This window comes from Adiantum capillus-veneris, chromosome 28 (genome assembly GCF_014529385.1).
Source record: "Adiantum capillus-veneris isolate H3 chromosome 28, ASM1452938v2, whole genome shotgun sequence".
NCBI lineage: Eukaryota > Viridiplantae > Streptophyta > Polypodiopsida > Polypodiales > Pteridaceae > Adiantum > Adiantum capillus-veneris.
In genome coordinates, this window is record NC_140958.1 from 138,874,691 (window position 1) to 138,946,779 (window position 72,089).

At 42.5% G+C, this 72,089-nt stretch overlaps 2 protein-coding genes and 3 pseudogenes across 4 annotated transcripts; all 5 read right to left on the reverse strand.

Moving 5' to 3' along the window:
* Positions 1-22,096: 22,096 nt before the first annotated feature.
* Positions 22,097-23,487, reverse strand: LOC147421377 (uncharacterized; annotated as a pseudogene).
* Positions 23,488-25,140: 1,653 nt separating this feature from the next.
* LOC147421378 (uncharacterized) lies at positions 25,141-25,750 on the reverse strand. Its single transcript, XM_086504864.1, has one exon. The coding sequence runs from the start codon at positions 25,735-25,737 to the stop codon at positions 25,411-25,413; it is 327 nt and encodes a 108-aa protein (XP_086360990.1). The 5' UTR covers positions 25,738-25,750; the 3' UTR covers positions 25,141-25,410.
* A 5,469-nt stretch (positions 25,751-31,219) lies between these two features.
* On the reverse strand, positions 31,220-32,583 carry LOC147421379 (uncharacterized; annotated as a pseudogene).
* Positions 32,584-36,001: 3,418 nt separating this feature from the next.
* LOC147421380 (uncharacterized) lies at positions 36,002-44,582 on the reverse strand. 3 transcript variants are annotated; one of them, XR_015186974.1, is made up of 3 exons: positions 44,378-44,579; positions 44,061-44,220; positions 36,002-36,166 (listed from the first exon to the last, which is right to left on the reverse strand). XR_015186974.1 is itself a non-coding variant. In XM_086504465.1 (2 exons), the coding sequence occupies exon 1, from the start codon at positions 42,443-42,445 to the stop codon at positions 41,282-41,284; it is 1,164 nt and encodes a 387-aa protein (XP_086360591.1). In that variant the 3' UTR covers positions 39,689-40,036; positions 40,120-41,281. The 3 variants fall into 3 exon arrangements, 1 of the variants encoding a protein (XP_086360591.1); XR_015186975.1 differs by lacking the exon at positions 36,002-36,166 and adding an exon at positions 39,689-40,036 and having other exon boundaries at positions 44,378-44,582; XM_086504465.1 differs by lacking the exons at positions 36,002-36,166; positions 44,061-44,220; positions 44,378-44,579 and adding exons at positions 39,689-40,036; positions 40,120-42,445.
* Positions 40,043-41,075, reverse strand: LOC147421381 (uncharacterized; annotated as a pseudogene).
* Positions 44,583-72,089: the final 27,507 nt, after the last annotated feature.

The window sequence follows — 72,089 nt, forward strand, 5'->3', positions numbered from 1 at the left end:
TGATTCATAACGGTTTGTGATTTATGATCAAAACAGTGTTCCTACTGTCTCTACGACGTGAAACGAAAAAACGTTTTTTATACATGCACATGATCATAAACGCATCATGTACATAAATCAGCGTGTTAAACATGATGAAATAATCATGGGAAAACTTCGTATGTACTTGGTTAATCCATACATGCACTCGTACGCAAAAAAACTATAACCGAGAGGGTGACTATGCAGAAAAACGACATAGAGAGGGAAAGACATTGGCTATGGAATTTTGAGCTTCTCACCGTGCTTTAGAATCGATTTGGGGTTGTCAAAAGGCTTCTTGCTTTGAAGCAAGAGAGTGGTGATGAGAGTTACGTAGAGGTATCCGTCACGAAAGCTTCCGGAGAGCGCGTACATCGTGAAACGAGAGAGAAGGTAATAAGCAAGTAGAGAGAGCATATCCTTCTTCTTCTTCTGTAGAGAGAAGAGCTTATGGAGATGGTGATGAAGAGTTTGCACCACTCCGTATAATAGATAGGTAATTCTAACATCAAGGCAAGAGAGCTTCCGCGTCTGAGAGTGTATCTATCTCTCCTTCCTTAAGTGAAGGAAGAGAGGTCTTTATATAGGCTCTCAAGGCCAAAAGCACAAGTCAAAAATAGAGTGAGCAAAGAGAGATAAGTTCGCACACATTTACAGCTTGGGGAAAAAAAAAAGATTTTTTTAATAAAAATTAATAATTTTGGACTCGGCTTTCGATGCGCGATTTAGAGACTCTAATAAGAAACTTGGCTTCCAAGAAAGGAGTTCTAAACTAAGCTCTTCCTCTTTTTTTTTAAAAGACTCTTTCTTTCCTAAAAACAAGCCTTTGCTTTTTGGTGGTCAACTCTCCCACTTACCATTCAATTTTTACATTAAATTTAACCATCCAAGCAGTATCTAACCAACTAATGGAGACTGTTGCTAAACTGCGCCACACCGTAATATCTGCACATAATTATGACTTTCCAATACTGTCAATCAAGCATCAAAATTCGACGAAATAGATATTGAAAGTTATTTTTCTTATTTTTTTAAAAGAGACCCAAAAATTGGGGATCTTACAATTGAGAGGACACTATCCAAAGCTTTTCTAGTCTACCAAAGGTACCCCTCCTGCATGGGATAATCAATGGAAAAAAATCTCACATGTCCTTAATTAGCCAAATTCTTAAGTGAGTTGTAGTATCAATCATTGTGTACATGACCAAATAAAGGACAATATATCGAGGCAATTACACTCACCATACCTTGGAAAGTTGTACATTCTCCACATCAAGATACAATGTAAGGTATTTGATATTTTCCTATTGTGCCTTCACATGTCAAGAATAGGAATGCCATCCCAAAAAACTTGTAGCTCCTCCAATAGTGGAGCCAAGTATATGTAATCAAGTATAAGATGACATTTTTATGATTAGCCAAGGTGGAATACTGTAGTTGACTTACACCATTGGACATGTGGTTCAAGCAGTGTACCCTAAACCAAATGGGTTCAATGTGTCCATTCCAAGACGAAGGTGATAAGGTTTAAGAAGCTAAGTCTCAACATCATATATTACATGGAGTCCTTGAGACTATATTTTTTTTTGTCAATGGGTGCTTATAATGATGGATAATGAAAAACGGGACGGACCTTTTTGGAAAGTGGCATTCAAAGTCAGTGTGACTAGTCAAATTTTGCAAGAGTGATTAATCGTGCTCATCGGTCAAAATTGAAAATGGAAGATTTCTTTTCTTTCTGAATTAGGCAAAGACTTTTTTTGTAACTAAGTAATTTTGAGAGTTTTGGTATGTAACTTAGTAAGTAGCTTGTAACCAATAAATCTAATACAAAAGTGTCTTTATTGAAAATTTCATGGTATGCAAGAGATCTAGAAGAATTTTATATGGTATTTAAAGTGGTGAGTTTGTGTAATAGATTTTGAAGTCTTTAGTTTTTCATTTTTGTCAATGGCAATCTAGGATAGATGAGGCAAGTAAAAACAAGGAGTTGTGGTGGCCATGGGAGTCATGAATGTGCTGATAGAAAAAGAAATGAGCTATTTCTCAAAGATCTTGCACATGAATACAGAGCATTCGTAGGGGCCACCATAGATTGCATGTGGAAGATTTCAAAATGAACAAAGACATCAGTAATCTATTGAACTCTATCCCTCACAAGGCTCATGGAGGCGAGAGCAGGTGTCGAACGGGGCCAAGCAAGAAGCGAAGATGTCTCCACATGCCAATGCACCCATTTTGGTACTGCCCTCGCTGGTTTTTGCGTCGGTCAAAATCCGTGATGCCACATCAGCGGGGGCAGTTTTCTACGCTCCCTAGCAACGACAGCATTGTCGTTTCTTAGGGAGGGAAGGTATTTATAGGGGGGTTTATGGCATTGCATAAAAAAGGGAAGAAAAGTATAAATGGGGAGATTTCATGAAGAAAGGCATGAACGTGAAGGGCAAGGAGATAAGCAAGGAAGAAGGGGAACTCTTGCTTGGCCCTGGAAAAGCATGAAAGAAGAGGAGTAGAAGCAAGAAAGGAGGAAGGAGGGGGGAACGAGGCCGTGGTAGAGGAGAAGGGAGCTGAGCGCGAAGGATCTTCCTTGCTCTCTCTTTCCTCTCAACTTCTCTCTCTCTCTCTCTCTCTCTCTCTCTCTCTCTCTCTCTCTCTCTCTCTCTCTCTCTCTCTCTCTCTGTACACTCAAAGATGGCATGAACAAGGTGGAGCTTCTTTCGATCTCAACGCTAAGGAAGCAAGAGAAGTGAAGCCCACCGAGGACTTGGACATGAAGGAGGTGAGGCCCATGGAGAATAGCATGGCTTAGAGGAGGCAATAAGGGTGTGAAGCTCATGGCGAGAAGAGCGCACAAGGAGAGAGAGGAAGAATTTATTGGAAGCAGCCAAAGAGCTCAGCTTTTGATGAGCAAGGGATTTTGGAAAGTTCTTAAGGGCAATTAAAGCAAAAGAGGAGAGTGAAGCTTGTAAGTAGTTGGAAGAGCTTCTTGAAGGCAATCGAAGAGAGAAATTTTGTGGAGCTCATAACGGCAATTGAAGCAAGAAGAACGAAAAGGGGAGATATCCATCATCGTCATCAATTTAAGCTTTTTTAATCATATCAATGAGTTCTAGAGTTGTTAACGGCCCGTTAACCTTGTAAAGGGAGCTTAAACTCCTTGTTTTCAATTAATCCGAGTGACAATGTTGTTAACTTCCCACGTTGGCTATTGACTAGATTGTACTGAAAGCTTTACTCAGTTTATTGATGATTACAATGATTGTCAGAGCTATCAGTGTCTGGTAATTTCTCTCTCACACATCTCTAACAACCAAAGGTCTTGCAACTTCCCGGCTCACGTTTCGAACACATATTCCTTGACATTTTTGGTGAACCCGATGTGAAACAGACCGGGAGAAAAAATCAACAATATCAACAAGCCAAGATAATGGTATGCAGTAGCTAATGCAACAATTTGCTACACTTATGCATCAACAACATCTGCACCATCAGCAAATGATGACTCAAAGTTCAAAAAGGGAAATGGAAGCTTGAATTTGTGAAGCTAGACAGGCAGTGACAGATATATTAAGGCGCTATGAAGGTCATGAAATTTCTAAATTTTGCAAAGTATATGAACAGGTTATGGAAGACAAGGGAGCAGAAGAGCATGCTACACTCACTATGGGAGAATGCTGTTGTTACCGCACAGCATTACCGCATAAGAGGAGAGAGAGAGCTTCAAGAAAGAGAGAGATTGTATGTTGCAGTCCCGCCGGTGCGTTTTTAGATTTTTTTGCCAGTATTACCACGCGTATTACCGCATATATAGCCGCCCATATTACCGCAATAGAAAAAGAATCCACGCGGCCCATTCCTCTCCCACTTTTCCCTTTCTATAAATCCTATTCTATTTTGTTACTTTTCAGAAATTGGTACCCCCTTTTTGCATGGAGTGTAAGAAATCCCATTCTCATTGGGATTTTTAGTACCTCTCTTCTCTTTGCTTGCCTCATCTATTGGTATGATTCTCCTACTCTACTCATTTGTACTCCATGAGATTCTATATCAAAAAATATTTTGTTTCCACCTCAAAATCTTATGTCAACTATGCATTCATATGGAAATGGCAAGAGAATGATGATCAAAATTGTATTGTCCACCCCTTTTTGCATGGAGTGTAAGAAATCCCATTCTCATTGGGATTTTTAGTACCTCTCTTCTCTTTGCTTGCCTCATCTATAGGTATGATTCTCCTACTCTACTCATTTGTACTCCATGAGATTCTATAAACAAAAATATTTTGTTTCCACCTCAAAATCTTATGTCAACTATGCATTCATATGGAAATGGCAAGCGAACGATGATCAAAATTGTATTGTCTTGCGTTCATAAACAAATAGCCCTTTTGTACAGCATAAGTAGAGAAAGAAGACAAAATCCGAAAGATATTTACTAATTTTCATCCTCTAAGAGATCTCTACAAGTGCTTACATCCATGTCCCAACCCCATGGTAGCTAGATCAACAAATAAATCTATTGATTCATCCTCTACAGCCTCTCCTATTGAATCATCATCATCCTCTCCATCCTCGTCCTCCTCCTCACTATGGTTGTTTATTGGGAATGGTTGGTTCTCCTCGACCTCAACTTCATCATCGTCATTGGCATCTTCTTGAGATGGTATGGTGGGATCTGCCAAAGTCTCTATGTTCGTATCTACAAAGATAGATCAGCTGCTCCGTGGTGTGACACGAACAAGGCACATAAAACAACTGTAGGTCATAGAGCAGACAACAATATGAATGTAGTTTTATATGTATCATATAATGTTTTAGTGAGTTGCACATGGACTTTACTTGCTCAGAACATGGTGTGTGAAAAAAATTCACACACTAATGCAAGCATTAGTGTGTGCTTGTGTACAAATTAGTGTGTGAAAACACACCAATGCATGCACACATGTGTTTTCACACACTAATTTGTGCACAAGCACACACTAATGCAAGCATTAGTGTGTGCATGCGTTACAAGCACACACTAACGCTAGCATTAGTGTGTGCTTGGGCATTCATTAGTATACCAAAACATACCTCCATTAGCATTAGCATACCAAAACATACCTTCATGTGGGTGTGAAATGAAGTTGATTGAGACCCCAATGGTCACCGAGAAGCCCAACGGTAGATTAAGGTCCAACAGACACATGCTAGATTAATTTCTTTGCCACACACTAACGCACACACACAATAGATTAATTAGAAGCGCACACACACACACACACACTCTAAATGGATACAAAAAAAATAAGCACACAAACCATTTCTTAAATAGGAGATAAAAGGAATCCTATGCAATAAAGAATCTCACTTTGACTAGAATCCAATGTTAATTAGGGTCCCTTTTTTTTGTGAAATTATAGGATATGGCATCCTCTTCCACGCCTGGCTATTGATCCATAGAGGACTTTCTCACCGAGGCCTCTCTTACGAGGACGCTTGTGATGCTTACTATTCGCAGCCTTCCTCCCACCAGTCACAATCCACCTTCAGCTTTCGATGGTTCCGAGATGCAGTACACGACCTCGACCTCGAGAGGGCATACCGCGCCCAGGCAGAGTGGCTATCCTCGTAGCAGAGTCTTCGTGGGCGGTACACACCAGCACAGTTGGCTGCCTATGAGCTCTCACCGCTTGCGACACAGGGCGCCGGCACTCCGATCATGCAGAGTATGCCTCCCAGTGGGACTCCCTCCACCTTACCCTCGACTTTCCCATCACCCGCATCTCCCTCCACCTTGCATTCGCAACGATCCACGCCCGCACCGTCGAGTTATCCGTCGCCTACACCACCCAGCGGTTCGGGATCGGGCCAGCGCTCTTCGGGTGGCTAGCGCTCTTCCCGTAGTGGTTGCTCACGCTCTAGTCTAGGTAGTGGCTCGTGCTGCTTTGGTGGTGGAGGGGGCAGTGCTATATATTCACCTCCTCCTACACCCCGACCTCCTCGCTCACCCCTTGGAGCTCCACATGAGGATGAGGACCACGATGCGCCCGCCCCGGACGCTCGTCGCTACTACTATTATATATATCGAGGGGGGGAGGTGGATCTAGGTTTCTCTTTGGGGAGGACATTTCAAGGGCACCTTAGCCAGCTGATCCACTCAACATACCAAGATTGCTTTAAATCTTTCAAAGATCAGGACCCAGCCGACTTGACGTACATTCACATGACATTGCTCATGCGGTTTCCTAATCCGGAAGTGGAAGAGTTCTCCAGGCAATGGCTCGAGGAGTACGTTAAGAATTTCTTGAAAAATAAGAAGTCCAGTGTGCGGAGGGCAGCAAAGCGAACATTTGAATCTGAGGGTCACAACTATCGCCCTGGAAATGTTCACGACGAGGAGTGGGAGAAAGCCCAGGGAGAGCTGGAGGACGAGAGAGCAGCAGGTGCTAGGGCGCACACTCGGCAGGTGGAGGCGAGGGCGCAGCAAACGCCCACGCATTATGGCTCGGACGAAAAAGCAGCATGGAAAGATAAATTTGTGAGTGTACATATTTTCATTTGAATTGATTTAATTTGTGATAATAAGGTTGGGTTTGTGATATTTTTTAATTGATATACAGCAAAATATTACTATGACCCGCCCAAGCCGAGAGATCCATAGATACAGAGAGAGCCACTCCGAATATCAGACATGGTGCTGGCTGTATGAAAACAACAAAATCAATCGCGAAGAATTTGAAAATGCATGTCGTACACTACAGCCTGTAAGTGTGAACTTTTCTTTTAAAATGAGTGCATGCAAAATTATGTATCTATTTGTATTATAATTAATTAAAGATTTTGTTGTTTTTTTCTTTTCCAAAGTCAAGGAGTCCCTCAAGCGGTCCCAGGATCCGAGTAGCTCAATTCTCCAAGTGTTTTTGGGCCCGTCTTCTTTTGGCCACAGTTGTATAGCCCCCATGTATCGCTTATTTGGGCAATTTTGTAATATCCAATATAATTAAACACTTGATTTTGGCCCAAAGTCTTCTTTTGGCCACAGTTGTATAGCCGCCATGCATCGCCTATTTGCGCAATTTTGTAATGAACAGTTTCTCCGATATAATTAAACATTTGATTTTGGTCCAAAGTTTTTGTGCAATGAAATTGTTGTTTTTTTATTTATTAAATGTATAGGAAAAAAATGCAAATGAAAAAAAAAACAAGCGCGGAAATATATCTGGGCCTATTACCGCATGCATTGCTGAAGGACCATTACCGCGATCATTGACTCGAGCATTACCGCCCCCGAGATTTTTTGGCTTGAACTTTTCCTTTGTCTTTGTGCATCTATCTGAGCGGTAATGTGCTCCAAATGTCATAGTGACTGGAGAATTTTATACTTGTTGTCGTGCCTAAACTACGGGCACAGATTAAGGAACTTCGAACTGCACATGGTGCTACGCGAGCAGCGTTTAACACTAGAATGGTAACCTAACAGGACATAAAAGTGTTCTTTCAGGGTTTTGGAAAAAATGTCCAAAACCATAGTAGATCCACTCATTTTCAAAAATCCTTTCATGAGCTTATAGTTCAATAACTACTACATATGGAAAAAATGAGAAACTTGTAATTTTTCTCATCCCTTGGTCACTACAAGCCTCCAAAGTTGATGGACCAGTGCATTTTGCCCAAAACAACAATTTCTTACGGTTGATTGCATATAAATAAGAGTGGGGATTTTTGTAGGACATAAGATAAAATGCCCTGTTAACTTCAGTGGGTTGGTGACCAAAACATATGGTTGCTTTTACCTCACCTTTTTTTTTTGGGCAAAAAAAATAGGTACAAAAAGGTTGCATTTTTGCCATTCTGCGGACCTATCATCAAAGTTTCTATAGTCACGCTCAATACAGATACTATATACATGTTTTCTTAGTTCCCTTTGGGCCTTTGGATTCAAAAGGAGCAATGGAGCATGTCAAAAGGATAATGAATCTCTTACAATTGGAACTTTGGGGGCAATGATAAAGTGCTAAATACAGCAAACATGAAAAAACTGGGTTTAGCATTATGACCTTTAGAAACCCATAGAAACTACTCAATATCTAGCCAAGTTTATAGTCTATGATTAGATATGGTTACTACCTACAAAATACACACAATTGGCCTAAGAAACTAGCAATATTGAGAAATTTATACTTGCTACTCTAAAATGTATCGTATTCTTCAGCAATCAAAAAACTCAACCATCATCATATACTATGCTATATAGCATATTACGTCCCCCAAAACTCAAGGAAGATTAGCTTTATGTTATACATTACACTTACACAATCAAAATTGAATTTGGATATCAAGAAAGCCACCAAAAAAATCATAAAAGTGCTAATTTTGGCCAAAAAACAGGATTATGCAATTCTTGTAAGTTGGTCATAACTTTCAATTTTAACACTTAGATCTCCCTACAAGCATCAAAACATGTTAGAGAGCTATTAAGTCCTAACCTCTATCCATCTAAACCTCACAAACATGAAGTTTAGAGTGGTATAGTTGCCAAAAATTGAAAAAAAGCCAAAAACAGGACCCGTTTTTTCACACAGTTTAGGTTCAAAAGTGTTGTGCAAGAGTAAGGTTAATGGTGAGATTGATACTTTAAAAAAAATGCTAAGTTTTTTTCAACTCATAAGGCAACTTTGTGGATATATAGCACCTAGAAATTCATTTTCATACTCTTCAAATAATTCAAGCAAAATGGTCACTTAACAGGACACAAAAGTGTCCAAGGACATAAAAGTGTCATGTTACCATTCTAGTGTTAAGCAAGCTCTCAAACATGAATACTTTCTTGAAGATAAGGAGCACGTTACAAAGAAGAGTCTTTTGAAGTGAATGCAACAACATAATAAGGGGCTATATGCTCCTGAATTTTTAAGAGAATCTGAAGAGAGGTTTGATCAATTATCTGCAACTAAACGTGCTACTCTTAATTTGGAAAAAGTACAACTTTTTGTACAGGTCGTAGACTCAAAATTCCAAAAGAGCTTAGTGGATCTCCTCGAGGATCCCGTAGGGGAGTTAGGGCTGAAATCTGAATGGAAAGAAGTGATTGAAGCAGTCAATATGGTAGTGAAAAGACTGGATAAGTTAGTTGGGATGAACACAGATTTGGAAAAAAAGAAAGAAGAGGTTCATGTGCCAATAAAGGAGAAGAAAAGCTAGAGGAGTAGTTCATGGATGAGCTTGTAAAGGGAATCCAAGAATTAAACATCAATCTCAAAGCTGCGAATCTTGAAGAGAAAGTTCAACCTCCCGGTCGGAACAAGGCGGTGCACAAAGAGGAAGTGGGAATCAAAACTGTATGTGGTGTGATAGTCTTGATCATGCCAGGAATGAGTGTAAGGATTTTGCTGAAGCCAAGCATAAAGATGTGGGTTTTTGGAAAAATGGCTTGATACATTTGCGAGAAACAGGGTTGCCACTGACGACCAAATATGGAAGAGGTGGCACGAAGAAAAGCATGGAAGAGATGTTGCAGGAACACCATGAGAGTGTAGCTGAAGCACTGACTTATGGTGTGCAGATTGAGAGCAAAATGCAAGAAAAACCAATTGGAGGTCTAGCAGGAATGGAACCTTCTGGCCATATGCTATGAGAACAGAAAAAAAGAGAAAAGTTGCATATCACCAGTTGTGTCCAATGGAAAATTGTATTAGAAAGACTACTAGGAGGGAAGACCCTAGAAATTCCCTCTCAGTATATGCAGACATAGCTAAATTCCAAAACAATGAGGGTTTCGTAAAAGAAAAGCGAAAGAGAGAAGAGAATCTAGCATGAACTTCAAAGAGGTCAGAGATACCAAAGGGAAAAAAAACTAGTTCAGAAGTGCCTCCTACCCCCCCAATGTCTCAAAGGATGAAGTCGAGAAGGAGAAAAAGGCAAGAAAAGAATGAGGTCCTTCTCAAGATCTGATGCGAAGAAGGTACTTGAGGAGTGCATTCTGAATAGTAGGGTGGAGTTCACCCTAGGTGAGATCCTCGGTATTGCAAAACGGGAATTTCATGACGGTATCATTGATCTCATGAAGAGAAAGCGCCAAATATTGTACGAGCCTGAAATTGACCCAACCAAGACAGAGGGGGTGCAGAGCATTTATGAACAAATTGAAGCTATTTTGAGCAGTGTTAATGAAGAAGAACTAGGTGAAGATGAATGGAGAAGCATAGTGGACACCGAGGAGCTTCCAAGACGGGTAAAGCATGTCAGATTTCATGAGGATGAGTATACGGATGATATACCTCGCACTCATTTCACTTGGAATCATTGGGCAAGGGCTACCACTGAAACTTTGGTGAAGGTAGGTGATTCGGAGGAGCCGATTATTGCACTGGTATGTGATGGATCAGAAAACCTTATGTCAAAGAGCTTATATTTAAAAGGGAAGTGGCCTTTTGATGTGGAGCATGGGTTGCATATCTAAGCCGCCAATGCACAATCAAGGGACTTGTATGGTGCTTGCCCTAATGTTAAAATAACCATAGGGGATGTAAGCAAGGAATAATTTTTTCTTTATACAAGATCACTCTACCTATCCAATCATATTAGGACAACCTTACATTAGTGCAATGCGGATGGGAAACCAAGGTTTTGGATGATGGATCTGTGTATGCTAGGATTAGAAGTCGTGATGGTAAGAAAGCAATTCAGTTTCTAACAATTTGTGTGGATCATGACGGGAGCATGGATATCTTAAGAGATCATCGATTATCGAGGTTGACAAAAGGATTCAAAGAGAACAGGGGGTTCCATAATTCTTTCCAATGGGACTACAATGGTGCTTTGGAGGAAAATTTCTCGCTGATAGTCGATGTTTAAGAGAGACTTTTTCTTCATGATTTTTGGGATTGTCTTTAGAGGGTTGGTATCTTACAGAAAACTCAATGATTTGCACAAATGAGAGAGGCAACATGTTTACAGAGAGACTTTTTCTTCAAGATTTTTGGGATTGTCTTTAGAGGGTTGGTATCTTACAAAAAACTCGTTGATTTGCACAAATGGGAGAGGCAACATGTTTGCAATGTCCAATGTATACTTCGAGGATGTGAAATACTAGACCCAAATGAAGCAATTTCAGGTATTTTTGAAGAATGCACGTTTGTGGATACAATGGGGGAATTCGATATAGTCATACAATCTAATGATCAATCTACGATCGATATGGTTAAGGTAAACTCTCTTAACATGTACAATTTTATTTTGCAATTCAAAGAAGAGTTGGATGCAAAAGAGGTACAAGTGAATACAAAATACAAAACACTGTCAAAGAAGGTTAAACTTGGGTCCATTCCATTGCAAAAAGAGAGTGATGTAGATATGGAGAAAGCATCTCAATAGCCTATCCTCCAAGATCCAGGTAAAATTGGGCACTCATTTACTGAAGAAACTCTACAAGAATTAAAGATTGGTGATCCAGATTTCCTTAATCAAGAAGAGATAGAATGTTTTCAAAAAATGTTAAAGAAGCATGGGAAGGCTTTTGCTTTTCAACCAGGTGAGATTGGTTGTGTTGATCCTAGTGTTGTAGCTCCCATGATGATATTAAATGTTCCGCACTTGCCTTGGAATCTACGACCTATTCATGTGCCAAAGGCTCGTCTTCCTAAGTTGGTTGATATGTTAAATGAGAAGATTAAGATGGGCATTTTGGAGCCCTCTTGTGATCCTTACTCTAACAAGTGGCTTACGATTCCCAAGAAGAATGGTACATTGAGGTTTATACAGGATATGAAGCCAATAAACAAGGTAACCTATCAAAAATTTAGGAACAGGTCCAGTGGTTGATGATTTTTGCAGAGGCTTTTGCAGGTAGAGCCATCTATTCCGGCCATGGGAGACTTGTATTGAGGCTATGACCAATTTCAATTGGCTATGGAAAGCAGGGATCTTACAACCATGCACACTCCTTTAGGATTAGTAAGAATGTGCACTTTTCCACAGGGTGCAACTAATTTAGTTTCTCCCCGAGTTTCTCACATGGTGAATGGAATGAATAAACTGTTGTAGGATTTTATTTCTCAGATTACTACTATGCCTTCTATTGACGATGTGCCGATAAAAGGGTGAAAAAGATGAAGCCAAAGATAAGAGGAGGTGCAGAAACTTTTTGGCTAACCGTATTTTGATTGTGACAGGATATTATCAAGGCTCGAAGAGGTCAACCTTACACTCTCATGCCAAAAATCTATGTTTAGGGTCACTACAAGAGGTTGTGTGCTCTTGTGACGCTCTTAGCGACGGAAATACACTGGGTTTTTATAACCCCCGGCGTCGCTATAACCGTCGCTAAAAGCGTCGCTACGAGAGCGTCGCTATAGGCATCGCTATAGGCGTCGCTATATAGCGACGCTCATAGCGACGCCTATAGAGACGCAGATAGCGACGCTCTCACAGAAGAGTATAGCGACGCATATAGCGACGCTACAGAGCCATAAATAGCGACGCTTATAGCGACGCCTGAGAGAATATTTTTTTGGTGGCAGGGCATTGAATGCCCTGCCACCCATCAACCATATTGTACTTGATTCACTTTTAAAAAAAAGTGCAAAGGTAAATAATAGACCCAAAATAGTCACCCACAAGACGCATTGTTTGCAAAATTGACAATTGTACACATCATAGACAAACTGAATTGATTGGCAAATGTAATAATGACAATTGTACAACATCATAGGCATAAAGAATTGATTGGCAAAAGGAATTGCGGTGACAAATGTAATAATATACATGGTTCAAAAAGACATATAAAATCTGTCTCATGATACATAAGCTATGAGAAACCCTAAACTAATGCTATCTAGCTACGGCTAAACTGACGTCGTCTAATAAGACGTCTCATCGCGTCCAAGCGGCGTATCTGTCGGATTCTGCAAAAAAAGACAATAAGACAGTTTTCAGTAAATATAAACATATAACGACATTTATAAAACAATACAAAAAATAAAAAAGAGTAAACCCTAATACTAACCATGCCGTCGCGAGAACTGAGAATGTCCATCAGGGCGTTTAAGCCCTTCCTGCCTGCGTACTCGCGCTCGTACGGTGTGGGATCACGTCCTGTCATCGACCACTGTCAAAACATACAAAGATTTCATTATGTTAGAACTAAAAAACTCATAAACCCTAAACTATCGAACATGCATAAAGAGCAATGTGAAAAGACTTACAAAATCGGCCTCAAATGATGCCCATCCACCGCTCCCCAAGTGGTGCGAGCTCCCTGCCTCTACTCGCGCTCTGGCTGCATCCTTTTGTTGCTTCCACTTGTCGGGATTCTCGCGCGCTGCTTTCTTCGCATTCTTCCAATCTTCTTTGGCCAGCCAATCTGGCCTATTCCACCCATTCTTGATTGCTTTTTGCACTTCGGAACGCTTGTGTTTGCAGTATTCGCGCATTCGAATCTTCATCAGGTCTTCATTGAAGCGCTGATCCCGTGTTGGAACGGAAAACTCATCATGAAGTATGCTGATGACTCTGTTTTTTAAATCACTTGGTACTTCACTCCATTTGTTTAGTATATAGTGTCTAAACAGCTGAGAGCAAAGACCACGCATGCGCGAGATCACCTTCTTGCCGTCATCATCCATGATGATGTCGCCGCTGATGTCGACGGAGTAAGGCAAGCCCTCTGGCCGGTGACGCGTGAACCTGGGTGTCCCGGCAGGGGTCTCTAGCGGCGTGTCGATGGGGGTACGGACGTCAGGTGTCTCCATCGGCGTCTGGGCGCCGAAGCGAGGAGTGTCGAGTGGGGTGGCTCCTGGCGGAGTAGGTAGAGGTGTGTAGCTTCTAGGAACAGTCAGCCGTGCAAAACCTGGCGTAGACGGCGATGCTGTGGCTGGTGTGGGGGCGGGCAAAGAAAGGGGAGGTAAAGAGCCTCGTCGAACAGAGCGGTGTCATCGGTGGTGGAATCCCCACAACAACCCCACCGCCACCACTAGAGCGCCGGTGTCTAGACGAGTGTGACGCTCGTCTCGTCGACGCCGAAGCTTCGGAGCGCGCCGAATGCTCCGAAAGAGAGGGAGATGCGGATGGTGTAGGAACGCGCGATGATGCGCCAGAGCGATGACGCTCCACGTACCACTGTCTCTGCTGCGGTGACAAAGAAGAAAGAAACTCCTCATCATCCATACCTGCATTAAACACACGAATATTTAAACTTAATATTGAATGAATAGAGTAGACAATGACGCAAAGACCATTAAATACAATGACTAATGACGCAATGAATCGAGTGATAGAAGAGCAAGTCGAAAACTCAGAATTTTCAATCAAAAGATGTGAGCGCGAGTAGAAAAGAGCGTTACACACCATGGAAGCTACTTAGAGAGCTAGAGCTTTTACAGCACGGAGCAAAATTGTTCAAATACAATATTTGTGGCTTTAAGAGATCTCTCTCTCATCCTCGCATAACTCAGCATAACTTCCTATATCTATATAGAGCTCTCCGTTTAAACACATATCCTCTGTTTCATTTTGTAGCTCCTCTGCATGCACCCCATATAGAGTAGTAGCATCTTGATGCTCGTCTGGCACCACCGCAGCGGCTTCTGATTGAGCATCTTCTCTGATCTCCTCCATTGATGTCGTTGTGATTGGCACATGGTAGCCTTCATACGTCCTTGCACTACGAGGGGCTACCTCTATGACGTACCACCAGTTTGATGTAGACTTTGTAGGATGAAATACTACCTGCCAGAGCCACATAACTTACATGAGAGCTTTCAAGCACATAACTTGTAAAAGGGGGATGTTAACTATTTATATACTTACTTGTTCACAATGCTCGGGTAGTACGAAAGTGTCTCTTAGGTCAGTCCATTTCTTAGTAGAATCCACCTCAAGAAAACCAGACTCTCCTCTACGCACAGTAGCGTTCGACCCTCCATGATTATCTTGAACCATTGCACGTCGAACAAGTCGACAAAAAATCCTCTGTAATCGATCCTCAAAATCTCTTGCAGCGTGCCGAAGTAAGTGAGTTCCGCCACCACGGGATCTGCATCAGAGGAACGTCGTCGACTAGACGTTCAAATTTTGATGCTGAGCAAGTCAAGCATGACCAATCTTGAAATAAACGCTTTTTGTCTACCTCGTTCCACCATGATTCCACAATCTTGAGTAAAACGCTTTTGTCGATTCGTTCCACCCTAAAGTCGACCTTACACCATGCTGCTGTGTATGACTTATACTACAACGAACAAAGATTATGAGTGGCCGTTCAAACGTTTATAAATAAAGTCACTTGCTAGTCGTACATTGCAAACTTACCTTGGTCGCGCAACCCCGAGAGTACTCCCACTCTTCTCAGTCACTTCGTCACCGCATTGTTGTGCGCTTTTCAATTGGTTGTGCAACCATCTTAAGCTCATGAAGGTTGGTAGGCTCTCCAAAACCGCTGGATAGTGCATCGGTGGTCGTCTTCCCCGTCTCCACTCGATTCGTGCCCTTTGTCGCTCTTGCTTTGCATCCTCATATTGTGAAATCCACTTTTGCATCACTGGATTGTGAAGCATGCAAAATCGGTTGATTTTAGCCTCTAGATCTTCCGTCATCTTCTTCTCAACACCGAGATTGCACATGACAATCCCAGATATGCGCTCATCATCTATGGTTCGCCATAGCGTGTCCCGGGATTTATCAAATCCGTCTAGCCACTCTCCAATGTACACTAGGGACTCTGATACCAACCAACCTTCTGCCATGCTACCCTCCGGACGTGCCTTTTGACGCACATATCCCTTAAGCGTTTTCATGAAACGCTCTAAGAAGAACATCCATCTGGAATGAACTGTGCCAGCTATTTCCACCTCATCAACTATGTGAATAAGAAGATGCACCTGAATGGTTAGCATTGTAGTAGGAAAATGTTTCTCAAACATGCACACAAGCTCCGCAGCATTTAGTTTGGCGAATGGTATGGAGTCTACGTCGATCTCCTTTTGTGAGATCCATTGCACCAGCTTTGCAAGTTTGTAGATTGTGTTACGGATGTCGAGAGACAAACATCCCTCAATGGCAACCGGTAAAATAAACTGTAAAGTATGTGCAGCAATGATATTAAAGTCCACATTTTATGCAATGATATTAAAGTCCACTATGAACGTACCTGACACATTTTATGCCAATCGTGTGACTTCAAACCGGTAAGCTTTCCTTCTTTAGTAAAACACGTTCGGAGCGAGTGCATTACGCCAGTGGGGGTCCGCAAAGATCGAATGGCCTCTTTTACTTTGCGTTCTTGGGCTCCTGTGAAAATCCATGGTGCTTTAGGAAGTTTTATCGATCCATCAGACGCTGTTTGCGGCCAATATTGCTCCATACGATCCACATTTCTAAGGTCAACTCTGGCTCCCAAAGTATCTTTCTTGCCGGTCAAATGGTCCCATAGTAGATTACCCACATTCTTGAATATGTGCATTGGATCGAGCAAGTGATTGATCACGAGTCGGGGCCAGTATGGTAACTCGTACCATAGAGATAGTCTCTTCATCCCTGGAGGCAATCCGTCATCGCACATCTCCTTCTGCTCTAACCATGCTTGTGCAGACATCCTTGGTGGCTCTCTTCCCAAAAAGCCGTCGCGTAACACATGATTCTCTGGAAGATACGCTTGATGACCTTCGTAGATTTGCTTCTTCAGTGAGGGTGCCCTACGTGCATTCAGTCTAGGTCCACATGTGACACATGCTCTGTATCCGCTTGTTTGAAGCCCTGCATGTATACACATGATAATAGATCAACTATGGGAAAAAACAAGATTTACAGTGTCTGAGTGAGGAGTGTCAATAGATCACCTGAGCATTCTGTTAGCCCGGGATAGTCATGCATGGTCCACATTAGAATACCTCTGATCAAAGCATTCCGTCGTCCTGTGTGTCGGCTCATATCCACCACCTCTATGCCAATCCACAATTGTTGTAGCTCTTCCAATAGTGGACGAAGATACACATCCATATTCCCCACTTTATATCGCCCTGGCACAATCAAGCTTAGCCATAGGTGCCCCTTCTTCGTAGTCAACCACGGGGGAATGTTGTAGTTGACGATGACAACGGCCCATACACTGTAAGATGTTGATCTTTGACCAAATGGATTTACGCCATCCATAGCCAGGCCTAAGCGCAAATTTCGAGCTTCCCTGGCAAAATCCGACCATGTTCCATCTATATGTTTCCAGGCTGCGCAATCTGCAGGAATTCGTAGCACACCATCCGAAGATTTATTCTCCTCATGCCATGATGCTAGGGCGGCCATGGACTTACATTCGAAGAAATGCTTGATGCGAGGAAGCAAAGGAAAATGTCGCAAAACCTTTTGTGGAATTTTTGTCCCGTGGAGATCTACTCGATATCTTTCGGAATCACATTTCGGACACTTCTCCATGTCTGTGTATTCCCCTCTGAAAAGAATGCAGTCATTAGGACAAGCGTGGATAGAATTGTAATCCATCCCCAAGTTTCGCAAAATCTTTCTTGCTTCATCTCGGGAATCTGGCATCACATTGTCAGCTGGTAGAATGTGCTCTTTCAGCAATCTACACAACATAAAAATATGATACAGTCGTGTAAAAATCTATCAGATCATTATACATTTAGAGTTCTATTAAAGTAAACTAATTGTAATAGATCACCTGAAAAGCGCTGTGACGCTAGTGTCACTCCATCCAAACTTTGCCTGCATGTTGAGAAGAACCAGGAGTGCTTTCAATCTAGACATACGTGCTCCATTATACAATGATGTATCGGCTTCACTTTTCATATCATCATAGATAAGCCTTTCTGAATCCATGATCGTCTCGATCATTTCATCAATCTCGGGCTCAAACATTGCCTCGTTGGGAATGTGCTCTGCATGATCATCCCCCGAGCTGTCAGAGGCTACATCTTGTGGCCTCACATATGCTGCTTGACCAAAGCGCCTGCGAATACGTCTATTGGGTTGCAAGATTGCTGCTTGTTGGCCAGCGTCAGAGTCCGACGAGTTATAATTGGCAACAACTCGATCTATAATAGATGGATCGAACTCGCCAAATTCGCGAACGTGCTGCAAAGAAACACGTCTTGTCCGTCGCACAGCATGCTTGCATTGATTACAAGGACATAAGACCCTCGTTGAGAGATAGGTGTTTCGGTTGGACGGTCCCACATCCTCGTCGCTACTCATAATGAGGATAAAAAACTTATAACCTGGACAACAAATTTAATATTCTATTGGCATTCTTCGTCTTCTCTCTCTCTCTCTCTCTCTCTCTCTCTCTCTCTCTCTCTCTCTCTCTTTACCTCACATTCTCTAGTCATGTCCAATCCCCGCACACCTCGGTCTAGAGGTGCACGGAGATCAGAACCACCGGGTTATAATCTCGTCTTTATTGGTCAATACCTATATTTGTGGGTACAAGAAATCTAGACACCCACGTCTACATGATACTGCATGTAGTGGACAAAATCCCTTTGCCTCTTCTCTAGCTGTAGCACTTCACTTCATCTTAACATCTTTTCACAGTAGATCTTTTCACTGTTCGTCTAACTCTAAACCCTAAACCGTAAGTAATTCTTGCGTGGACTCGATCTAACGTAAATAAGCGTAAATCTAAATAAACGTAAATCTAACTAAAAATAAAGCTAAATCTAATTTAACGTAAGTCTAATGACTAGAGGTTGTCTAGATGGTCATTGTGTCGGGGATGTAGTGACTCTTGCCGCCCTGAAGATCCACCTTCTTCCCTATCTTCTGAAGACATTTCACCAGTACTTTTGGATCGACGGAGCCCACCATGAGTGAAGGCAGCAATACCCTATATTCCATTGAGGGCTTTCTTCACCCGCTTCATGCAGGCATCGCAGTCTATGGAGACCCGCATCTAATCTAATATAACGTAAATCTAAATCTAGCTTAAATAAACGTAAATCTAGTTAAAAATAAACCTAAATCTAATTTAATGTAAGTCTACATATAACCTAATCTTTAACGTCTTTTAAGATAGTTTCCTACGACGTTATAACTCTCTTCTTCCTGTGTGTGTGCGCGTGTGTGGATGTGTGTGCCAATAAAAAGAGATAAATGGTATAACCTTTCTATCACCCATGCCAAGTATGATAGATTGATTATGCCATTTCTCTCTTGAATAATAGGTCTTCAGTTCGACTCCTCGTCGGCTAGATCTTTAGGTCTTTTAATTTTAATTAGTTTCCTACGACGCTCCCTTAGTTTCTCTTTCTTTCTCTCTCAATGTGTGTGCGTTTTTTTGGATCGTATGCATGTTTTCTTTCTCTTTTCCTCTCTCAATGTGTGCGTTTTTTGTTTATGCATGTTCTCTCTCTCTTTTCCTCTCTCAATGCGTGCGTTTTTTGTTTATGCATGCTCTCTCTCTCTTTTTCTCTCTCAATGTGTGTGTGCATTCTTTGTTTATGTATGTGTGTGCGTTTTTGCACTCTCTCTCGCTCTCTCTCTCTCTCTCTCTCTCTCTCTCTCTCTCAAAAACACTATGTGTGTGTGTGTATGTGTGTGTGAGAGAGAGAGAGAGGGAGAGAGAAAGAGGGGAAGGGAACATGAGAATGAGGAGAGGGAAGGAGCATACCTGGCTCTTCTTCCTCTCCTCGTGTGTGTGTGTGTGTGTGTGTGTGTGTGTGTGTGTGTGTGTGTGTGTGTAAAAGAAAAAGAGAGAGAGAGAGAGAGAGAGAGAGAGTGAGGGAGAGCGTTACCTGCTCTTTGCTTGAGGGCGCCGAAAAACTCAGATCTGAGATCTGAGTTTTTGGGCGCGCTCGGTTATTTTTTTTACCCTAGCTGGCGTCGCTATGAGCGTCGCTATAAGCGTCGCTATGAGCGTCGCAAATTTCTTTGTAAATTTGCGACGCTCATAGCGACGCTCATAGCGACGCCGGGATTTTTTTTTTTTGAGCGTCGCTGTGTGAGCGTCGCTAATATGAAGAGCCTCTTGTAGTGGGTCAAAGAAGTTTTGATTATAAGACACTTGTGTGGACCATCTAGTAAAAGACCGAGCCCTCTCAAAGTGGATGATATTCAAAGGATGAAGAAGACATGCTCTTCAATTACAAAAGTGCAAAGATTTTTAGGTGCATGTATCTTTTATTTGATATGGTTACCCCATTTTTCATATGTTGCAGAGGTTTTATACCAATTTCTCAGGAAGGGACAAAAATTTGTTTGGAAAGAAGAACACTTAAAGTTTGTTGTAAACTGATGAAGATGTTACAAGAGGATCCTACATTAAGGAAAGGAGATTGAAAAATATTTGAGTACACTGGAGAAGTAGGAGAACTGGACCAAACAAGAGTTTAAGAGAATTTGTAAGAAGGCTTATGGGTATTTCTTACAGGATGGGATTTTATAGAAACATCCAAATAAGCAAAGAGGAATCTGTCAACGAGTGGTTTGTGATAAGGTAACAACTCCAAGTTCTTAAAGAATTCCATGAGTCATTATGGGTAGGTCCCAGGGGAGTTTGGGCACTTTTGCAAAAATCAAAGATTGATTTTGGTGAAAGGGAATGTATAAAGATGTGGTACACTTGGTTGAAACTTATACTGTATGTCAAATGTACTCAAATGAAAAGCACCATTGAGAGGGGGAAATGGGAAAATACCTAGCACATAATATGATTACCTCTCTATAGCCCAATGATTTCATAGCACACCTATCCCCTATTAAACATACATACGAAGACTCGATCGGCTAACAACTATTGTCCATGCCCATACCCGACCGACCTGACAACACATACTCGATCGATTGCAAAACATAACATGATAGCTTCTACCTTCAACCCTTCAGAGTGCCATACTTCCACACACACACACACACACACATATATATATGAAATACACTAACAAAGAGCACACAAAAATAACCCTATCACATCCCTCGCATGCACACATTTTCCTTTGAGCTCTCATATCGACACACACCGATATCCGCATAAGAAACACTCACACGCTCATGCTCAAAGCTCACACGTACATGACATATAACTATAGTCATGAGGGGGAGAGAGTAAGAGAACACTGAATCCAAAATAGAGCACACATATATTCACACTAAATTCCTCAAAGAAAAGGAGTCCAATTCTTTTTCTTCATTCCACTGGTCGGGCCTTTCAAGCATTACATCATATTGTTTTCCTCTTGCTTATGCTACCACCCACACTCCCTTGCGGATTGCCATATTCCAATGCTCATGATCACCTCCTCAACAACATAGGCAGCCTCTCTCTCTGCTATAATTTCCTATCCTCGGTAGTCAGTAAAATTGATGGCAAAAACAATTGGATAATGGGCGGCTACCACCTTCATCTACTATAATATGGCAGGGCCTCCATCGACCTCCTTGCTGACAACCACCTCTGCAAGCCCAACTTCAAGCTCTAGTGGCCATCCCAATCTGCAGCATCACAACCAACTTCCCTTCTGTAGCTCTCTCAACCCATGCAAGTCGCCCTCTGTTTTTCACGTGGCCTTGCTCACCATTCGTCTCCTCTCATGCCATTCTCTGTTAAACCGCCCACCAAACCTTCTGCCTCTTTCCTACAGTAGCACCCTCCTAGTTCTGATCACGCCCTGCACATTCCTTCCCTACCCCTCACGGCCTCACCCTTTTATGCAACTGGCCCATGCGGCCCCCATTTCCCCTCTTGCCATGGCGGCCTCCTCTTGCTGCTCTGAGTGACCCCAATCAGCGGCACTTCAACCATTTTCACCCCTTGCTGGATGCGAGCCCGGCACAATAGGTCACCTGCAGTACACTCATTGAGACTCCTCCCTCTCTAGCTTCCAAACAATGTGCAGCTCTCTAAACCTCCCCCTTGGCAACAATATTGGCCCCTCTCTGTACTGTGAGCCACCACAATTAGAGACCTCCCTCGACTTGCTCACGATCGAGCTCCTCTGCTCACCAAGGCCCGTCCCAGGGCTGCCCCTTTTATGCAACTAGGCCATGCGGCCCCCCTTTCCCCTCTTGCCATGGAGAGAGAGAGAGAGAGAGAGAGAGAGAGAGAGAGAGAGAGAGAATACGCAGAGGCACGAGTTAGAGACAAGGCGTTAGCCAAGGCAATGTGATGTTGATGATTACCAAGGGTGCAGTCATATACAATACGTATGGCAGTTACACGGCCATGTGATTCATGGGAATGTGGGCCGTTATGCCTACTAGGATGACAACTGTATGGTGATGTGGATTTATTATTCCCACACGCCCCCTTAAGACACATCGTCCATACAGAGGCATGTATGTGTGCATACTGTGATGTGATCATGAGATAGATCTACATGTTTGGAAAAATACAATATGCGTATGCAATTATTCTTGGTGTGACTTCTGAGGTCTTCAACCTGGATCAAGGTCTGACTTCGTAATGAAGAAGATTAGCAACTTTGATTGCTGCTTTGGTCGAGCTTTGAAAGGTTTCTTCAGATCCGTAGCATGAATGATTTCACGAGCTTGGTCATTGCACATTCGCCCCCCCCAAGCGAAATGAAAGCATGAGTTTATGACTGGCTGAATGAACCGCAAGGGAGACAAGGTGAGGTTTCAGCATCCTTTCATGGTGTGTTTTAGGCTTCAGTTGAGAGTGTAAAATGGAGGTCTTGTAGACATGACCACCAGGATCAAAGGGGGTAGTAGGGACAACTCTTGGCAAGGGAAAGTTTGTTGTATCATGGAGCTGAGAATTGGTTTGAGGGAAAGGCTCACTTGGAAAAGGTTCAGTTAGAGTAGCCAATGGAGAGGAACTTGGGTAAGGGGCTACAGAATGAGTTGATGGCTCAAATGGTTGAGTTTGTTTTCCGCAGTGAACGGGAACTGCTTCATAGCAATCAAGCAAATCCAAGTTGAAGGGTGGTGGTACACTTGTGATCACTTCCAGCAAGGTTGGGGATTTGAGGGCTGTACCATTGTCAGCAGCAGCATGGGCGCCATCACTTTTGATGGCAGCAGGGAAGGTTGCTACTGTTGCAGCATCTACAGGTATAGTAACACCCGCGCCAGTAGAGTCGTCTTCTGCAGCAAGAATTGTGGCTTGGTCTGGGACATCACTACTGGGGAAAGAATCCATGGTTTTGCCTGTAGAGGTAATTTGGAGGAATTTTGAAGAGTGGAGTGCCCCCTCGTGGAGAGATTGTTCATGCGGTGTAAGGAATGTTTTTGCTTGGACTGCAGTTTGTGCAAAGAAAGTAGCAGCCAAGCATGAAGGGGCCGCTGTTGTTGCACCTGAAGAGGACATTGAATGAGTAGCGACAGGAGCAGTGGGATAAGCTCCAGAGATAGATTTTGTTGGCCCGGCTCTTTCAGTTGAAAGCAGGGCAGCTGGACATTCAAACTGCAATCTGGCCCTTCGGCCGTCAGGCGACAAAGGTTGCAGCCTTCGCTGCACTGGGAGCCAGTCGGTTGTGTGCTTCCACAGTATGGTTTGCTTGGTGTAGAGCGTCTGCATGGTGCCTGACTAAGTGGTTAGCATAGGCCAAGGCGTTAACTGCAACAGAGATGGAATGATGGGCTGGCTTGGCAGCTTCAGCAACAGACCAATATACATGGGTGGATTGGACCATCGGATGCTCTTCACGAATAGAGGGTGGCAGGCTGAGTGTGCAGGGCCTGCAGCAAGTCGAGCCTGGGTGAAATGAACCAGGGCGGAGTTCTTGGCAGCATTTCCCGAGAGAGTTCGGGGGTGGCATCATGACCATCGACATCATCATCAGCCTTGATCAGAGGCTGTGGTTGTGGTGTGACGCATCCTTGTCGGATGCTTAAAAGGGCAGGCTTCAGAGCCTCAGGTTCATGGCGGAGTGGTAAGAGGTAGACGCCAATTGTTGGACTTGGCTCGCGAGGCGGCTCGTCATCATAGCCTGTTGGAGCGTCTGCAACTGCGCGCCGTACCTTGGTTGGTTGAACCACTGCCTCAACCAAGTTGGCAGGAAGGGCGCCATTTGTGGTAGCATCATTACCAGCTTCAGTGGCAAGAGGCTGAGCATGAGCATGAAGGGGTGCGCCAAGGTCGGTAGCGCCAGCATGAGCAACGACCTCATCGCCAAGGGGTTGGGCGAGGCTTATGAGCTCGCCTGGAGAGGGGCTCTTCATGAAGCCGCAGGTTGAGGGGCTCACTTGGGAAGGGGCGCAGAGAAATTGGCGGGCTCGCCGCAGGGCCGTTAAGAGTACCATTACCAGGTTTGTTGCCCACAGCAGCAGGCAGTGCGCAGGAGGTTGCATGCGTGAGGTGCTTAGAGAAGAGCCAGGATCCCCTCGCTGCGATGATACCATGTGAGAGAAAGGGAGAGAGAGAGAGAGAGAGAGAGAGAAAGAGAACACGCAGAGGCACGAGTTAGAGACAAGGCGTTAGCCAAGGCAATGTGCTGTTGACGATTACCAAGGGTGCAGTTATTTACAGTACGTATGGCAGTTACACGGCCATGTGATTCATGGGAATGCGGGCCATTATGCCTACTAAGATGACAGCTGTATGGTGATGTGGATTAATTATTCCCACATGGCGGCCTCTGTTGGAATATTAATCCATGTCATCATCCTCATCAACCACTAACCCATGTCATCGTTCATGATGTCAAAAAGCACACATCCCTATGAATCATGTGAACCTTGTAACTGCCACTGTAACTGTATATAATTGTACCTCTGGTAATGGAACAACATCGCCTTGGCCACGCTCTGCTTATCTCTCTGTCCCTTCTCTCTCTCTCTCTCTCTCACACCTTCTCACTAAGCACTACCTTATCACATGGTATCATCGCAGCAGGCCATCCCGGCTGCCCTGTGCCGAGCCCCACGTCCATGACCCTGCGCATTCTCTGCTACGGCAAAGAGCCTCCTTGCTGGTAACCCTTGCTTCCCTGCACCGAGCTAGCCATGCCTCTTGCGCCAATCTACACGCAGGAACCAAGGAGCATCCCTCGCCTCGCTCGAGATTTCTTCAAGCCTCTCCTCGTGGCCAGTGCTCACGACCCCAAGCCAGCAGACGCCGACGTTGCTGCAAACAGTCCAGACAGGCCAGCCACGACCTCAGCAGATGCCCATCCTGCTGACTTCCACACTGCAGGCCTAGGTGACGTCGCACACCGGTGAATGACGTCCCTGCAACCCAATCGGCCGTTGCTAACACTGCTGCAGAAAACAAGGCTTACACCCGGCCTGTTGGAGAAAAAGACGATGGTGAAACTCCTGCTGCCCTTGAAACAACTCTTGCAGACGACCCTGCTGCGGCCAAGACTGCTGCCCACGCTGCAAAAGAAGGGGTTGTCAACAAAATCGCTGCTGCACATGATGCTGCACCACCCAATGATGTTGTTTGTGCTACAACCATCATTGAAGGCCTGCTCTCAAGCCACGCTGCTCCGGTGGTTCAATTCGCTCAAGCCTGGCCTGTCCAAGTTGCTGACAACCTTGGCGGATCCTTGCATGCCGCAACTCCAGACGGGACCCTTGACGTCCTTCTTGCAGCCAACCCGGTCGAATCAATCAATGTCGAAGCTGACATTTTACTGGCCCCTTGTTGCCATGATGCATTCCCTGCAGCCAATGATCGTGCTGCGTTCAATTCAGTAGTGCCTGATGCTACCCAGCTTGCGGCCAAGACAGCCGTCCATCTGGTTGCAGACGGATCATTTTGTGCCACACCACGTGCCGACAAGCTTGCTGCAGCTGATGTAGATGCCAATATTGATGGTGATTCCACCATAATCGAGGCCTTCCTCCGGAACCTTGCTGATGCAGAACCTGTTGTGGAGGTCCAACCCACACCTTCTGTTGCAAACCCCGTGAAGCACCCTTCAAGGCCTCTGATGCTGCTTCACACAGCCCGGGCATCCATGAATGGCGAGCCCTTTCATGCCCACCTACATGCCTCACGCGTCGCCAGCCATGTGACCAAGAAATCTATCAATGACCTGCCTCACGCGTCGCCAGCCATGTGACCAAGAAATCTATCAATGACCTTGCTGCCACATCCCATAATACTGACAATAAGATGGTAGCCGTCATATCAACCAAGGTTGATGACGTTAGTGCGAACCCCGCCGCCATCAAAACTGATGGGAGCCACGCCGTTACCGACCTTGGTGCAGCCCTCAAATTTGCCAAAAATGCCGCCAAAGACAGGGCTGCAAACAATGTTGCCGGACCTACAACAATACAACCTTCTTCTGAAGATGGCAATGGTGTCGAGACCATCATTGGGAACCTGGCTATTTCCCCTCTGATTGTTGGCGCCACTGCTAAAGCCCTTCTTGCCAACCTGACCACTCCTCATGTGGTTAAATCCACCAAGGCATGGGATGACGTTTCAAGAACTGCCCACCCAACCAGCCATGCACCTGTTCCCAATCTTGATGTTGATGTAGCCGCCAACTATGCACCTATTCCCAATCTTGATATTGATGTAGCCGCCAACTACAAGCCTCAAACCTCTCGGTTGCTTAAGCCATGCACCCTACCTGCTGCTAAAAGTTGTCTGAGGCAGGTCAAACCTCAAGTTGCTGAACTTAATGATGAGGCACACATCTCTACAGCAATTTACTGCGAGAATTCAACCTGGCCATCTTTCCCACCATTATGGTCTTCCATTGTTTTTGATCCCGGTGGCCATGTCTACAAGACCTCCAACTTACACCCTCACGTGCTGCCCCAAATAAACCATGAAAGGATGCTGAAACCTCACCTTGGCTCCCTTACGGTTCATTCAGCCAATGATAATCTCATGCTTTCACTTCGCTTGGGGGGGCGAATGTGCAATGTCCAAGCTCATGAAATCATTCATGCTACGTACCTGTCAAAGTACTTCAAAGCTCGACCAAAACAACAATCAGAGCTGCTAATCTTCTTCATTACGAAGTCAGACCTTGATCCAAGTTGAAGACCTCGGAAGTCACACCAAGAATAATTGCATAAGCATATTGTATCTACCCAAAGCATGTAAATTGAATCTCACACTTTACACATGCATGCCCTTTGTATGACGACATGTCTTACGGGGGCGTGTTGGAATATTAATCCATGTCATCATCCACATCAGCCACTAACCCATGTCATCGTTCGTGATGCCAAAAGGCACACATCCCTATGAATCATGTGAACCTTGTAACTGCCACTATAACTGTATATAATTGTACCTCTGGTAATGGAACAACATCGCCTAATTGGCCATGCTCTGCGTATCTCTCTGTCCCTTCTCTCTCTCTCTCTCTCTCTCTCTCTCTCTCACTAAGAACTACCTTATCACAGCCTTCTCTTGCTGCTGTGAGCGATCCCAATCAACGGCACTTCAGCCATTTTCACCCCTTGCTGGATGCAAGCTCGGCATAGTAGGTCACCTGCAGTGCACTCATCGAGATGCCTCCCTCTCTAGCTTCCAAGCAATGTGCAGCTCTCTGAACCTCCCCCTTGGCAACACTGACCCCTCTCTGTACTGTGAGCCACCACAATTGGTGACCTCCCTCTTGCTCATGATCGAGCTCCTTTGCTCACCAAGGCCCGTCCTTGGGCGGCCCAATCCCCCCGTCCTTCTCATGCTGCCTCCTTATCACCAAAAGCCCTACTCGACCTGCTTGCCATGCAACTATAGTGCTCCCCACCGCCATGCAAGCCGATGCTTTTTCCTTTTTAAGCTCCTAGTTAATTATGGCTTCTCTATAAATAGCTAGCATGGCCTGCTTTTCCACAGTCGGAAACTTAAGAATCTCTTGTTTAGCCTCACTTCCCACACATTTGATTGCAGTTGATCATCGATGATATAAGAGCTCCAACCTGGCACAACCTTACATAGTTACTTCTCTACATGCCTTCGACTCCCAGGCTCCACCATCGGTATGGCTTCGATCACCCAAAGCACTGCTCCCCTTATCATCATTAGAACAAAGTTTCAAGGCCTTATAATCGTACATTTATAAACAAGCCGACTCCACAGAAATGAGTCTTGGGTGATGAGATCTTTGAAGGGAGAGGTGAGACCATAACGACCATCGACTAGCTTTAGCTACCATGGCTCGCAATTAAATATCTATTGAATATATGCCTTCAAGTATAAGAAATCCTTGACCTCACAAAATTGGAGCATTCATTTTACATACATATCATGTCACCTCCATATGGAATGCTATTTTTCAAACCCAGCCCTTACAAAGTTTGCGGCTATCAAAGCTTGAAAACTACCATTACCCTCCTACATGTCATGTCTGACTTACATATACTAGTAATGCCTGACGAACCTTGCATCATGCAGCTATCCAGGCAATGTGACATCCTCCTGCTAATCTTTATATACCTGCTTCCTTCATGTCCATGGGTCGACAGTGTTTGGTTGCACCATCATTTCCCACCCCCTCTTGAGCATTCATGCTCAACTACTGTATTATTTAGATAAGACATGATTGCATATTAGAAGACTGACACTTAGTATGTACCTAAGCAGTAGATAGAGAGAGAGAGAGAGAGAGATTTTATCAGCTGTAGAATTCTCCCGGATTTAATGGAAATCCATAGGCTCTCCCAACTGTGATACAAACTCCGCTAGGATCAAATACATGGCATTAAGCACATCCATCCATCTGTATATAGTACATGCATAATCAATCTTTTTTGCATCTGTAAACCCAAAAACAAGCCTCTCGTACAGCTTAGCATAGCATAAAATTTTAACATGTATCCATACGCCGACTTCATACACTGAATGAACCTCTACACCAACCTGTGAAGCATCTGTACCACACATGATTATTCTCTCACCTGCTAGAGAGCTCTCCATAGCAGACCCCTCATCAAGAGAGATTTACAAACTGTGCAAAACTACCTGTAAAGCAACTTTCAAAATCATGTCCATCAATAGCATAACAACCACCTTTGGCAACCTGTCTTCCACTACCGTTGCTTCTTGCATAGTGAAACCTACCTGTTTTTCAAGCATACCCTATGTTGTAGGTCCTTCAAACGGCATACACTCCATACCTGAGTCACCATGCCAATCTTCGTCCACCATAGCCTTTGATGCTTCATCTTCAACCACCTTATGCGAGAGAAAGTCCAATTGCTCGACCACCGTTGCTTGAACATTAACATGCTCTTCAAGTACTTCTTCTACGACCATATGATCATCTCTTAAGCGAGAAAGAAATCCATTTATTACCTTATTTTATGGTGGGTCCGCTCTTCAACACGATCAGTAGGGCAAGGTTGCACAACCCCCTGGCTAGCTTCTTCATGCATAGCTTCAACCATCGCTTTGCCAACAACTTCAAGCTTGTCCTGTGAGATTTCTACATCTTCACTTGCTTCTTCATGCATACACACTTCGCATGTCCAGCTTCTTCTTTGCTTTCCTGCTCTTTACCATGGTTAAGTATTCATCATTTTCATAACTTTCCACATCGGAAAGCTTGACGTTCTCGTTAATCTTGGGATGTAAGCATTCCAAAAACCTCTCTAACTTAAAGTAGTGGCTGGCTCGGGACTGGCTAGCAGCTTCTAATTGCTGCCAAATATTTTCAAATTGCTGTAAAAAGGTTGTAAACTCACCGCTTACATCTTCCTTCACCCTCTCTCTTGGCAACAATGGCCCCTCCCTGTAATCTGAGCCACCACAATTGGCGACCTCCCTCTTGCTCACGATCGAGCTCCTCTGCTCGCCAAGGCCCGTCCTTGGGGGGACTGCCCCTTTTATGTAACTGGACCATGCGGCCCCCCTTTCCCCTCTTGCCATGGCGGCCTCCTCTTGCTTCTCTGAGCGACCCCAATCAACGGCACTTCAGCCATTTTCACCCCTTGATGGATGCGAGCCTGTCGCAATAGGTCACTTATAGTGCACTCATTGAGACGCCTCCCTCTCTAGCTTCCAAACAACGTGTAGCTCTCTGAACCTCCCCCTTGGTACCACTCGCCCCTTTCTGTACTGTGAGCCACCACAATTCGCAACCTTCCTCTTGCTCATGATCGAGCCCCTCTGCTTGCCAAGGCCCGTCCCTGGGCTGCCCAATCCACCCGTCCTTCTCATGCTGCCTCCTTATCCCCAAGCCCTACTCGACGTGCTTGGCTTGCCATGCAACTGTAGCGCTTTCCACCTCCATGCAAGTGAATGATTTTTCTTTTTTTAGCTCCCAGTTAATTCTGGCTTCTCTAAAAATAGCTAACATGGACTCCTTTTCCATGTTCAGACACTTAAGAATCTCTTGTTTAGTCTCACTTCCCACACCTTCGATTGCACTTGATCGTCGATGATATAAGATCTCCAACATGGCACAACCTTACATAGTTCTCTACATGCCTTCGGCTCCCAAGCTCCACCATCGGCATGGCTCCGATCATCCAAAACACTACCCGCTTTAGCATCATTAGAACAAAGTTCCAAGGCTTCACGATCGCACATTATAAAAAAATCCGACTCCAAAGAAATGAGTCTTGGGTGAAGAGATCTTTGTCGGGAGAGGTATGATCGTAACGACGATCGACCAGCTTGAGCTACCATGGCTCCCAATTAAATATCTATTGAATATGTGCCTTCAAGTATAAGAAATCCTTGACCTCGCCAATTTGAAGCATTCATTTTACATACATATCATGTCACCTCCATATGGAAAGATAGTTATCAAACTCCAACCCTTACAAAGTCAGCGGCTATCAAAGCTTGAAAACTACCATTAACCTCCTACATGTCATATCTGACTTACATATCCTTACAATGCATAATGTACCTTGCATCAAACAGATATCCAAGCACTGTGACATCTTGCACCTACTCTTTATGTACCTGCTTCTTGCATGTCCCTGGGTTGAGAGTGGCACCATCATTGCCCACCCCTCTATTGAGCAATCATGCTCAACTATTGTATTATTTAGATAAGGTGTGATTGCATATTAGAAGACTAACACTTAGTATGTACATAAGTAGTAGACAGATAGAGAGAGAGAGAGAGAGAGAGAGATTTTATCAGTTGTAGAATACCCCCGGATCAAATGGAAAGCCGTAGGGGCTCCCAACTGTGATACTTGCAAACTCAGTCAGGATCAAATACATGGCATTGAGCACAGCCATCCGTCTGTAGTACATGCATAATCAACCTTTTTTTTGCATCTATAAACCCAAAAAGAATCCTCTCGTGCAGCTTGGCATAGCATAAACTTTCAACATGTATCCATATGCCGGCTTTGTACACTGAATGAACCTGATCACCAACCTAAAAAGAATCTGCACCACACATGATTATTCTCTCACCTGCTAAAGAGATCTCCATAGCAGACCCCTCATCAAGAGAGCTTTGCAAACTGTGCAAAACTACCTGTAAAGCAACTTGCAAAATCATGTCCATCCATAGCATAACACCCACCTTTGGCAACCTGTCTTCCACTACCGCTGATTCTTGCATAGCCAAACCTACCTGTTTTCCAAGAATACCCTCTGTTGTAGGACCTTCAAATGGCATACACTCCATACCTGACTCACCATGCCAATCTTCATCCACCATAGCCTTTGATGCTTCATCTTCAACTACTTCATGCGAGAGCAAATCGGATTGCTCGACCACCCTTGCTTGAACATTAACCTGCTCTTCAAGGACTTCTTCTACGACCATATCATCTACTAAGCGAGAAAGAAAGCCATCTATTATCTCATTTTCTAAGTAGGTCGACATCGCCAACACCTTCTGGAATGCACTGCTGCTCTTCAGCACCATCAGCAAGGCAAGGTTGCCCAACCCCTCTGGCTAGCTTCTTGATGCATAGCTTCGACCATCACTTTGCCAACAACTTCAAGCTTGTCCTGTGAGCTTTTCACATCTTCATTTGATCCTTCATGCATACACACTTCAGCTACGACGACATCCTTGCTAGCCAGGCTAACAAACCCTTGTACAGCAACACACCAAATTGGAGGCACAAATTGAAACAAAGAACCGAAACGGCTTACCAACGATGAAGCAACTACCTCGTTGACGCTTGAACTCCCCTTTGGCTTCATGGCATGATGCAACTGCGTTGTCGAGCTATATCCATAGTCTGTCGGCTTCAACAAACCCATCTCCAGCTTCTTCTTTTCTTTCTAGCTCTTTATCTTGGCTAAGCAGACAAGGTTTGCATAACTTTCCATATCGGCAAGCTCGACCTTCTCTCTAATCTTAGGATGTAAGCACTCCAAAAACCTCTCTAACTTCAAGTAGTCGTTTCCTCAAGACTGGGTAGCAGCTTCTATGCGCTGCCAAATGTCTTCAAATTGCTTTAAAAAGATTGTAAACTCACCGCTTACATCTTGCTTCAAAACCTTCAATTTTTCACCCACTTCTGCAGGAGAAATCCTCTTCTTGAAGTCTTGGATAAACCGAGCTCGAACCAGCTTTGACTGCCGATTGGGAACTTCCAATCCCTTGAACCAAGCTTTGGCCTTCCCTCGCATCACCAACGGCACAGCCCTTGACTTGGCTTCATCGATCACCATTCACATCGACAACATCTAGAGCTCCACATCTGACATCCAATCTTCAGCATCTTGCTCATCCGAGAACACTAACTCACAATGTGACACCATGTTATTGAACCACGCCATCACTTGAGCAATCAGTGTCATCCTCAGTGGGGGCACCACAAGATGGAAAGGGAGAAATGGAAAAACATCCATCACATAATATGATTGCCTCTCTATAGCCCAATGATTTCACAGCACCCCTATCCCCTATTTAACGTACACACGAAGACCCGATCGGCTAACAACTATTGCCCATGCTCATACCCGACCGGCTTGACAACACATACTTGATTGCAAAACATAACATGATGGCGTTATTTTTTTCTTCATTCCACTGGTCGGGCCTTTCAAGCCTCTTGCTTATGCTACCACCCACACTCTCTTGCGGATTGCCAGACTCCCACCTCCTCAACAACATAGGCAGTCTCTCTCTGCTATAATTTCCTGTCCTCAGTCGTCAACAACAATTGATGGCAAAAACAATTGGCTAATGGGCGGCTACCACCTTCATCTACTAAAATATGCGAAGGCCTCCACAGACCCCCTTGCCGGCAACCACCTCTGCAAGCCCACCTTCAAGCCCTGGCGGCCATCTCAATCTGCAGCATCTCAGCCACTTTCCCTTATGTAGCTCTCTCAACCTCCTCAACACAAGAAACTTTGGAATCTTTCCCACTTGATATTACCACAAGGGATATTACATTCCCTCTTTGTTTCCCATTTGATACTCAAATTCCCTAGAGTGAATAATTTATGGGGATATGAAATTCCCTTGATAGTACTAAAAATCCCTAGAGTGGATAATTGTGGGAATATGAGTCCCTTGAAGGGAATAGAATCTTCCCTCCTAGGATTATTTTTTTGAATGTGGGATATTTACACTACACCGGGAAAGTTAGATTGAAACAAATTTCCCTTTTATCTAGAGGGAAAGTATCACCCTCTTGCATGTCCCACGTGGGAATGTTTGATTTTATAAAAAAAAGAGAAAAGACTCTCAAGAGAGAGAGAACTGATGCTTTTGATTTTAAAAGCTTTTGGGGCTCTGCTTTTGAGCATCCCTTGTAACCTTTAAATTAGTGGTGAGGGCCTCACTTCTCAGAGCATCTGGACGCAAAGTCTGAGAGTGAAACCCTAACCGCTCTCTTGTACTTTGATGATTGATTAATACAAAAAGAAATACCGAAAGGGGCGCCAGTCTTTGGGGCCAATATCTCTAGGCACGGAACTCCGCTGGGCCAGTGCAAATCTATTGTGATCTGTGAATTGTTTTGAAGTGGTTATTTGGTGCTGTCGCGGTTGATTCTTGACTTGGAGTGTCCAAGTTTGTTACATTCCATGTGGGTTTTTTTTTCCCACCCTTTTGAAGGTGATAATTATTTTTTTCCCATAATATTTTCACTTAACGTACAACCTATAGAAGACGTTAAAGCTATCCGCCCCGCCCCGCACACCCACCCCCCCCCCCCCCCCAAACGCACACCCACACAAACACATAAATAGTACATTCAATGCAAGAACTACTTGAATATGTTTCTAGTTCCTGCCATGTTGAGAGTGTCCGTGTGTCCACGTTCCATGCATTCTCTGCCAATTGAGGATTATCCAACTCCTAGGTATCGTCCTACCTTGCATGAGATGCTAGTGTTCCATAAGTTACTGTTTTAAAGCATTGTTTCAACCTTATCATATTTTTGGTTTGCCAAATGAGTCGCATGGTAGTTTTTCATTTCCACATCAATCATTTGCTACTTTTTAATCGCCACATCAACCACCTACTATTTTTAACCAACAAGCATCTCAAGCTCCTCTTCAACCACCTTACCATGAAAACCTAGCACAAACCTACTTCTCTAAAGAACCCTTCATGCTCACACAAGTACTAATAGCTTGCTCCAAAGAGAAAAAGGTTCCTTGCACATCTACTATCTTTGGTAAAACTCATCATTAAATACCACTATCTTCGTACAAAAACTTAAGCATAACTTTATTATGATAAGAGGGATCACATATTTTGTGCATGAGAGAGAGAGAGAGAGAGAGAGAGAGAGAGAGAGAGAGAGAGAGAGAGAGAGTTTAACATCTTAGGAACAATTCCAAAAGACCCACATGACCTATCCAACAAGTTTTGTACTCAAAACTTATTACCTTAAAGAAAAGTGGGATAAGCAATCTACCATAGTAGAGAGAGAGAGAGAGAGAGAATGTAGATATGCTCTCATTAAAATGAACCACCAAATCCATGACTTTCCATAATGAGTGTTCCATCTTAGTTAAGATTAATAGAGGGATCTTACTATTCATATATTGGGAACAATGATTCCTAACTATTAGGTTGCGATTTTTAAATTATCAAATTGTATATTTTTATTTTTGAACATATCAACATGCAATTGTTCTTTCATACATTTGTGTTGATGTCCTTATTATATCACACTTGAAGACGCTACAAGCACAAAAATTTACATTTTTCTAAGATCATAATTTAAAGATTTTGCACCATCTTTACTTGAAAACAATGAAATCTCTTAATATGACTTTAATAGACAAAATCCATGACTAAAGACAAGCCTTACATAAGTTATTTACATGAAAGCATTAAGAAAACTTAATTGCCACATTTTCATTGATTTTCGAAAAGAAAGGTAAAATGTCACAAATTTTCAAATTATATTTAAACAATCATGCAATCAATAACCACCTTCAAAAACCCTTGTACTACTTTATATAGCAACAAATATCTTTGAACTTTGCGATGATAACTCACTTGTATTTTAGTGAAGCATTTATATTGATCACCATATCAAAGTAGTCATTAATTTAAATCATATGAAGCAATAATGCATACAATTTACATAGTCTAATGATGTAAAATTCACCCAATAGAAAATAGAAATCTAACCAAAACATTTCCATAGTAACAATGATCCGACTTGGTTGTACATCAAACCTTTCAAATCTACTATTAATTCAAATGTCAACCAATACACTAGAAAAAAAAAGGCAATGATTAATTGTTATTACAAAGAAGACCTCAAACACCTTGGTTGATATTTTCAAAAAGAACTCTTTCTCAAACACCTTTTCTCTTTTATGCTTCCTACCACAAAAAACAAAAGTTGGTTTATTAAAAAAAGTATCTAGTCATTATGAACATTCAATACACGAGATGTCACTAATGCAAAGTCTAAACAATCACCATTCAATTGACAAAATGCTTAGCTTCATATTTAAAAGCAACATAGTTTTCATAAACCAATTATTCAATGCTAAAATCTCCCTAAATTGTTCAAAATCAAAGGTGTGAGAGACAAAGCAAGATGCAGTTACATATCCCCAAAGGTGGTGTCTATGTAGAGGAGACTAAAAGCTCTCAAAGCTATGCATGCAATGCTTTTTTATATAGCTTTGCTAGCAATTCTCTAAACATAACTTTGAAAGCCCTATTTGATGAAAATCTGTAACTGTGAGAAAAAAAACCCTTCGGAAAACAAGGAAAAACCCCACAATCTACTTACTGCCACAATATATCAAAACTTATGAGTTACATTTATCAAGTTTCAGAGCAATTTCGCTCTATTAGATTGAAGTATGTTGTTTACAATATGTTGGGTTGAAAACTCCAATGGGCCTTGTGGTGCGAGTTTTCTTCCATTCACTTAATCTGCATTGTCATAAACTCACCGAGAAATAATGTTGAGAACGATGTTAGAACCATGAAAGAAACCAAAAAGCATAATATCTTGTGAGATGATGCATAAGGAAACTATTCAAGCACCACAAAAACACATGCAACATATATTTGCTCATGTACGAATTTAAGCCTCTATTAAATCATAAAAATGCTTCACATTAACAAAAACAAAAGTAAAGAATTAGCTGACACAAGCTTTCAAAGCTCTCAACTTTTCTTTTGTATAAGTTTAATAACCTATCACACATGTTTAAGAACACATAAACTTTAGCTCATGGTATCATCAATTCTTTGGATCGACTGAAAGCTCTTGGAACCATCAAACCCAATTTAACTTTTTAAACATCCTACTAACCAAGCACAAATCATTATGAGTGAGGAAGCAACAATAACCACAACAACCACACTTTTTCTTTCAAAATTTGCTATACAAAAAGAAGATTTTGTAGATCATGCACCCCAAAAGCACTTCACCATACCATTAAACATCATCGCACAAAAAAGAGACTTGCAATCATTACATAACTTGATGTAGAGAACACTTCCACATTGTTTAACCACCTTACAACCTACGACAACAAGCTGCTCCCACTGGAGCTATTGCTAAAGAAATTTCCATCAACCACGACTAATAAGAAGGATACAACCCAAGAACCACAACTATTCTCTTCTGAGAATACCACAATAAAATCCGTACACAATACAATCCTTTTTCATCTTCAAAAAACCAATTTTTCACCTACAAAGAATCGACCATTCTTCGACAATTCTTCCCATCCTCACCTTCCATGAAACGTTGAAAGTACCTTACCAATGGAGTACAATCCTTGGTAGACTTCCACAATATACATAAGCATTAAACCACTTTGGTTATACACATTTGATGCACTACTTCAACATTACGGTTATGTTTTATGCAGTGATGCATCATGATATCGAGCACAACTTACTGGAAGAGAAAATACCACAACATTAACATTTTATTGGGAAAAAAACCCAAACTTACCTGATGCGTAAATGCCACAATAGTATATTTGGCTTATAATCGAAAGCAAAGATGTCAACAAAATGTTCTGTGTCAAAGATAGTGAGGTCGAGACGAGGTCTATGTCGAAGACAATGAAGTCAACGACAAGGTACTAAGGATCTTTGTCGACGACAATAAAGTCGATGACGGTGAAGTCGACGACGGTTCTATGTCAAAGACGGTGATGTCGACGACGGGTCCTGCTAGTCTATGTCGATGATGATGATATCGCTGATGACAACGACAACAATGACAATGGTGACTGTGACGATGATGACGATGGTATCATCGTCAAGTCCAACACTGCGATGACGATGACAAAGGTATCGTCGTCAAGATAGGGATCTGCGATGACGAAGGTGTCGTCGTCAAGATGGGATCTACGATGATGATGATGATGTCGACGACGATGACGACGATGGTGTCAATGACAACGACGTCAAGGCTGAAAACTGAAAACTCTAGATGCTCTGCTATGGATCTGCTACTGTGGCGGTACCGTGGCCTGGATCTGCAAACTGCTTCGTCGGGCTAGGGCTGAAATGAAGAACACTGGCTGATTTGGGTTGAAATTGCAAAACACTGATTGAGGTCTGCTAGACTGATCTAGAACTAGATGGGGAATCTGGCGAGGATCTACAACCAAAGGATGCAGGTTCTCGCGAGGCTAAGACTGGGAACTGAAAACGCTGGTGGTAGTGGCTGAAAACGCTGATTGTTGGAGGCTGAAAACGTTGGGCTCATTGGTGAGAAGACGCTGGGACCTGTGGGTGCCTGCTTACTCTATTGTGCCGGTACCGCGACCTGGATCAGCAACCGCTTCGCGGGGCTAGGTCTGAAATAAAAAACGTTGGCTGATTTGGACTGAAATTGCAAAACGTTGATTGAGGTCTGCTGAATCTAGTACTAGATGGGGAATTTGGCGAGTCTAGTACTAGATAGGGAATCTGGCGAGGATCTGTGTAAGGTGCAGCGGAATGAATGTTTGAACTTTGCCCAAAATGAGTGCTCCGAACTATGCTCAAGGTTCATTTTGTTCTTATGGAAGGGAGAGCCTTCCGTTCTGAATGAGAGAGTGCAATGGACACAAACAAAGTGAATGGACACTGTGCGTGAAAGTGTATGAGACTGAGAGATAGAGAAGAGAATACGACACCAGAGACATTGTAAAACCCTCCTCCGAAGGCCCCACTCTCTATGGCACAAATCTCTACAATGCTTGGACTTGCCGACATCGAATGCTTGGACTTGCCGACGATGTCGACGACGATGAGGACGACGACGAGACGGGCTGAAATCTGAAAACGCTACTGGCTGAAATCTGCAAATCTTTATCTGCTGAATTCTGACTCAATGTCGGTGACGATGTCGATGACGACAATGCGACGACGACGCGCTCAAAACGCGGATGCTGAAATCTGCGTTTTCCGGGCTGAAACTGCAAACTGCGCGGGATCTGACCGTGCGGCGAGGATCTGCTACGGGAAGGTGAGAGCTGCGAGATTCGGGGGTTGTTCTGGGAGTGCTAAAGGCTGAAAACTGAAAACGCTGGTGGTTCTTGATGTTCCGTCGCGGTGAATCTGCAAAACGCTGGGGTATGATGCAGATTCAAAAACGTTGAACTGAAATAGTCTTCTGCTGTCGCCGGTTGTTCTGCAAATGCAAAACGCTAGGGTTTAGGGTTAGATGTGTCACGTGACAATCTTCAACCAAAGGATGCAAGTTATCGCGAGGCTAAGACTGGGAATTGAAAACGCTGGTGGTAGTGGCTGAAAACGCTCATTGCTGGAGGTTGAAAACATTGGGCTGATCGTTGAGAAAACACTGACTTGTGGGTGCCTGCTTGCTCTGCTGTGGCGGTACCGCGGCCTGTGTCTACAACCGCTTCGCCGGACTAGGGCTGAAATGAAAAACACTGCCTGATCTGGGCTAAAATTGCAAAAGGCTGATTGAGGTCTGTTGAATCTGAAACGCTAGGCTGATCTGGTAGTAGATGGGAAACCTGGGGAGGATCTGCAACCAAAGGATGCGAGTTCTCACGAGGCTAAGATTGGGAATTGAAAACGCTGGTGTTAGTGGTTGAAAACGTTGATTGCTGGTGGAGGCTGAAAACATTGGGCGGATCGTTGAGAAAACCCTGGGACCTGTGACACCAACACAAGGGTCTGACATTGCGCGGTTAAAATCTTCCAAGCTCGCTTCAGAGAGGAGGTGCAACTCCCACAGCTGAGGCTAGAAGACATCCTCCTCCATAGCATTGTTGTCGATTTTATCGGAATTTGACCTTGTTGATGCTTGATTACTATTCATTAACAATGCTTCCTCAAGTTGAAGGAAAAGCAGCACAAAGACACCTCACCATATCGATTCAATGCAAGCTACAATTCCACAAATTTGAAGGTTCTCTAGAATATACATCCTTTCCCATTATCCCATGCAGGACTACAACTCAAAGCATAAAAAACTCATATGATGAAAAGATATCAAAACTGTATCACAAGAACAGTAGCGACCAAAATACAAAGCCACAACAAGGGCCCAACATAGAGCTCTTGTTACTGCAAAGAAACCTCCATTGAAAACCCATTACTAACTAGTTACCCTGTCGTCATGCAAACCCATTGTATAGACTGCATGGGACCTAAGACTTCAAAGCCAACTTCATGGGACCCAAGATCGTCCCATGGTGTGGACCAATTGAGGCAAAACCATTGAACAAAAAGTACAACGATTTGGTTGTTGTTGAGAGAACATCACTAGCCTCATGTCCAGATTTATCCTTGCTATGCATTAAGATTCTCATCTCTTGCCACCTTAAAAAAAGAAACAATTATAAAGTTAATTGCATATTCAAAATATGAGCCAAGGAAGAAAAAATACGTACATTGAAAAGTACCTCGGTAGAAGAGCTCGGAAGCACACAGACAATCAAATTCCAATCAAACCATAAAGCACTCGCATGGTGATCATGAGCCCAAAAGAGCATAGCTTTTTTGTTATGGTTGTCGACTTCTACGACAAAAGCTTCTCTCATCTCAGAATCGGTATAGAATGCAAGTACAAGATCCCCCGGCTCTGGCCATGGTGGAACACAACCTGGCTGCCCCGGACACACCAATCTGCTGCGAACCTTATGCCCACTCAGCTCATACATAATATCCATTTCAGTGATGGTAGATCTTAGCCAAAAAAACTTATGCTTTACCCAAACAAACGGCCTTATGATAAGCATGGTGTTAGCCTTCTCGCTTCTATGCACCAAAGGCATCCTTGTCACCTCATCCATTATAAAATCTCTTTGCAACAAAGTCTCTACAGTCATAAATAATTCAATCTCCCCCCCTTGTTCATGAAGAAATAACTTCTTCAAATGTCCTCTCCATACGATCTCTTCCGATCTACTTGGTTGAGAAGGTTGGTCTTCCAAAACCACATAATCACCTATTGCATACCTACATTCATGCCAAAAGGCCTTTGAACATATTACACCACCATAACGGATTGTCTCTAAAGTGTTTGATGAAGGTTGCACCCAATTATAGATGGCTAGCAATCACTCCTTCTCGAATGTGCTGAGTGTAAAGAATTTTTCTTATTGCCACCAACTACAATACCCTTTTTGTCTATTAGATGCTTGCAAATTCTTGGGAGAATTCTACAGCATGCATTCCATGCATCTTGCGCTTTTCGCTCCGATCAAGCTCGCATAATGCATCTTTTATGTCAATCTTCACATTCCTTCGGATAATCTCCATCTTCATTACCCTCCGGAAGAACCAAAAAAGAATGTACAAACATCTGATCTCTGTCGAAGCACCTTGTTTCGTCGTTCTCGGTACTCATTGTTTCCATACCCTTGTAAACAAGTGGCGACTATGAAACTTCGTGTATGACATCTCATTTGCCTTGTTGTTGGTATGTATACTCAAGAAGCCTGAAATGCTCCTCTCAAATGAAAAGCACCAAAAGCAATCGTAAGATCCATGTCTCAAGATATCATCAAGAAGTTCACCGTTCCCTATAAAAAAGAACAGATAACAAAATGTTTATTGATTGTTTCAACTCAAAATTGTAAACCACAATAAAATGCCAAGAAGTAAGAACAAACCTGCAACATGCTCTAAAGAAGAGCTATTTGGCCCCTCCCATTCCTCCGATAAGATGCGCCATGAAAGAAAGAGAGAACGACAAACTTCAATGTCATTCTTTGTCCAACCCTTCCGTCTTGTGCACTCAAAAAACATGTGTGAAATATCAATCAATAATTTCCCAATGACAACGTCCTCTTTTGAAATGCCATGAACCACATTCAAGATATGAGGTAAGCACCACTGAATGAACTTTTGGCATTCCTCTGCTTTGAACATCTTGTAATGGCGAGAAGGATTACGGGGCCACCTTCCGCTATTCACAATAGCTTTGGGAATTACTTTCTCTACTTCTTTCACGGCCTTATCAATCTCTTTCTTCATAGACGTTGCGGCTTCAGACATCAACTTCCTTATAAACTTTTGAAATAAGTTCAAAGACAAAACATGCATCGCATCATAAACCAAGTCCTTGGAAATATCAAACCCATATAAATGAAAAAGCCTCCACAATTTAGATTCACCGGATAGGCCTCCATCTCTAAGGACTTCCTCCTTTCTCTCCTTTGTCATGCATCTTTTGGATTGTCTTATGCTATTCCACATGTCCTCGGCATGCCGTTTTTTCGGAGGATATCGACGTTGATATCGATTTGCATCATAGACATAGCGGTCATTCACAAGTGTTTCCTTTGGAATATCCCGTCTACAGAAACTCATCCCTCCATCTTTAACCTGTCCTAGCTTACACTGTGCAGGATGGTCTCCTGTGCATAGCATAAGCATGCTCCTCAATGTCACTCTTCCACCTTGTATTTTGTTACTAATGTCATTCGCAAGGTAAGCATAGTTCACATCAAAACCCTCCAAAAAAGATCTTTCTAGATCAAGAAATAAGGGATGTAAGAAAGCGTTAAGGATGTCACTATGCTTTCTCTCCAAGTCCCTATGCGAGAGGGGTAAAAATAATACGGGCAAAGATCCCACAATTGATCTTTTACCCCCATTTAGCACCACTATTTCAACCACATCACTATCTTTTACCGTTGTAGAGGCGGCTTGAAAGCCATCCCAATGTAGCATAAGAGCGAAATTGCGCGGATCTCCCTTTGTTTTTTTTTTTTTTAAAATCATTGAGTTAACCAAAAGTGCATGCAAATAGTCAAAATACAAATATGCATTGCTAAAGATGTAAAAAAATGTACCTATATCATTCTTCGTTGAGAATGAATATCCTTAAAACACTTTGAGCATTTGAATCGATACTCTTGGAGATTCTCTCTCCATCCTGATAGTAGCTCAGGACTTCTTAAGTCTTCTGGAAAAGCCTTGTACGAGTGTTTGCAACATTCATTATTGCAAATCACCGGCGCCTCCCAATGCACATCTGGATTCCAAAAATCTTGGTACATTCTTGTCTTTTCCCCATCCCAAAACTCATTAATATGTGATGGATAGTCACATGTTTCTCTTCCAAGCCACTGTGCTCTCTCTCTCCACACGGCGAGAAAATCATGGCAAAATGACTCACTGCCACATATCAATTGCAATTGATCTATAAAGGAGGTATATTGAAATGATATCATTTCTTTTCTTGGCTTCCTACATTGGGGACATTTTGCACAGCACATACTACAATCACGTTGCAAAGTTGAAGAATTGCCTTCCATACTACATCTACACTTTAGAACAACACCCTCGTATGCATCCTCCATGCTAGGCTCAAACACTTGAGGTCCATGCGAAGTATCCTCAGTGCCAACACAAAGCTTCCATTCTTGAGGGGTGACCATGCCTTTCTCTTTGTACATGCGTAACAACTGAGAAAAGTTGCATGGAATTTGTTTTTCCCCTACTCGTCCATTCCAATTGCTTGGCTTACAAACCAAGAGCGATGCCAAGCACTTCTTCTCAGGGGATGTCACTGTTCTCTTTCCAACATTTGGATCTAAACCTTCAAAGAGAATCCTCAAGAGATCATCTTGAAATTTTACAGATGTCCGATGTTGATCACATAATGATTGGATTCGAATCACACAATCTAGAAGATCCGAATCCAATTCCTTCTCATTGGGATCCATTAGCGGTGTTGACTGAAAATTACCAAACGATGAATTTTAAGAGATCCAACCAAGCAAGTACATAATCATTATGTAGTCTAGGTACTAGTATCTAAACGCCATTCCTCACATTAAAATTGACCTATTAGACTTGGCCAATCTGAGGACATGTATAACATGCACACTTGGCTCCAAATGCCATTCTTTGAATGCATTCATTGCAAGTATGGCCCTTATGGGTAGGGCCTATTTGCGACAAATGTCAAGTGGGGGCTTCACTATATGCTACAAAGCAGCAAGCCAAGAAGCTCTCAAACATTTTTATAATGTCCAGTGAGGTTTTAGGGTCGTACTATGCAAGACATACAGAAAAATCAGACTACTATTCATGGGCTAATGAAAATAGGCGTGTTTTCTACAAAAGCTTTGTTTACAAGCAACGGCTAGACATGACAGTTACCGAGGATGACCAAGACCAACTGACACCCAGATTTGTGACACGCTACAAGTTGTTTAATTAACTCTACAATATTGATTTCAGTTAGCAAAAGCTACCATACTCAGCTTGTTGATGGGACAAAAACGCAATGATACAAAGCAAGTGATCGACTATAATTGAAAATTGCTCGTAGCGATGACAAAAGCAAGAAAACCATTCAAAAAGAGACTAGAATGACAAGATCTGGCACCTTAGAGTTGTGTCCCGAAACCTTCTAGCACCAACAAAAGGCAATATGCAGATTTTGAGAAGCTTGGAAGCCGCAACAATGCAAGGCCTTCACCATATTTGAGGCAGTCACACTCTCTCGATAGATGTCACAATAGGTTGGCGGTCAATGACATAGTTCTCTGGACCAATAGACATTAGCTTGAAATTAATCAAAGACTCACCCCTAATCACGATGCTGGAAAAAACCCAAATTCAACAGAGCTAATTCAAGAAAACTTCAAAGGACTTCTCAGCTTCCCAAGCCTTAGATTGTCTGAACGGAGAAGAATAACGTGCCTCAGGTTGCAGACCAATATGCGCCACGCCAAGATTTGCGCTGCAACTGACCACTGGAGATAGCTGACGCTGGCACCAGAATTGCAGACCAGTAAATCACTCAATGCACGCGCGCAGATCAGACATCGTCCAGCAGCTCCTGCGCGATGAGAAAAAACGAAAACCAGAGTCCGGCCTAACTTTTTGACAGTCATTTTTTTAAAACACTATAACTCACCACGTTAACATTAACGTTAACAACCTGGTCTAAAAATATCATTGTGAATTTTGTTGCCCATATGTGCGTCTTGTGTAGTGTCACATGCCTTCAAGACAAAAGCATAGGTCGTTGCATTTGGAGGGATGCCGTCGATTTGCATCAGTTGAAAACAACCCAAAGCTTCCTGGCTCCACCCCTGTTCAACTAAAAATGGCCTACAATTGCTTGGCCCTGCTCTTGTGGTGGCATGTATCCCGCGACCAATAGACTCCAAGAGATGTCATTCCCATCATTGTATGCATCTGACAGGCAACATTTCCTTCAAAATGGCCAACAAGAACATGCCCATGTCATATTGCATCTAAGAAAAACATTTTAGAACTTTCAAGATGCAAGCATGGGTACCCTAATTGCAGTTGGGAGGTGCTCTCATATTGAATCCAGCAAAAAGTATACAAACAAATTCAAGGAAGGAAAGGTGAAGTCACAAGTGAATGCACTAGGTTAAGCTCCATAATGGGATTGCAATAACATGACAACGATGTGTGTTTTTGAGAATTTTGAATAGATATACCCATAAGTCACAACCTACGTATATATATATATATTCCTCTTGTCTTTGGAAAACTAAAGCAAAGGGGATAAAAATACCCCTTCATTTGAACTAGTGCACCCCTCGAGCCAAAATATGCTCAATATGTACTCATTTTAAAACGTCACTAACCTAGCATAGCAATCAAATTAATCCAAGATCACTAATTCAAAGTGAGATTCTAATATCTAATTCTCCCAAATGATTTTTTTCATGTTAAACTGATCATTTAATATGGGAAAGTATTGCCAATGCCAAATTAGCTAGATGTAAATTGCTAGGTTGCTTTCTCAAATTAAGTACTCTCTCTATGCTCATCAGAAACTTGTTCTTAATGAAATGCTCACTATGTCATCAATTTTCGCTACACACAAGCTACTAGTGCATTAAATGTTACAAAAAATACCCTAAATCCTCATGGTTCTACCCAACATGGCATTTCATGCAATCAATCAAGTCCAAGCTACGACAATCGAGATAAAAACTTATCCGAAGACTTCAAGATGCAGGCCTAGGTGAAGGAATTTTGAGAGCGGTCCTGGTTTCGCATTTGATAAAAGAAAACCTAGAGTCTCTTTCCCGGGATACCATATTACACCTAAAGCCCTCATAACACCTCAATGATGTTTTCGTCCATGCAATAATTTCTCATCAAATTCAGAGTGACATTCATTGAAATAGCCCAAACCCTCTTGGCCCTACCCAATCTAGCATACGTGTAATAAATCTAGTCGAAGAAACCTGGCATATTGTGCAATCACCCTAATATAAGATCACTACAACCATCACACCTTGACTTCTTTGACTTCTCTCTTGTTTCATTGATTCTTCCCCCTCTATGATCCTTTTTAGTAGCACTCCGATGTTATTAATTAAAAATAGTAAAATGCCCTAAATCCTCTTGGTTCTACCCAACCTGTCAAATAAAAAAAGGAATAAATCTTGAACAATCCGACCAAAATAGATACAAGCGTGTTTTAGGAATTTTTAAAATTTGAAGGGTATTTTGAGAATTTCCACAAATTAGAGGGGTATTTTGGTAAATTTCCCAATAAAAAAAGAGTCTCTTTTTCAGCATACCATACACCTAAAGTCCTCATAACACCTCAGTGATGTTCAATTTGACAACGTTCCATACATGAAGTGCATACGTCTTTTTCATAGTTATCAAGCCTACCAAAGAACTTCATGCTTATTGGAGCTTATTTTCTCCTCAATCGTTCGCACAACAGTTTCTCATCAAATTGAGAGTGACATTCATTGAGAATAGCCCAAACCCTCTTGGCCCAAACCCTCACTACACTTGGCATGCAATATATGGCCATCACACCTTGATCATTTTCCATCCCCAAGCATGTCAACCTCTCTCAATGGGCCTAAATCCTCCTCGCCCTACCCAACATTTCATATCATGCAATCAATTGAGTCCAAGCTATACTAATCGAGATAAAAACTTACCCGAAGACTTCAAGATGCAAGCTTAGGTGGAGGAATTTTGAGAGCGGTCCTGGTTTTGCATCCGATAGAAAAAAAGAGGAAATTACCAAAATATTTCTCTAATTTATGAAAATTCATAAAGTACCCCCAATATTTTGTCATGAATTCCCAAAATGCCCTTCAAATTTTCCAAAATTCCCAAAATACCGCTCGCCGTAAGATTAAATTTCTCTAATGATAAGCGGTTTTGTAGCTTTTCATACGAAGAGGGATTGTCTATCAATACAAGATGCTAAAACTAGAATTTGATTCCTTTATGTGGGCTTTGGAGATGAATCGCTTCATTGTTTTTAGACATAATCGCCTTTTTTTGCGAGTTACTTTGTGAAAAATTATATACTAAGCATTAAAAAATGGATCTCAATTGTCAAAATTCAAAACAAAAATAAAGCTTGAACAATTTGACCAAAACAGATACAAGCGTGTTTTAGGAATTTTTGAAATTTGAAGGGTATTTTGGAAATTTCCACGAATTAAAGGGGTATTTTGGTAAATTTTCTTTTTAAAAAAAGTCTCTTTTCCAGCATACCATACACCTAAAGTCCTCATAACACCTCAGTGATGTTTCAATTTGACAACGTTCCATACATGAAGTCCATACTACTTTTTCATAGTTATCAAGCCTACCCAAGAACTTCATGCTTATTGGTGCTTATTTTCTCCTCAATCGTTCGCGCAACAGTTTCTCATCAAATTGAGAGTGACATTCATTGAGAATAGCCCAAACCCTCTTGGCCCTACCCAATATGGCATAAGTACAATAAAATCTAGTCCAAGAGATCGACAACCCAATTAAAAATTTTCCTCAACCTGGCATATTGTGCAATCAATCTAATCCAAGATCACTACACTTGGCATGCAATATATATTACCATCACACCTTGATCATTTTCCATCCCCAAGCATGTCAACCTCTCTTAATGGGCCTCAATCCTCTTGGCCCTACCCAACATTGCATATCATGCAAACAATCGAGTCCAAGATATTAGCATCGAGATGAAAATTCATCGAAGATCTTAATAAGTGTTCAAACTTATTGACCGGCACTGCTCATAAGGAACCTTCTCCTACTCATTGATTGTCTATTGTTTCCACAAGGCACTCAACAACTTGGCATACATGTCAACCAAGGAAACTCTCTGATTTCTCTATTGTTTGAGTGATTCTACTTCCCCTCGATCTATGATCCTTTTTATTAGCACTGCGATGATATTAATTAAAATTAGTAAAATGTGTGGTGCTCTTCTCCCGGAATGCTATCCCTAAGTTGTGCTCGCGTTGAAAAGCATCAGAATCATGTTTTAATAATGCACCAAATTTCTCTATCATTAACTTTGTAACTCCTGGCGACATGTGGATCACTTGACTTCCAGCACTCCACTCCATCGCACGCCATGTTGGTCCTCTCGTTCCCAACAAAAGTATTGGGTGCAGGCTTCTTTGCCATTGCTATTGTCTTTGTAGGGTTCAATATTTTATTAGCTTGTTTAGTTTTTAACCGGCACGAGGCTAAGCTGAGGCAAACCTTTTTCGAATATTGGGTTGTGGGTAGGTACAAAACAACTCTTGCAAGCCTTTGATTGAAGATCGTTGAAATTAAAGCTCTCTCCCAGCCATGATGCACCGATCTGCTCTCCCCTCTCTTAGGCTACAGATCCACGTGGTACCAATCAGCGCTAGCTTCTCATCATGACTCGTGCACACCCCCCTCTGCCCCCCCCCCCCCCCCCCCCCCTCTCTCTCTCCCCCTGTGGTCTCCCTGGTTCTCTCGCGCGCGCCACTGCCCATGCCAGGAGACCTGCGCGCAAGTTTCTACTTTTTGCAATATTTGCCAGCTGGTTAATTAACTGATTATGGCCGGCAGGCGCTGATCATCCGCTTGGCGCATTGACGATTAATTTCCGACAGTGAGCTGCAGGCCAGGTCATTAGCTGCGCTCAGCTCATGGGCTAGTTGCCTCTGCTAGTCACCTGAGTGCACCTGCACTATCCACCGCCAGCACTAAGCGCCCCCAGGCCTCGCACTCTTAGTGCAGCCGAACAGGCTGGCGAGCTCAAATACTTTCAGTAACGTCTAGCTGCAAGCCTGCTTCTGAAGGCAGCTACTGGGTCGTGACGGCGCGCACAGCTGTGTCCCAGGCGTAGCAGCTGAGCGGAAATTACCTTCCATTGCATGGTTAACGCCAACGTCCTTCGATTCAATCATTTGATTTGCCAACGAAAAGGGTGGGGTCGCACACAGTGTGTTCTTGTCTCAGCTAGCTGTGGTGGCTGATCTTTAATGATCGTGGCGAATCGGCCTCATCTTCCATCCACACACAGCGCCAAAGATTGCTATGGCAGAGAGGTGATTAAAGTAAAAAAGCATGCATGATTCATTAAAAATTAAACAGGTTAATGCAAGAGAGAGAGAGAGAGAGAGAGAGAGAGAGGGAGAGGGAGAGGGAGAAGGGGGAATTAATTAAACTATTTCTATTGTGTTTTTTTGCAATTGCAGGTTGGAAAATATTGAGGATGCCAAGGCAATCATGTCATGGGACAACTCAAAAGTAGTGCAATTTGTGGAGGAGTTTTGCACATCGAACAATTATTCTCAAATGATTTCTTCTAGTGGTATCAATGGCAAAGCGCTTTTGTATATGGCTTCCGAAGGTTGGAAAGAGCTTGGCTTAACGTCTTTTTCGGATTGAAACATGCTTTTGGGGTGGAGCAAATAAATCTTGCAACTTGAAAAGACTCCTTCACGACCAATAAACGAACCAATGGTGAGAAGACATCAAGAAAGCAATGCAAATTCAACAAGTCGCAAGGCAAATTCCAAAGAAGTCCATCCGGATGCCATTCCGGTAACCTACGAACGCATTTTTCATCCATCAAGTGTAAAACATTTATTTCCAATTAGGGGAAAAGCTTTCTTAAAGAGGTTTTGGGATGAGCAACACAAATTATATAATGATAGCATGCGTGAGATTAGAAAATGGTTTGAAGATGGGTTCGGAGAGCTTGGGAGGGATGCTTTTGCCCAAGTCAATCTTCGTAAAAGTCCCAAAGATGCAAAAGCTTTGCTTGAGCAAATCGAAAAAAATGTGAAATTGTTGCTTCCTTTGAAATTTGGGGATTATGGGGAATTTGCATGGGAGGCAAAGGATGTTTATGAAAAGGTTTTGGAATGGCGTCATGCACAAAGGAATCCAAAAAAGAATTTCCGTTTGCATGTTGAAAGATCTTCTTTTTGTGGTGCATTCATGAAAGGTAACATATCTTTAGATGCAAATCGGCAAAGACATTATCCATCTCATGTGGAGTTGTATGGAAGCATTCATGAAGTTCCATCACAAGTTGTAGAATGGGATTCCAATATGGTCGAAAGTCCTAATCTACATGAAGACTTCACACTTTTTGGCATTGGAATCTTTCTAAAAGCCTTCTCAACACCATCATTTGACCTTTGGGAAGTTGAAGTTGTTGATTTGCAAAAGGAGAACCCCTTATTTTCATGCTTGCTACTTCCGGGTCAAACCAACAAACGCGTTTGCGCTCTCAAAATTGTAAGTATATGAACCTATGTTTTTGAATTCTTGAATGCTTTTTTGAGACTTATGTTTTAACTTTATGCAATCGATATGTAGGGTGACATAATTTCCATTCCATCTATATATGCTATACTAAGAAAGAAAAGCTTTATGGGATGTGGAATGGTAAACACAAGAGAATTCTTTTTTGAATTTTGGCTTTTCTAAGGTCATTATATGTTACTATTATGTTGCATTGATGTCGCATATGTAGGATGATGAAATGCATAATGGGTATACATCTCCAAACCGCGATAGCTCATTGGATGAATTTGAAGGTACCTCTATGGTTGATTTTTTGAAGGGGAAAATTGGAGAGGAGATTTCAAATGAGGTATTAAAATATGCATGCTAAAGGATTTAAGGTTTTCTTCATTGATCTAATTAATTGAATACTTTAAAACTAATCTATTGATTTATGTCCTTTCATAGAGGCTTAAACTAATTGATTGTGATCCAAATATCCTTTATGAGGAACAAGTGGAAGGGGTCGAGGTGACAAACAATATCTATGGGGCTCCATATAGTTTACTATCAAAGAAAGATGATCCCATTGTTTTAGAGGGCATCCATAGAGAATTGGTAAGATAACTCTCTCTCTCTCTCTCTCTCTCTCTCTCTCTCTCTCTCTCATATTCTCTATCTCCAACTACATGAAAAAGTTATTATTTTTAGAACATAGTAACTCATGATTGCTAGTAAGATCTTCTCTTGAGTTTATATTTTTTACAAAATGCTTTCCTTTGATTAAGTTCATATTGATTTGTGTTCTTTTAATGATAGGATACAACCCTTGGCAATCACAAAAACTTTGTATCTATACATAAAGAAGATCATGGAGAGACCACAGAAGACTCTTTGGATGAGCTATATGTCTTTGCACCCCAAGAGGATAAGAAAGTAGGAGACAATGCTTTGGAGGAGTCATACATCTCAATGAACGCGAATGAGCCTAAATCTCATGTAAGATTTATCACCTTATGTTTGCTTGCTTTTGAAGGTATGATTTTTATGTATGATATTTGTAAATTGAAAATCTTAAGTTCAAAAGTGTTGGGAAAAATGAAATGGCACTACTACACCATTTAAATCACACATTGCTTTAATTATTGTGACAATATTATACGCAAGTTACTTGCTTTAGTATATTTGACTTTCTTTGAAGACATTATTGTTGTGATGAAATAGGTTGAAAACCATCATGGTAGTGCATGTAAAGGTGATGGAAATGTCCTTGATTTGATTAATCACAATGAAGTTAATGTCAACATGGTTGATGACTTGGAGACCACAAGCAAAATAGTAAATATGCTCAATTCTTTTCTTCAAAATAAAATTAGTTTTAGCTTCATAGAATTCACTCTTCTTGTCATGCTAATGTGAAATGAAATAGACCAAAGACCATGTGGATGCATGCAACTATGTTGTGAGAGAAGAAGAAGATAAGGACATGGATTTGAGTACTCTCAAAACACTAGTAAGATGATCTTTCCACTCTTTCTCTATTTACACACATAAATACTTTTTTTTTAACTTACTCTTTTTCTCTATTTATACACACACTCACACATATGACCTCTCTCTCTCTCTCTCTCTCTCTCTCTCTCTATTTACAAACACACATACACTCACACATATGACCTCTCTCTCTCTCTCTCTCTCTCTCTCTCTCTCTCTCTATTTACGAATACACATACACTCACACGTATGACCTCTCTCTCTCTCTCTCTCTCTCTCTCTCTCTCTCTTTCTCTTTCTCTCTCAATCAAGTACTCTCAAAACACTACTAAGATGATCACTCCTCTTTCTCTATTTATACACACACATGACCTCTCTCTCTCTCTCTATTATCTATATATATATATATATATATATATATATATATATATATATGCACACACACTTACGCATGCATACACACATGACCTTATAAAAAATCTATAGATGCAAGAAACAATTTGGTTTTCCTCTCTCTCTACTCTCATTTTATGCATGTAATTATCATTGCAATTACTAGAGACACTTATTTTTTAACATATGGCATAGGTTGATCAAACATCTATCCAAGAAAATGGAAAGAAAAAAATTGTGAGTCTCAATACTATGATGGTAAGTGGTAACTAAAAAAATTTTCATGATTAATCTTGCTATAAATTTTTCTTTAGCATGCTTGTTTTCTTGATAGAAAAATAAGATCAAGGGTAACCATCTTATGAAGCAAGGGAATGAAATTTTACCAAGAAAGAGAAAGGTAATTTCTTGTCAATAAACCATAGTGAGTAATATATATATAATTGTTAAATATTTGCATACTTTTGTTTGTTTTGGGGTTACTTGCTTTGTAGGCATTAAGTGAGATTTCAAACTCAAATATGCCAACCGTCAAGGACAATCAAGACAATCTCATGGAGAGTGATGTATGATACCTAGCATAATGTTAATTTTTTGTATATCATGCTTTTAATATAGTATATATAGGTCACCAATTACTTGAGTGTTTGAGAGCGGAGATGGACCAAAACATGAATAATTACTAATGCATTACACTATGGTTAAATGTTATATAGATAATGCCAAAATCACGATCTTCTAGCTAGGCCAATAAAGATTCCATCTAGATACAAACACGATACTCTCTTTGAAAAGGTAAAGTATTCAACCGCATTTCCTTAGCAATTGATATTGATCTCTAATGGGATCAAAATTTGGACTTAACATTAATGCTAATATACAAATGTATGTTGTTAAATAGGAGAATCATGCAAAGAAGATGGTGGCAAAGCATAAAACGAAAACATGTACTTCAAGCAAGGTACGTATTAAGTAACTCAAGTACTTCTAGAAAAATTATTATGCAAGTGCTTGATTCAAGCTTTTTTGGTGTGTATTTTACTTGTGACCATGTGGTTTTTATTATGAAAAAATTAACTAACTTATTCTTTTACTTGTAATATTGCATGTATAGCTCCTTGAAGTAACTAATGGCATGAAAGAAGAAGACATGATTGCAATTGGAATGGACTCAATGGGCTTACACGATGTTGATGAGATGTTTGGCAATTTGTTGAATGCAATACGAGATGCAAAAAAGTCAAATAAGAGTTTTTTCGTAGATTGCTCCGTTAATTCCAAGCCATCATATCTTTTACGATGCTATAATGTGAGTTGGATATGACATTCTAGGCCTTCTAGCTAACCATGTCATAACTTTTGGTAGACTGATCTAATTAATTTTAGATAGCCCACTACCTCCTCTTAGCTAATCTCACACATTTTGATAGGTTGATGGTCATCGGACTAAGTATGTTATTGTTATGGTTTTTGGTATACACACAAAACTTTTTGGATCTTGTACAAGTATACCCTTTGACAAATTTATGCACTATTCTCAATCGTGATTTTGATATCCACAAGTTTTGTATATTGTAAAGTTACATTTGAACATAATGTCAATGCGTTATATTATTGTATACTGATGAAATGCAAACATTCAAATCTCTCTCTCTCTCTTATGTATCCTCCTTGCTAAGAAATCAATAAAGATAGATCATTTATGCATTTTTATATTGAATATGCTAGTTGAATTGGAACGTAATCCACATAACATGCATTCTAAAGTGAACAATATTAATTATATAGATTTCCTAGTAAGTCTTTAGTCTTCATCCATAGTCTTTGTAAGTAGGTAAAGAGTCTTATGGACCCCATGGTTGCTTTTCTTAAAGATAAATGTAATTAATATAGTTGACATAAGCTACCCTTCTATATATTTTGTTATTACCAAAGCATTTATAACCCTTAGGTAGAGATAGATTGTTCATGCATATTTCTAAATGTGAACTATGCTAAGAACGTGAATGGTATAAAACTTTGACAAAGATTAACTTTTCAATGTTTTGTGCAAAAGCATTCCTAACCACCATTAGGTAGAGATAAATGGTTCATGTCTCTATATATTAAGTTGCAATTCTATTGCATGCCTTCCTTTAAGATAGGATAATTCTTAATATTAAAGTGTACTAAAAAAAATTGGGTTTAAGAGCAACAAGATTGATATACAATATTTAGATATTTAAGATTTGATTTTCACATGCATGAACTTGGTGTATTGGAGATGGCCTCCTCCCATAAGAACTTCATTGCATCATATAATATATAATGAGTAGTATGTTGTTAATAATGGATTCTGAAAGACATGTTATTTCTATGTTCCTGACTCATAACATTGGCCTTTAGCTCCCTCCCCCCTTTTCTCCCTACTGTGAGAAGTGAACCCACCCTCTCTACTTTTATCTACTCTCTTATATTCCTTGTTAAAGACGATGCAACAATGTATACCTCACGCTACACTCTTTCTTTAATTTAGGTGCACCATTCCAAATTTTGTTATTGTATTTATTACAAAGTGTGTTTGTGTGCACGTATGTTGCACATTCTTTTCTGATCCGGGTGCACCATTGCAAACCCAACCACAAATTGATTTTAAAGACTATCTTTCAAATTGATTGTAAAGACTCCCTCTCTCTCTCTCTCTCTCTCTCTCTCTCTCTTTAAGGTCTCTTGGGATAGTTTCCTATGACATTAAAGTACTCTCCTTCTTCTAATTCTTCTTCTTCTTCTTGTCTCTCCATGGGTTGAGATTGGGGCACGAAGAAACTTCAAGGATGCGCCTTGGTGCATGAGCAACCACGAGGATTAACTAAGAAATGAGTAGGCTTTTTGAGTCTCGACAAGAATCGTAGAGTCAATAGATCACAACTACTAATGAGCAGAAGTGTTGCTAACGGAAGTGCATCTATTAAACCAACTTTTCATTGACGAGGTAATTTTACATGTTGTTCGTGAAAATTGGTACACTCATGGACAACTAAGTGATCAAGACATGGTCGAGGAATGCACAATGTGTGAGTGACATGAGTCATGTGCACACTATCCTAGTCCCTCTTACTTCCACCTTAATAAAGTGGGGATACAAACAATTTCCATAAGGAATATGTTTCTTTCACTTTCCCTCCTTCATAATGTGGGAATATAAATAATATCCCAAGAGGGATAAAGTATCTTGTGCTTTCCCATGTTCAAAAGGTGGGAATGTCAATAGTCTCCCATAATGGAAAAACTCTCTTGTGTTTTCCCATGTTATGAAGGTGGGAATGTGAATAGTCCCCACAAGGGAAAAGTTTACTCTCATATTCCCCCTTTAGACTAAAAATTTTCCCTCATGGGAAGAATGACCGTTTTTTGACCCCACAAAAGGGAAAATTTTCCCAAGAGGTGATTTTTATCCCCACGTTGAAAAGAGTCTTTCCCTTAATTTTCCACTCTTTATTTGAGGCAAAGGAACTGGGAAATCCCTGTTTAATCCCAATTGGGAAAGCTTCCAAAGTTTCTTGCAGGTCGCCCTCTGTTTTTGTATGTGGCCTTGCTCACCATTCGCCTCCTCTCATGCAATTACCTGTTAAACCGCCCACCAAACCTTCTGCCCCTTTCTTGCAGTAGCACCCTCCTAGTCCTAATCAGGCCCTGCACGAGGACCCCCTTTCTCCTCTTGCCATGGCGGCCTCCTCTTGCTTCTCTGAGCGACCCCAATCAACGGCACTTCAGCCATTTTCACCCCTTGATGGATGCGAGCCCCGCACAATAGGTCACCTGGAGTGCACTCAATGAGACGGCTCCCTCTCTAGCTTCCAAACAACGTGCAGCTCTCTGAACCACCCCTTGGCAACAGTGGCTCTTCTCTGTACGCTGAGACACCACAATTGGCGACCTCCCTCTTGCTCACGATTGAGCTCCTTTGCTCACCAAGGCCCGTCCTGGGGCTGCCCGTTTTATGCAACTGGTCCATATTGCGGCCCCCCTTTCCCCTCTTGCCATGGCGGCCTCCTCTTGATTCTCTAAGCGACCCCAATCAGCGGTACTTCAGCCATTTTCACCCCTTGCTGGATGCGAACCCGGTCACCTGCGGTGCACTCATGAGACGCTTCCCTCTATAGCTTTGAAACAACGTGCAGCTCTCTGAACCTCCCCCTTGGCAACACTGGCCCCTCTCTATAATTTAATGTGAACCACCACAATTGGAGACCTCCCTCTTGCTCATGATCGAGCTCCTCTGCTCGCCAAGGCCTTGGGCTATCCAATCCCCCCGTCCTTCTCATGCTGCCTCGTTATCTCACCAAGCCCTACTCGACCTGCCAGCTGGCTTGCCATGCAACTCCCCACCTCCATGCAAGCCGATGCTTTTTCTTTTTTTAGCTCCCAGTTAATTATGGATTCTCTAAAAATAGCTAGCATGGCCTCCTTTCCCACATTCAGACACTTAATTAACAATCTCCTGCTTAACCTCACTTTCTACACCTTTCACTTCCCACACCTTTGATTTCACTTGATCTTCGATGATATAAGAGCTCTAACCTGGCACAACCTTACATACTTCTCTGCATGCTGTTGACTCCCAGGCTCCACCATCGGCATGGCTACGATCGCCCGAAACACTGCTCGCTATAGCATCATCAGAACAAAGTTCAAAAGCCTTGTGATCGCACATTATAAACAAAGCCGACTACACAAAGATGTGTCTTAGGTGACGAGATCTTTGTCGGGTTAGGTGAGACCGTAACACCATTGACCAGCTTGAGGTACCATAGCTCCTAATTAAATATCTGTTCAATATGTGCCTTCAAGTATAAGAAATCCTTGACCTCTCCAAATTGGAGCATTCATTTTACATACATATCATGTCACCTCCATATGGAATGCTATTTATCAAACTCCAGCCCTTACAAAGTCTACGGCTATCAAAGCTTGAAAACTATCATTTACCTGCTACATGTCATATTTGACTTACATATCCTGGAAATGCTTGATGTACCTTGCATCAAACAACTATCCAAGCACTGTGACATCCTCCTGCTAATCTTTATGTACCTGCTTCCTACATGTCCCTGGGTCGACAGTGTTTGGCTGCACCACCATGATGGATTACATCCAACATATCCATTGTATGCATTTCAATTGGGTAGTCGATTTGATTAGAATGCCTACAGGATTATGTCAAATGAGGTACATCGTGCTTGCTAGGGAAGATTTGACAAACAAGGTTGGGAGGGCTTTGCGAACCAAAGCTACAAGTGCGGTATGCAAGTTTCTACTTGAAGATGTAATATGTAGATATGGATGTGTTGATAAAATTACTGTGGACAGAGAAGAACTAGATGTTGAGGCGGTAGAGGTGTTTTTGCTCATCTGGGTATTAAGTTATCTCTCACTACCACATATAACCCAAAAGAAAATGGTAAAAGTGAGAGGGGACATCCCCCCATTATCAAGGAGTTTGTTAAAGCATGCAAAGGACTTTATTGGTGTTTGGCCTCGATTGATACCATATGCTTTATGGGGAGTAGACCGTACCACATACATTACCGTTACAGGGCTCATGCAATCAGAGCTGATGTATGGTCAAAAGCCTGTTATGCCTCTTGAGGAGACAATAGCTACATGGAGTGTATTGCCCTGGGATACAAAGATGAACAGAGAAGATTTACTTACTTTGATGATTCAACAACTAGAAAGGAGAAATGAGGATGTGGAAACTGCAAGGAAAAAACTGAGGAATGCTCATATAAAGAACAAAGATGCTTTTGACAAATGACATAGGCTGAGACCGAACGCTATTCAAAGGGTTCTTGTTTATGATAGCAATTTAGATAATCAGTACACAGCTATGTGCAAAATAGTTAAGTGGTGGTTTGGTCCCTATGTGGTGGTCAAATATGCTTTTCTTAATGCTACCTACAAGCTACGTGAAATGGACGGTGTAGAGTTAAAGGTTCCAATTGCAAGTAAACATGTCAAAGTGTATAAAAAGAGGGATGCAAAGATTTAAATTGGAGATAGAGACTTCAATCTGCATGAAGATAGGGATTTAGATAATGAGGGGGTGTCTTCTGATGAAGATGTTGCCTTGGGGGACTTCTAAAGATTGGCACATACCGGAGGATGTGCATGTTTAGAGGGGGTGGATGTCGTGCCACTTTGGGGGCACAGGGGGAAATACGTGAGTCTACATGCATTTACAAACTTTGCCAAGCTTATGATTTATGCCAGGACTTGATATGACATCAGGATCATCAAATATGTATGCTTTATGACGGTTTTTAAGCCAAAAAGGGCATGGCAAGGTGGCATGCGAAGAAGGATCAAGGTCTTCGCTTTTGGCCTAGATATATAGAGCTTGAAGTGATGAAGGAACAGGTCTAGACAGCTCATCAAACAAAGCTACAAAGCCTGGATATGGAAGTTTGAAGCTAGAGATGCATTGCAGATTCAAGATAGATAGGGCAAGTGATGCCAAGTGGTCAAGGAAAATCCAAACTTATGGATGTGTAGTAATTGAATTATGGAGCATGTCGGTCGTCGTTTGGAGTCCTCAATGTCAAGATATTAGCAAATGAAGTTTTACGCGGGGGCCAGTTCTATGCCGATTGGATCACCTCGATAGGTGTGCCATCTTAGGTTTTTGTAGCTTTGCCAAGGTTTGTATGTGAATCATACGGCATATGAAGGCCACAGGAAGCTACAATGCATCAAACGGAGTCCGAACGGGCAGATACAAGCAGCTGAAGTTGGTAGTTGGTGGCAACTATAAGGTACGAGATGATTTTTTCCCATTTTGGATGGCTCATTCGACATGCCCGGGATGGTCAAAATGCATCGGGGCTGCCACAAATGGTAGTTGAGGACTCGATCTACAAGGTTTTACGGCTTGCCGAGTGGATACTTGTGTAGAGTATGGAAAGCATTGAAGGTCAAGGGAAAAAAGAAACAATTTTTATTGATCAATAGTATTGGGGGGAATTCTTGAGGCCTTTGGAGCCAAATCAACAAGGAAATGTCCCATGGCCTATCGAATTTTCCACATGCAAGGCCATAAGCAAAGATTGAGGGGTATTTATACAAGATTGTGAGCTTAGGGGGGTGTACAGCAGGGAGGGAGACCTCTCATCGTGGGTGGCTATGGAGGTTTGCCGATCGAGTGCTGCTCACGCAGGGTGGAGGCGAACACAAGGGACCTCGAGTGGCGACGGTGCACGTTTTGGTGGGCGACGGCGGCGAGGGACACCAATGGCAGTCGTTGGCTACGTGGAGAGGTGCTGATGTGGCAGCTTATGATGGCCGAGTTCTTGCACCCATTACGTTTTACATTAAGCAAGCATCTAGGAACATGTCACAACATCTATAGTCAACACATGCAAACTAGAACAAAATCATGATTTTGGTCATGACGGACCATAAAATAGGAAAACAAAGTTACAAGGCTCGGGAGTAGGCTAAGGATACAATGTATATATTTACGTGAAAAGCTCTGTGATTGAGGCGTCAGAACACCGGTAGACAGATTGCAAATTAAGCATTACCAATGCGGTACGGAGAACTATGATTTTTGCACCATTGTAAAGCGGCATGCGTGCAAGAGTTTGCATCATATCGCACTCTTTATCGTTGTGCTATCATGCCATCGATATGGACAGGATGACTGAGATTGGCCCGCAGTATTGCGTTGACACTACAAGAGGTTGTGTGCTCTTGTGACGCTGTTAGCGACGGAAATACACTGGGTTTTTATAACCCCCGGCGTCGCTAATAGCGTCGCTACAAGAGCGTCGCTATATGCGACGCTATAACCGTCGCTATGAGCATCTCTATATAGCGACGCTCATAGCGACGGTCATAGAGACCGTTATAGCGACGTTTACACAGAAGTCTATAGCGACGCTCATAGCGACGCTACAGAGCCATAAATAGCGATGGTTATAGCAACGTCCGAGAGAATTTTTTTTTGGTGACAGGGCATTGAATGCCCTGCCACCCATCAAGCATATTGTACTTGATTCACTTTTTAAAAAAAGTGCAAGGGTAGATAATAGACCCAAAATAGTCACCCACAAGACGCATTGTTTGCAAAATTGACAAGCGTAAAATTGACGATTGTACACATCATAGGCAAAATGAATTGATTGGCAAATGTAATAATGACAATTGTACAACATCATAGGCATAAAGAATTGATTGGCAAAATGAACTGCGGTGACAAATGTAATAATATACATGGTTCAAAAAGACGTATAAAATCCGTCTCATGATACATAAGCTATGAGAAACCCTAAACTAATGCTATCTAGCTACAGCTAAACTGACGTCGTCTAATCAGACGTCTCATCGCGTCCAAGCGGCGTATCTGTCGGATTCTGCAAAAAAAGACAATAAGACAGCTTTCAGTAAGTATAAACATATAACGACATTTATAAAACAATACAAAAAAATAGAAAAGAGTAAACCCTAATACTAACCATGCCGCCGCGAGAACTGAGAATGTCCATCAGGGCGTTTAAGCCCTTCTTGCCTGCGTACTCGCGCTCGTACGGTGTGGGATCACGTCCTGTCATCGACCACTGTCAAAACATACAAAGATTTCATTATATTAGAATTAAAAAACACATAAACCCTAAACTATCGAACATAAAGAGCAATGCGAAAACACTTACAAAATTGGCCTCAAATGATGCCCATCCACTGCTCCCCAAGTGGTGCGAGCTCCCTGCCTCTACTCGCGCTCTGGCTGCATCCTTTTGTTGCTTCCACTTGTCGGGATTCTCACGCGCTGCTTTCTTCGCATTCTTCCAATCTTCTTTGGCTAGCCAATCTGGCCTGTTCCACCCATGCTTGATTGCTTTTTGCACTTCGGAACGCTTGTGTTTGCAGTATTCGCGCATTCGAATCTTCATCAGGTCTTCATTGAAGCGCTGATCCCGTGTTGGAACGGGAAACTCATCATGAAGTATGCCGATGACTCTGTTTTTTAAATCACTTGGTACTTCACTCCATTTGTTTAGTATGTAGTGTCTAAACAGCTGAGAGCAAAGACCACGCATGCGCGAGATCACCTTCTTGCCGTCATCATCCATGATGATGCCGTCGCTGAAGTCGACGGAGTAAGGCAAGCCCTCTGGCCGGTGACGCGTGAACCTGGGTGTTCCGGTAGGGGTCTCTAGTGGCGTGTCGATGGGGGTACGGACGTCAGGTGTCTCCACCGGCGTCTGGGCCCCGAAGCGAGGAGTGTCGAGTGGGGTGGCTCCTGGCGGAGTAGGTAGAGGTGTGTAGCTGCTAGGAATAGTCAGCCGTGCAAAACCTGGCGTAGATGGCGATGCTGTGGCTGGTGTGGGGGCGGGCAAAGAAGGGGAGGGTAAAGAGCCTCGTCGAACACGTGGCGGTGTGGAGGCATCGGCGGCGGAATCCCCACAACAACCGCCACCGCCACCACTAGAGCGCCGGTGTTTAGATGAGTGTGAAGCTCGTCTCGTCGACGCCAAAGCTTCGGAGCGCGCCGAATGCTCCGAAAGAGAGGGAGATGCGGATGGAGTAGGAACGCGCGATGATGCGCTAGACCGATGACGCTCCACGTACCACTGTCTCTGCTACGGTGACAAAGAAGAAAGAAACTCCTCATCATCCATACCTGCATTAAGCACACGAATATTTGAACTTAATATTGAATGAATAGAGTAGACAATGACGCAAAGACCATTAAATACAATGACGTAATGACGCATATAAATACAATGACGCAATGAATTGAGTGATAGAAGAGGCAAGTCGAAAACTCAGAATTTTCAATCAAAAGATGTGAGCGCGAGTAGAAAAGAGCGTTATACACCATGGAAGGTACTTAGAGAGCCAGAGCTTTTACAACACGGAGCAAAATTGTTCAAATACAATATTTGTGGCTTTAAGAGATCTCTCTCTCATCCTCGCATAACTCAGCATAACTTCCTATATCTATATAGAGCTCTCCGTTTAAACACATATCCTCTGTTTCATTTTGTAGCTCCTCTGCATGCACCCCATATAGAGTAGTAGCATCTTGATGCTCGTCTGGCACCACCGCAGCGGCTTCTGATTGAGCATCTTCTCTGATCTCCTCCATTGATGCCGTTGTGATTGGCACATGGTAGCCTTCATACGTCCTTGCACTACGAGAGGCTACCTCTATGACGTACCACCAGTTTGATGTAGGCTTTGTAGGATGAAATATTACCTGCCAGAGCCACATAACTTACATGAGAGCTTTCAAGCACATAACTTCTAAAAGGGGGATGTTAACTATTTACATACTTACTTGTTCACAATGCTCGGGTAGTACGAAAGTGTCTCTTAGGTCAGTCCATTTCTTAGTAGAATCCACCTCAAGAAAACCAGACTCTCCTCTATGCACAGTAGCGTTGCGACCGTCCATGATTATCTTGAACCATTGCACGTCGAACAAGTCGACAAAAAATCCTCTGTAATCGATCCTCAAAATCTCTTGTAGCGTGCCGAAGTAAGTGAGTTCCGCCACCACCGGATCTGCATCAGAGGAACGTCGTCGACTAGACTGTTCAAATTTTGCCATGATTCCACAATCTTGAGTAAAACGCTTTTTGTCGATTCGTTCCACCCTAAAATGTCGACCTTTACACCATGCTGCTGTGTATGCCTTATACTACAACGAACAAAGATTATGAGTGGCCGTTCAAACGTTTAGAAATAAAGTCACTAGCTAGTCGTACATTGCAAACTTACCTTGGTCGCGCAACCCCGAGAGTACTCCCACTCTTCCTCAGTCACTTCGTCACCGCATTGTTGTGCGCTTTTCAATTGGTTGTGCAACCATCTTAAGCTCATGAATGTTGGTAGGCTCTCCAGAACCGTCGGATAGTGCATCGGTGGTTGTCTTCCCCGTCTCCACTCGATTTGTGCCCTTTGTCGCTCTTGCTTTGCATCCTCATATTGTGAAATCCACTTTTGCATCACTGGATTGTGAAGCATGCAAAATCGGTTGATTTAGCCTCTAGATCTTCCGTCATCTTCTTCTCAACACCGAGATTGCACATGACAATCCCAGATATGCGCTCATCATCTATGGTTCACCATAGCGTGTCCCGGGCTTTATCAAATCCGTCTAGCCACTCTCCAATGTACACTAGGGACTCTGATACCAACCAACCTTCTGCCATGCTACCCTCCGGACGTGCCTTTTGACGCACATATCCCTTAATCGTTTTCATGAAACGTTCTAAGAAGAACATCCATCTGGAATGAACTCTGCCAGCTATTTCCACCTCATCAACTATGTGAACAAGAAGATGCACTTGAATGGTTAGCATGGTAGTAGGAAAATGTTTCTCAAACATGCACACAAGCTCCGCAGCATTTAGTTTGGCGAATGGTATGGAGTCTACGTTGATCTCCTTTTGTGAGATCCATTGCACCAGCTTTGCAAGTTTGTAGATTGTGTTACGGATGTCGAGAGACAAACATCCCTCAATGGCAACCGGTAAAATAAACTGTAAAGCATGTGCAGCAATGATATTAAAGTCCACATTTTATGCAATGATATTAAAGTCCACTATGAACGTACCTGACACATTTTATGCCAATCGTGTGACTTCAAACCGGTAAGCTTTCCTTCTTTAGTAAAACACGTTCGGAGCGAGTGCATTACGCCAGTGGGGGTCCGCAAAGATCGAATGGTCTCTTTTACTTTGCGTTCTTGGGCTCCTGTGAAAATCCATGGTGCTTTAGGGATTTTTATCGATCCATCAGACGCTGTTTGCGACCAATATTGCTCCATACGATCCGTATTTCTAAGGTCAACTCTGGCTCCCAAAGTATCTTTCTTGCCGGTCAGATGGTCCCATAGTAGATTACCCACATTCTTGAATATATGCATTGGATCGAGCAAGTGATTGATCATGAGTCGGGGCCAGTATGGTAACTCGTACCATAGAGATAGTCTCTTCATCCCTGGAGGCAATCCGTCATCGCACATCTCCTTCTGCTCTAACCATGCTTGTGCAGACATCCTTGGTGGCTCTCTTCCCAAAAAGCCGTCGCGTAACACATGATTCTCTGGAAGATACGCTTGATGACCTTCGTAGATTTGCTTCTTCAGTGAGGGCGCCCTACGTGCATTCAGTCTAGGTCCACATGTGACACATGCTCTGTATCCGCTTGTTTGAAGCCCTGCATGTATACACATGATAATAGATCAACTATGGGAAAAAACAAGATTTACAGTGTCTGAGTGAGGAGTGTCAATAGATCACCTGAGCATTCTGTTAGCCCGGGATAGTCATGCATGGTCCACATTAGAATGCCTCTGATCAAAGCATTCCGTCGTCCTGTGTGTCGGCTCATATCCACCACCTCTATGCCAATCCACAATTGTTGTAGCTCTTCCAATAGTGGACGAAGATACACATCCATATTCTCCACTTTATATCGCCCTGGCACAATCAAGCTTAGCCATAGGTGCCCCTTCTTTGTAGTCAACCACGGGGGAATGTTGTAGTTGACGATGACAACGGGCCATACACTGTAAGATGTTGATCTTTGACCAAATGGATTTACGCCATCCATAGCCAGGCCTAAGTGCAAATTTCGAGCTTCCCTGGCAAAATCCGACCATGTTCCATCTATATGTTTCCAGGCTGCGCAATCTGCAGGAATTCGTAGCACACCATCCGAAGATTTATTCTCCTCATGCCATGATGCTAGGGCGGCCATGGACTTACATTCGAAGAAATGCTTGATGCAAGGAAGCAGAGGAAAATGTCGCAAAACCTTTTGTGGAATTTTTGTCCCGTGGAGATCTACTCGATATCTTTCGGAATCACATTTCGGACACTTCTCCATGTCTATGTATTCCCCTCTGAAAAGAATGCAGTCATTAGGACAAGCGTGGATAGAATTGTAATCCATCCCCAAGTTTCGCAAAATCTTTCTTGCTTCATCTCGGGAATCTGGCATCACATTGTCAGCTGGTAGTATGTGCTCTTTAAGCAATCTACACAACATAAAAATACGATACAGTCGTGTAAAAATCTATCAGATCATTATACATTTAGAGTTTTATTAAAGTAAACTAATTGTAATAGATCACCTGAAAAGCGCTGTGACGCTAGTGTCACTCCATCCAAACTTTGCCTGCATGTTGAGAAGAACCAGGAGTGCTTTCAATCTAGACATACGTGCTCCATTATACAGTCGCGTATCGGCTTCACTTTTCATATCATCATAGATAAGCCTTTCTGAATCCATGATCGTCTCGATCATTTCATCAATCTCGGGCTCAAACATTGCCTCGTTGGGAATGTGCTCTGCATGATCATCCCCCGAGCTGTCAGAGGCTACTTCTTGTGGCCTCACATATGCTGCTTGACCAAAGCGCCTGCGAACACGTCTATTGGGTTGCAAGATTGCTACTTGTTGGCCAGCGTCAGAGTCTGACGAGTTATAATTGGCAACAACTCGATCTATAATAGATGGATCGAACTCGCCAAATTCGTGAATGTGCTGCAAAGAAACACGTCTTGTCCGTCGCACAGCATGCTTGCATTGATTACAAGGACATAAGACCCTCGTTGAGAGATAGGTGTTTCGGTTGGACGGTTCCACATCCTCGTTGTTACCATATACATGTGGTAGTGATGTGTGTGAACACACTAGGACCGCCGGGGCATTTTTTCCCTCTTTAGGAGGTTTTTTCCCCCGTGCATTGTATATACGCCCATCACTCTAGGGCTATCTATCTTTCCATTGCGCACTAAGTAACACACTCTCTATTGTGTGCCTTGAGCTTCCTTCGTCTTCTCCAAGCTGTGTGTGTTTCTCTGCAACCCTAATTCCAACAATTGGTATCAGAGCAGGTCACGTCCTCCCGGGCTTAGTCGCCAGCTGCTCCAGCACACGCCTGCTCACTTTCTCCGATTTCAGTGAGCTTTGGCAAGCGTTCGCAGGTCGACAAATATTTTGGGAGAGCTCGAAGAGCTTGGTCTGCTCAGAATTTTGATTTGGGCTCATTTCGGCCTCCGTTTCCACTACGGGCAGTACTGCACAGGTTATTTCGTCATTTTGTGCAGATTTTCTGTCAGTGCCATTTTCTGCATAACAGGTGCCTTATAGTCTTCTACGGTTTGTGCTATATAGCACAAGTTGTTCCCGCTCCATTTCTCCTATTTTCGGGCAGTTTTCACATCAGGTGCAGCATTTACCATGGCTGACAACAACAACACAGATGTGTTCAAGATGTTTGCTGCTGAGGACAGGTTGGATGGGGACAACTACCCTATGTGGGCTTATATGATGCAACACGTTCTTGTGTCAAAAGGTGTCTGGAACATTGTGCAGGGCATTGATGTACGTCCTGGTTCTGAAGATGTAGGCGATATTGAGGATGTTGCAGGTCTTGCTGCAAGGATTGCAGCTGTTAGAGTTGTTTTGCCTACAGCAGAACAAGCTCGTTGGGATGTTAAGGATGCGCAGGCTCATGCATTGATTGCGTTGTCTGTGAAGCGCACCATTATTCCTCACATCCGTTCAGCAAAATCTGCAAAACAGGCTTGGGATATTCTAGCAGGTCTTTATGCAAGCCGCAATGAGGCTAAAATTGCTTTGCTGCGTAAAGAGCTAGAGTCGAAGATTATGCATGAGGAGGATGATATGGACACTTTCCTTGCTAGTGTCAAGGATATCAATGAGCAACTCATTTCTGCAGGTGAAGTCATTTCTGACAGTTCCCTTGTGCAGACTGTTCTTGATGCCTTACCAGATTCCTACCAGACTTTTGCTAGTACTTGGAGACTGATGACCCAAGGAAATCCTGAAGTTGTTAAGTTTGATGCATTATGCACATTGCTGTTGCAAGAGTCACTTTCTAGAAAAAACAGGACTAGGCAGCGTGCAGTTGAACAGGCTTTTATTGCTTCTCAAAGAAAGGGTGGTAACAGTAATGCAGCCACTTCTTATGGTTCTGCTGCGAGTGGCAAAAATTCTGTTCCTAATGCTTCTGCTGGCAGCACTTCGTCTGGAAATTCTGGTGATAAGGGCAAAAAGAAGATGCGTTGCCATTATTGTAAAGCCAATGATCACTTGATCAAGTCGTGTCCTAAGTTGAAGGCCAAAGAGGCTAAGAAGAAAGAGGGTGGTTCCACTGCAAATGCTGGTTCCACTACAAATGCAGCCATTGTTGAGTCTTCTGTGAAAGGAGATTTTGATGCTGATGTTGATGCAGAATGGGCTTTTAGCGCAGAGTGCACTTACAATCCTGCTGTCCATGATGCATGCTTGTCAGTTGCTGCAGATTCACATGTGTGGTATTTCGACAGTGGTGCTACAAAGCACATTACCTCACATCGTGAATTGTTTACCTCTCTCGAGTCTGTCCCTCATGGGAATTCAGTCACTTGTGCCAACAACGCCTCTTATCCAGTTCAGGGAGTTGGAAAGATTGTGCTCACTGCTGCTAATGGCAGTTCCTTCACACTTGTTGATGCACTTTATGTACCTGGGATCAAGAAGAATCTATTGTCTGTATCCGCACTTGCTAGACTTGGACTTGTAGTCAAATTTGTGGATGACAGATGTACAGTTCATGATCTCAGTTTTGGTGATGAAATTGTTGCATCTGGGCTTTTGTGCCGTGGGCTGTATAAGCTCACTTTGTATGACAAGTGTGGACAAAATTTTGCAAATGCTGTTGCAGATTCAAGGGCTATTTCAGATGCAAAACTTTGGCATGCACGTTTTGGTCATCTGAATTTTGCCAGTTTGCTGCGTTTGCAGAAATCTGATATGGTTGCTTCTTTGCCGCCTCTTGAAGCACCTATCAAACATGTTTGTGAAGGCTGTATTCTGGGTAAAATGCAGCGTTCTAAGTTTCCAAAGGATGGTTCAGTTAGGGCCACATGCAGGTTGCAGCTTGTGCATAGTGACGTTTGTGGGCCCATGCAAACTCCGTCCTTGGGCAATTACCTGTACTTCGTGACTTTCATTGATGATTACTCCAGGCATGCGTGGGTATTTCCACTTAAAGCGAAGTCCGAAGTTTTTATGTGCTTCAAACAATTTTTGGCTATGGCTGAAAATGTCTCAAAATGTACTATGGGCACCCTCCGTTCCGATCGAGGGGGGGAGTATATGTCTCATGAATTTAATGCATTTCTGGCTAGTCGTGGGATAAAACACCAATGTACAGTGCCTTATACACCTCAACAAAATGGTGTTGCTGAGAGGAAAAACAGGTCACTAACGGAAATGGCACGATGTATGGTCAAAAGTCAAGCTTTGCCGCATTCTTTTTGGCTTGAGGCCATCATGTGTGCCACTTATGTACTTAACAGGTGTCCTACGAAAGCTTTGCAGTCTATTACTCCATATGAAGCATGGCATGATAGAAAACCTTCTATTGAGCACATGCGTGTTTTTGGCTGTTTGGCATATGCTTTGGTGCCACAAGTGCAGCGCAGAAAATTGGATGATAAGGCTGTCAAATGTATTTTTGTTGGTTATAGTGCTGAAAGCAAAGGTTACAGGTTGTATCATCCGCAAACAAAACGTATTTTGGTTTCACGGGATGTAGTGTTTGTGGAAGATTCTGTTCAACCCTTGCTGTCATGTACTAGAGACAGTAATGTAAGCTCACAGGACATTTATGACACTTTGTTGCCTCTTTTCAGTGGTGGAAATACAAATGTAAGTTCCAATGAGGCAAATGTACAGCCTATGGGGGTTTCTGAAAATGTTTTAGAACAACCTATTACTGATGCAGATGTACATGATGTACTTGATGAGGAAAGGGCTGAAAATGAGCAGGCTAGAGGTATGCCAAAATGGCTGGTGCACACTTTGCGTGACAGTAAATTGGATGCACCTTTATCTAGTCGTACTCGTTCAGGCTCTCGCCATGCATCTTATGCATCAGATTGTTATGCTTTGGCTGTGTCTAGTTTACATGATGTTGAGGAGCCTCTGTCTTTTGATGAAGCACAGAATTCAGAAAATTGGATTGTTGCCATGAAATCAGAATATGATGCACTTATAGAGAATGACACATGGACTTTATGTGATTTGCCTCCTGGCAAAAAGGCCATTGGTACGAAGTGGGTTTACAAGTTGAAACGCAAGCCGGATGGTGAGATCGATCGCCATAAGGCTCGACTTGTTGCAAAGGGTTATGCACAACAAAAAGGCATAGATTATGAAGAGACTTTTGCTCCCACTTGTCGTATGACTACTGTGCGTTTTCTATGTGCATTGGCAGCTCATTTTGGTTGGGATGTACATCAATCAGACATTGTTACTGCTTTCTTGAATGGTGACATATTTGAGGAAGTTTATGTAACGCAGCCTCGCGGTTTTGTCATAAAAGGACAAGAGGACAAAGTGTGCAAATGTAAGAAGGCTTTGTATGGGTTGAAGCAATCTCCTCGTGCTTGGTATGAGAAAGCTGACACTCATTTGGTTAAACGAGGCTTTCGTAACAGTCCAACAGAAAGCACATTGTATGTAAAGCGTGAGGATGATGTATTTCTCATTGTGGTTCTTTATGTTGATGATTTGTTGATCACTGGACCAAATGAGAGACATATTGCTGAATTTAAGGCTGATTTGAATGCTACTTTCAAGATGAAAGATTTGGGGCTGTTGCATCATTACTTGGGTATACAGTTTAAGCAGTGTGATGGTGGTATTGCCTTGTGTCAGAAAAGTTACATAGAGACATTGCTATGTAAGTTTGGACTTGAGGATTGCAAACCTATTGCCACTCCCATGGAAACAGGTTTGAAGTTGAGTCTACATGATGCTGGCGATCCTGCTGATGTCACTCTTTACCAAACTGCTGTTGGCTGCCTCATTTATGTATGCAACACGAGGCCAGATATTCAGTTTGCAGTCTCGCAGGTCAGCAGATTTATGCATAGCCCAGGGTCTAAGCATTGGCAGGCTGTCAAGAGGATTTTCCGCTACCTTAGTGGCACTTTACATCTTGGCTTGTTTTATCCCAAGGGGGGATCATTGCCGCCAGACTTACATGCTTTTTCGGACTCAGATTGGGCTGGTTGTTTTGACACGCGAGTGTCCACAAGTGGTTTTTGTTTCATGCTTGGCAGTTCATGTATATCATGGTTGAGCAAGAAGCAACCTACTGTGGCCACTTCGAGTTGTGAGGCTGAGTACAGGGCAGTCTTCACAGCTACGGTTGAGTGTGTATGGCTCAGACGCCTTATGGCTGACTTGGGTGTTGGACAGGACACTGCCAACACTATCTACACTGACAGTCAGAGCGCATTGGCAGTTGCGAGGAACCCAGTTTTTCATGCTCGCACAAAGCACATTGAGGTGCATTACCACTATGTCAGGGAGAGGCTCTCAGCAGGAGAGATCAGCTTGGCTTATGTGCCAACACAGGACAACCTTGCAGATCTTTTCACAAAGGCATTGTCTCGTGAGAAGCTTGAAGCTTTCCGCAAAGCTTTGGGCTTACTCCCCTTTGTGGACTGATCCTGTCCTCAGGGCATGGCACTTCCCTTTACTCATGTGCCAGCTCTCGTTCACCGCATCACTCCAGGGGGGATTTGTTACCATATACATGTGGTAGTGATGTGTGTGAACACACTAGGACCGCCGGGGCATTTTTTCCCTCTTTAGGAGGTTTTTTCCCCCGTGCATTGTATATACGCCCATCACTCTAGGGCTATCTATCTTTCCATTGCGCACTAAGTAACACACTCTCTATTGTGTGCCTTGAGCTTCCTTCGTCTTCTCCAAGCTGTGTGTGTTTCTCTGCAACCCTAATTCCAACACTCGTCACTACTCATAATGAGGATAAAAATCTTATAACCTGGACAACAAATTTAATATTCTATTGGCATTCTTCGTCTTATCTCTCTCTCTCTCTCTCTCTCTCTCTCTCTCTCTCTCTCTACCTCACATTCTCTAGTCATGTCCAATCCCCGCACACCTCGGTCTAGAGGTGCACGGAGATCAGAACCACCGGGTTATAATCTTGTCTTTATTGGTCAATACCTATATTTGTGGGTACAAGAAATCTACAGACCCACGTCTACATGATACTGCATGTAGTGGACAAAACCCCTTTGCCTCTTCTCTAGCTGTAGCACTTCACAGCATCTTAACATCTTTTCACAGTAGATCTTTTCACTGTTCGTCTAACTCTAAACCCTAAACCGTAAGTAATTCTTGCGTGGACTCGATCTAACATAAATAAGCATAAATCTAACTAAAATAAAACCTAAATCTAATTTAACGTAAGTCTACATCTAACCTAATCTTTAACGTCTTTTGGGATAGTTTCCTACGACGTTAAAACTCTCTTCTTCTTGTGTGTGTGTGTGGGTAAACCTAAATAAACCTAAATAAACCTACGTCTAATCTAATATAACATAAATCTAAATCTAACGTAAATTATGTTATATTAAAAACAAAGAACTAAACTAACACGGATTATAAGAACCTTAAAACTGATTTAACACATAATTTTTCACATAACTCGGCAAGAGTTGGCATTCTCATCACTAAAGATGTGAGAGTTAACTTCCAGCGGTGACGCTGCCTCATCTCCATCCACATCTGACGACAACAATTGGCCCTTTGGACCGTTCTTGCTCTTGTTACTAACTTTGAAGCTGCTGTTGAATGACTAGAGGTTGTCTAGATGGTCATTGTGTCGGGGATGTAGTGACTCTTGCCGCCCTGAAGATCCACCTTCTTTCCTATCTTCTGAAGACATTTCACCAGTACTTTTGGATCGACGGAGCCCACCATGAGTGAAGGCAGCAATACCCTATATTCCATTGAGGGCTTTCTTCACCCGCTTCATGCAGGCATCGCAGTCTATGGAGACCTAAATCTAATCTAATATAACGTAAATCTAAATCTAGCGTAAATAAACGTAAATCTAATTAAAAATAAACCTAAATCTAATTTAATTTAACTTAAATAAACCTAAATCTAATTT

Bases quoted from the DNA above. Each gene is read 5' to 3' on its own strand.
- LOC147421380 (XM_086504465.1), bottom strand. From the start codon at position 42,445: ATGATTTTAAAAAAAAAAAAAACAAAGGGAGATCCGCGCAATTTCGCT.
- LOC147421378 (XM_086504864.1), bottom strand. From the start codon at position 25,737: ATGGTGGAATCACCATCAATATTGGCATCTACATCAGCTGCAGCAAGC.